We start from the raw sequence: 57,674 nt of genomic DNA on the forward strand, positions 1-57,674 counted from the left end.
CAAAGGCACCAGAAGCCATGATCGCCTTTTTTGAGAAAGATGTAGTCAGTATCCACCTAGTTGGATTCTTTGGGAAGCATGTACAAGTAAAATGATACATCAACTTGAATACCACCTTTGAAGAGATGGACCAGGCCAAAGAAATAAATGCCAAGTATGTGGTTATTGACGCTCCCTCTTCTTACAATATGATTATAAGGCAGCCAACTTTTAACTAGCCGGCCGCCACCTTGTCCACTTTGTATTTATGCATGAATACCCACTCTTTGATGGGCGAGTGAGAGTTATCCAAGGAGATTAAGAAACCTCCAGAAAATGTTATGTAGAAAGCCTTAAGCTAAAAAGAGTCCGCATTATAGGTGCAAAAGTTAGGAAAGTAGGCTTAGGAATAAAGTTGCTAGGAAAAACCTGCAAAGGCGATGAAGCGCCTCCTTCAACCAATGAGATCTCGAAAATTGAAGGCCTATATAAATTTCCCTCTAGCGCAACTTACATCATTGTCTTTTATTTGTTTTCTTTATTGATGTGCAGTTATCGTGTTGGTAACTTTTGTAGGAGAGTATTGAATCTCTACTATTTGTAAGGATATGGTATTTTATGGGTGCACTTTTTCCCTATGCGCTTTACGTAAGGTTGTGGTTTTTAATGAGGCCCCTTATTTTATTATTTTAGAGAATTATATTTGCTGGCTATTCCTTTCTTGCAGGAAATATATAAGCTAGGGAGAAGATCACCCTATGTGGCAATTAAAATGTTGGATCCCTAAGTGGAATTCTTGTCGCCCTATGAGGTGACCAAAATGTTAGATCCCTAAGTGGGATCCTTCTTCCCAATGAGGCGATCAAAATGATGGATCACTAGGTGGGATTCTTGTCGTCTTATAAGGCGATAAAAATGAGGATCCCTATGTAGGATCTTTGTCCCCCTATGAGGCAATTAAATTGATGGATCCCTAAGAGGGATCTTTTCCACCCTATGAGGCAATCAAAATGCTAGATCCTTAAATAGGGATCCTTGTCTCCTTATGAGGAGATTAAAATAATGGACCCCTAAGCGAGATCCTTGCCTCCCTATGAGGGGATAAAATAGTTAGATCCTTATGAGGATCATTGTCGCTTTATGAGGCGATCAAAATATTGAATCCCTGAGTGATATCGTTGTCTCTCTATGGGGAGACCATAATGTTGGATCCCTAAATGGAATCCTTGCTGCCCTTTGAGGCGAACAAAATGTTGGTTCCCCAAGAAAAATCTTTGTAGCCCTTAGAAGAAACCAAATCATTATGCTCCCATAAGTTATTCTTACTATTCTCTTGGCATATAAAATGGTAAAAATATGCTCTTCTATGAGAGAGAGAGGGAGACATTAACATATATTCCCAATTAAGGGTAAAAAAAATCAAGTAGAAACAACCATGGAGAAAAATGATAGTAAAGGCAAGTAATATAATGTTGGAACAAAGCAGAAATTGAAGGATTTGTCGGCTCTGATTATGCTGGTTTTTCATACCCCAATTTTTTACTCTAAGATCCCACTACATTTGCGTTATATCTAAAAGAGTGTGATCATCATTATCATCATTTATTAACCTCAAATATACAAAAAAAGGTGGTTGCTTGTTTGCTTGTTTCACAAGAAAGGTGATTGATTAAGAAAGCTTAGGAAAATTAGGTTTTTGTGACTCTCAAAGGGACTCAAGATTTCTCATGTGCTTAATTGATTCCCATCATCAATATTCAAGCTCAAGAATGCTTCAAATCAAGATCATTAACTTTCAAATTCATCTGGTACACCAATTAGGGTTTAAACCTAACTCTTTAAGGAAGTTAACTTTTGGTCAAAGCATGATCTTATGGATGAAAACATGATTCAAGGATCTCAAGTAATTCATTATAGCCCACTCATATCATTCAATTGGCTAGAGGAGCTTGATTCAATTAATATTGGAAAGATTGCAATTTAATTGGCAAAAGTCAATTGTTCAAAATTTTTGACTTTTGGAATTTTGGTCAACTATGGACTTCTAGGGTCAAGGATCATGAAATTATGATTATTGAATCCATTTGGTCAAGTTTAATTAAGAACATCAATCAAAAGTTTCAAAAGTCAATATTAGGGTTTTGAAGAATTTTCTAAGTTATGGAAATTTTGCATCTTCAAGTACTCAACTTTGGAAATTTTGCATCGTCAAGTGTATTGATATCATGAGCTTCCTTGATCGCTATGACCTTCAGTTGTTAATCCCTAGTGAGACACCTCAAAATTTTGTTAGTAGAAATTACATTGAAAACCGGATTCCCAAGTGCATTTAAACAGTTAATGAGATGAGTGAATCTCTTTTGCATTTAAGAAATGGTTTCATCATGCTTCATGCGAAATAGTTCAAACTCTTGATACAATGTGTTAATTCTAGCTTGTTTCATCTCATTAATCCCCTCATGGAAAACTTGTAATGTGTCCCACATAGCTTTAGCAGTTTTACAATGGGAAACACGATAATATTCATCAACACCGAGAGCGGATATGAGAATATTTTTCGCCTACCAATCGCAACCCTACTTTTTATGATCATTGTCATTGCACTGTGATTTCGGTTTAGGTGTGATACCGCAATTACCATCGACCATGGTTATTTGAGTTAGACAGTTCATAATGACATCCCACACACCCTTATTATATGAGTTTATGTGAATGTGCATACAAGCTTTCCAATAACCATAGTTTTCACCGGTGAAAATAAACGCTCTTTCGTACGCCCGTTTAGGTTCGGTAGTCATTTTCTAATAAGTGTTTGAAGCACGAAATAAACCAGAGATCTTGATGCCACTTGTCAGACGACAACAATTTATCTAGAGGGGTGAGTAGATCCCCAAGTTTAAAAACTAGATTTTAAAGGTTTTGAAAACGTTTAAATAATGGAAAGCGTAAGTATCGCGTTTAGATCAAAAGTCTTCTAAATCAAACCACTTATTGGAAACTTAAATATGAACACAACCCTTTGTTTGGAATAACAATGATACCATCAATTCACAAATAAAATTCTCACTTAACAATTTTAGTGTGATCACAAGGCAACCAATGTCCAATCAATTTAAACACAAAAATTCAAAGTGTCAAATTATCAAACACTTGGTGTGCGATTGATTTTTTAGAATTTTTGTTTAAGCTTGTTGATATCAAAATCCTCTTACAATTAAATTGACTGTAAGACAAAAATAACCAGTCAACAATTTTCAAAGCAAATACCGAAAAATTGTTACTAATCAATCGCTCAATCAATATGTTTAACAATTTGATAATGCAAATTTAAATACAAGAGATAAAGAGATATATAAAGAGAGAGAGGGGGGAGAGAGGACACAAGGAGTTGTTTAGGAAGTTTATAGACCGTCCTCGCTACGGCTATGTCTGCCCCCAATTCTAATTTGGAATTGAGATATCAACCTTACTATGTAAAACATTGTTTATAAGAGATGTTAAGCAACCCTACAAACTGTATGTTTGGTGTTGATCCTTGCAATTACCTTCCCTTGATCTGAGTTTGAACAAGTCACCCAACAAACACTAATCGATTCACCATCTCACATTATTCCTTTGCAAGAAACCACCGTTCTTCAAAGTCTTCACTCGGTCGAATCCAAATTGCGAGTTATTGTCACTTAAGATTACCAATTGATTCATCGTCTCACGCTACTCCTTTACAAGAACCACTTGTTCTTCAAAGTTCTTCACTCGATCGGATCCAATTGTGTAACTCTTGTCAACCCCCCCCCCCCCTCCCAATTAACCCCTTGATCTTGGAGTAAAAGCCTTCACAGTTTTTCCGATGAAACCCCCTATGATTCTCAACTCAGCCTTAGGTTACAGCCAGCCAAAATTGAACGTTATCAACCAATTATATATGACACCCAAACAATGAATGATTATGTATACCTTATTTTTGTGTATGCGTAGAGGTGGAAGATAATGAGCAATCTTAGTATGTGTTTATATTTTCATCAAATTGAAAATGATGCATGTACGATGTGTTTATGGTGGTGTAAGTTGGAGGAAAAAGGAAAGCTTGGAAATTGAAAAAATATATATTTTTTCCAAAAATTAGTTGCTTATGTCGATACATGTAAGTCATGTGTCGACCTATGTAATGCTATGAGTCGACCTATAACAGGTTATGTGTCGACACACTTAAATAGAAGTTACAAGCTTTAAAACTGCAGCACATGTGTCGACCGGAAATACATATGTATTGACAAATAATGATAATTTTGAGAACATGTGTTGACTTGGAAACTTGTATGTGTAGACACATTTAAATAGAAGCTACAGGCTTCATTCTTACAGTACATGTGTCGACCTGAAGAACGTATGTGTCGACACATGCACTTGTATTTTGAGTAAACTACGATTTTTGAAGTCTGTAACTAATTTTCAAAGCCTCGTAACTTGTTTTTGTTGCATGATACTTTTTCAAACATGTTCTAAGTGTATTTTAAGATTCCTAATGCAAAGGTGCACATACCAACATTTCTGTACATTGAACAATATCTTTTAGTTGGTATGTGCACCTTCCAATATTAAAAATAGATGAAATAGATGAATAACAAAAAACATGAAAATTTGGAAACATACTAACATACATCACTATTAAAGAGTATATGAACAAGGGATATGAAGAAATTTTAACAAACCCCCCAATTTTTACACTTCCAATATCTTTTTCCTGGATTTGAGTTTGATTTCGAAACAAATATTCTCATAGCAACCTCGTGCCCACAGAGAGGAGAGGGGGCACCCTAACTGCTAACACGATGAAGATGAACAAGAAGAAATAAGATTTAGGGTCAGATTCAATTTTATTTCATTTTAAGTCATTTAATATTTGAGGTTTAAATAAATCATTAAAAAAAATATATTGTTTTAAGCCACGTATGACTCACTTAAATAAAAAATGCCAACGTGTCATTTCCACCTCAGCTTTTTAAGTGATCAGATCCACTAAGGTACTAAAGCAAAGGAATCTTCAAATGACAAGGATGAAATCTGTGTTTTTTTTACTGGGTTATTTTTGGGATTCACGCCAAATGGTAGGAGACAAAATGGTGTTTAACCCATAAATAAACAATACATATCATTCTAATCCTATTTACAAACTAACTGCTAAAAGAACGTGATTAAAAATTTACACAAGACAAATAGTGATAACAATTAAACTCCATAATAGATCACAAAGCATAAATAATAGTGCATAAAATATCAACCCTTGATTTTCTCACAATTTACATCATATAGACTCTTATATTGATTGATTCCTTATTAGTTAAATTTTAAATTTATCATATGTATACACTCGTCAAATTCTTCCTTTTCTTAAAATCAACATCTATTTCTAAAGATAATATGTGAGTTAATGTATTGAGATCTTAATAATTATGCATGTCATAATATATTGACAACTTAATAATTATGCATGTCATACAATTGTTTTTTATTTTAAGTTTTTCCAATCAACACATTATTAGAGAGTTATAAAAAGAACGTTATAATTATAATTCAATTTGTATGTATAATAATTTAGAATACAATTCAATTAACATTATCGTAATAGAAGAGTGTTGTTTTTATAGTTAAAATTATTTTAATTCTAAATAAAAAATAAAAAATTTTAACAAAAAGTCCGCGGATAAAATCCGCTCCGCCTCACTTTGTCCGTCTTCACCGAACTGAAAATCTCAATCCAATCCGTCCAAAATGGCAGGTCAAACAAGTCGACCCAGTAGTCTGACCCGTTTTACAATCCCTTGTACTAGCAGTATTTTTTCTCGAGTCTATTTTTTCTTAAGTGACTATTTTTTCTTAAGTGACTCATTTTAGAACTGAGGGAGTGCTCTCCTGGAAAAAACAAAATTACTAAAACAAAATTACTAAAAGAGCTTTATTGATGTGTACTTTTTAGGCAGACAGTAGAAAACAAAATTAGTGAAAGAGCTGCAGAGAGTAGAAATTAAAATTACTGAAAGCAACTACTGAGAAAGAAAACCTCTCACTTAAGAGGTTATTCTTCTTTGAGATTAAATTAATCTTTGTCTTATTTAAATGATCATGCAAGCTGCTATAAATCATCCTACAAAACTTTAAAACTTGTACCATACGCTTTTTACTTTTAAAAAAAAAAAAAACTTAGGTGAGTCAAATATAGATACTCATTAAAATCAGCTCAGCCTTTAACATTATAATATAAAAAAATTAATGATTCTGATTTTTATAAAATTATCCATCTTTATTATTTTTACACCTATTAAAATTGTTTGTTTTTTTGTCAACCCACACAATTGTCAATTATAATCTTAATATTTAATTCAACTATATTATAATTTATTTTCACCATTCTTTCTCTCTCTTCACCTTTTTAGTTTCCTACCCTAATCTTTATATACTCCATTTACTCTTTATAAGAAAAATGGTATTTATGACCCAATTTTTTTTAATAAAAAACAGCATACAGAAACAAATTTATTATTGATCTAAATATTTTTGTATACAAAAATTTACTATTCATTTAGATATTTTTGTAAATGATACCTAAACATAAATAATATTTGTATACGGAAAAATCTATTATTGATCTAAATATTTTTTTATACGAAAAATGGTATTTATGATCCAAAAAAAATTTATTCAAAAATGATATACAGCGAAAAATCTATTATTGATCTAAATATTTTTTTATACGAAAATTTACTATTCATTCAAATATTTTTATAAATGATACCTAAACAAAAATAATATTTGTAAACGGAAAATATTTATTATTGATCTAAATATTTTTATATACGAAAAATGGTACTTATGATCCAAAAAATGGTATACGGGAAACAAATCTATTATTGATTTAAATATTTTTATATACGAAAATTTACTATTGATCTAGATATTTTTGTAAACGATACCTAAACATAAATAATATTTGTATACGGGAAAAAATCTATAGTTGATCTAAATATTTTTCTATATGAAAAATGGTATTTATGATCTAAAAAAATGTAATTAAAAAATGGTATACGGGAAAAAATCTATTATTGATCTAAATATTTTTATATACGAAAATTTACTATTGATCTAAATATTTTTGTAAACGATGTCTAAACATAAATAATATTTGTATACGGGAAAAAATCTATTATTGATCTAAATATTTTTATATACGAAAATTTACTATTGATCTAAATATTTTTGTAAACGATGTCTAAACATAAATAATATTTGTATACGGGAAAAATATTTTATTGATCTAAATATTTTTGGCAAAATACTCTTTTTGGTCCCTTATGTTAACCTGAGAGTTCATTTTGGTCCCTTAACTTCAAAAAGTGTCATATTGGTCCCTTACCTCTTCAAAAGGTGTCATTTTAATCCTTTTTGTCAAATTACCAACGGAAAAACTCAAAAATCAGTCGCTAATATGACAAAAAGGACTAAAGTGACACTTTTTAAAGAGTTAAGAGACCAATATGACACTTTTTGAAGTTAAGGGACCAAAAAGAGTATTTTGCCAATATTTTTCTATATAAAATGGTATTTATGATCCAAAAAATTTAATTAAAAAATGATATACAGGAAAAAAATTATTATTGATTTAAATATTTTTATATACGAAAATTTACTATTGATCCATATATTTTTGTAAATGATACCTAAAACATAAATAATATTTAAATACGGGAAAATTCTATTATTGATCTATATATTTTTATATACGAAAAATAGTATTTATGATCCAAAAATTTTTTATTCAAAAATTGTATACGGGAAAAAATCTATTATTGATCTAAATATTTTTTTATACGAAAATTTACTATTCATTCAAATACTTTTATAAATGATACCTAAACAAAAAAAAATATTTGTATACGGAAAAAAAATTTTGTTGATCTAAATATTTTTATATACGAAAAATGATATTTATGATCCAAAAATATTTTATTCAAAAATGGTATGCGGGAAAAAATCTATTATTGATCTAAATATTTTTATATACAAAAATTTACTATTGATCCAAATATTTTTGTAAATGATACATAAACATAAATAATATTTGAATACGGGAAAAAATATATTCTTGTCTACATATTTTTATATAAGAAAGATGATATTTATGATTCAAATATTTATGATCCAAGAATGATATAAGGAAAAAAATTTATTATTCATCTAAATATTTTTATATATGAAAACTTTATTATTGATCTAAATATTTTTTCTTTTTAAATGTTCTATTTAAAATAAATATATTATGTAAGCAAATGTGCGTATCAGATCAGAGACCAGAACCCGTGCGTATGCACGGGTTTGTTACTAGTTTAAATAAAAAGCATATCGATTACCCATAAAAAAAATTTCTCATTTTGACATCAAGAGAATCGAACTCTTTCCCAATATGGTTAATTTCTTAAAAATTGAGTCAACTTAATATTGATCCAAAAGCATTAATTATTCGTCTTCATATATAAATTTTCTTTACATTATTTTATTAGAATTTTGGAGTATTATATCAAAGTGAAATAGAATTTTAACCAAGAACATTTCAATAACTTTATTGATAATTTTTTTTTTGGAAATAATGATTATATATAACCAAAAAACAATGAAATACAAACTGCGACCCATAGGATCCAGCGTAATCAAACAAACCTACACATCTTAAACTATCATCATCCTAGCTATTTTTTCTCTATATTTTGGGTACACCCAAATTCTATTTACAATAGTATCTATAATCTTTTGAACTATATGTGTATCTCTACATTCCTTTTGAAACACCTTGTCATTTCTCTGTATCCATAGGGCATATACAGTTTCTGCTATAGCTGCCTTCACATTGCTACTTCTCCAATTCTTACTCCTACACACTTTACTCAGCCAAGTCAGTTCCTGATCCCACCCCCTGGCCTGATGCTTCACATTAAGCCATTGTAAAACCTTCTCCAAACATCCTTCATGTACCTACATTCAAAAGACAGGTGCTGAATATTCTCAGTACACTCACAAAAAACACATTTCTGGTCTGTATGCACACCAAATTTCTCCAGTCTTTCTTTTGTTGCAAGTCTTTTATGGCATGCGAGCCATAAAGTGAACACAGCCCTAGGTCGAGCATAGTTGCTCACCATCAAAACTCTCCAATAAACCTGCTAGATTTGCTTCAGAAATGCCCCATAGAAGTTTTGCATTTTGAACTTTCCTTCCATAAGCAGCTTCTTCCATTGTTCCATATGCTCCACTTCATCTCTCAGCTTGAGGATGCTTCTCAAAATCCAGGATCCACTGTCCACAATCTTAACTTGCATTAGATCCTCATTCTTCACATAGTAGGAATGAACCCACCTAACCCAAAGGGTGTCTTCTTTGCTTGCCAAATTCCACAGTAACTTCACCAAGGATGCTTTGTTCCAGGCCTCTAGATTAACTATATCCAAACCTCCATTTTTCCTAGGGCAGCAAACTTTCTCCCATGCAACAGGGGACTTTCTGGTTACTTCACCTTTCCTAGTCCACATAAAAGACCTGCATAAAGCATTCACCTTTTTAATCACCTCATTAGGCAGTGGCAGGCACCTCATCCAATAACTTGCAATACCAAAAACCACACTCTTAATGAGTTGGATTCTCCCAGTATAAGTGAGAAGTCTTGCACTCCAATGCCTTATTCTATCACCAATTTTGTCCGCCAAAGCCATGCATTGGCTATTAGATAGTTTCCTGCTAGTAAGTGGGATCCCCAGATACCTAAATGGAAGCTATCCTTTTGTAAAGCCAGTGATTTGTTCCAGAGCAATTCTGTCTTCCTCCTGAGGCCTCCACAATATATTTTGCATTTTTCTGGATTCACACTTAGCCCAGTTGACTTTGAGAACTCATGGAACTTGCTCATCATCAATTGCAAAGAATTAGTGTCACCCCTGGAAAACATAAGCAAGTCATCAGCAAAACTCAGATCAATCAGTCTAAGTTTCTCACATTTGTGATGGTATCTGAAACTTGTATTCCTGTTCAAATCCTCCACCTTCCTATGGAGATATTCCATAACTACCACAAACAGCAGTAGGGAAATAGGACCCCCCTGCCTTAAACCCCTAGCTGCTTGGATGCTCTTTGTCACCTTTCCATTTATGTTGAATTGATAGGTTACAGTGGTCACAGCCTGCATCACCCAACTTATGAATCTCCTAGGGAAGCCAATTTCTGCCATGATTGTTTGCATAGCTTTCCAATCAACTGAGTCATAGGCTTTCCTAATATCCATTTGAACCATGCATCTTGGTATGCCTCCCTTCCTGCTATAGCCTCTGATCAGCTCATAAGCAATAAGCACATGGTCTTGAATTTTCTGGCCTGGCACAAAAGCTGCCTGATTCTTATCAATTATGCTTCCAAGAACTTTGCTCATCCTATTAGCCATAACCTTTGATATAACTTTATACACTGTAGTGCAGCAAAAGATAGGTCTAGAATCCCTTATATTAGTAGCCTTATCATGTTTAGGGATCAGTGTAACAATGGTTTTATTAAACCTAGCATCCATCTGTCCTCCTTCAAAGAAATTCCTCACAGTTTCCATCACATTATATTTAACCACCTGCCAGGAATGTTTAAAAAACTTTGAGCCATATCCATCAATCCCAGGGGCTTTTAGATCACCAATGCTCCTAAGAGCCTTTTCAACCTCACACTCTTGGACAGGACTACTCAGCATAATCCTCTGCTCTCTACTTAACTGTTTTCCTCTTCTAATGGCTGCAATATCAACTCCCTTCAAGTTCCTCTCAGCAGTCCCCATGAGACTCTTATAGAAGTCCATCACCTCCCTTTCCATGGCCTCATGAGTATCACAGACTCCTCCATCCTCTCTAATCAACCTATGGATCTGTTTGTGTTTCTGTCTGCTCCTAATAGATGAGTGGAACAAGGAGTTGTTTCCATCCCCCATTCTGATCCAGTCAATTTTTTCCCTTTGCCTCAGAATTTGCTCCTCCATGTCATTCAGGTTAAGCAGCTCCTGAGTACAGATTTTCTCCTTCATAATCATGTTTTTGTTCATTTTGTCTTGCCTTAACATGTGTTGAATCTCAGTCAGTTGTTTTCTCTTGTTCTCCAGTTGACTCTTGATACTCAACAGGGGTTTATGAATTCTCCTGAGAACTGGTTGCAGTCTCATAAGCTTAGTCCACAGTCTATGCCTCTGATCACATCTAACATGTTTCTACCAATTCCTCCTAACAGCCTCCTCATAACCTTCCAATCCTGTTACAGCATTGATGAATTTGAACATAGGTTTAGGTCTGCTCTCAGTCTCATCACCTTTAATACAAACCATAGCATGCTCAGACACACCTGGCTCCAACATGTACGCACTCTTGTCCACATTTTGCTGAATCTAGTCAATGTTACCAATTACTCTATCTATGCAAGAGTAGATAGCTCCATCACTATGCTTGTTATACCAAGTGAATTTTTCTCCCTTGCTTTCAATCTCAAACAGACCTTCAGCCTCCATCATGTCTCTAAGGTCCTTAAATTCACTTTCCTGAACCCCAATTCTATCCATGATCCCTAGCACATTATTAAAATCTCCCATTGCAATCCAGGGGCCCTGCTGAGTGTTGCCAATTCTCCCAATATCCCTCCATAGCTCTTTCCTCTTATCCAGCCTATTAGAAGCATAGATAGCAGTGATCCACTGCTCAAACACACCATCAACAGTGTAAATCCCACAGTGTATCAGTTGGTCAGTCATGGTGATCACCTTAATAGACACTCTACTATCATCCCACATACACCATATCCTACCATTTCTATGCTTACTATAATTGTCAGCAAAGTTCCAGTTACCCCCCATACTTCTTCTACAATTATCAGCCTTGTCCTGCTTGACTCTTGTTTCAAGTAAAAAAGCTATTTTTGGTTGCAGCCTCAAGAGACGGGAGCTAATCTCTTTCTTCTTGGCTACTTTATTCAGCCCCATGACATTCCAAGAGATAATCATGTTCCCCCTATGGGGTGCCTTTTAGAGTCATTCCAATCTCCTAAGGTGATAAAGCCATTACTATTCAAAATCTGTTTCAAGATATCTATTTGTTTAGAGCTCGTACCTCTATCTTTGATGGCTTTGAGAACTTCAGTCCATTCACCATCTTCATGTACCATCTCTGCATCAGCATCATTCCTCTTAGGATCTTTTCCAACTGGTTTGGGAGTACTCACAACAGGAGATTTTGGGCAAGGCTCTCCATCATCCTTTGTGCTTTGTTGACTTGTCTCTTTCTTCTCAATATCTTTCCTTGGCTGCCATACTTTCACCGGAGGTTTCCTCTCCCTGTCACACACATGCCCCACTTTTTGACATTTCTCACAATATTGAGGTCTCCACTCGTACTCCACCTTCTGTTTCCTCTTTCTCCCATCATAGCTAATAACAACTTCCTCACAGAGCTTTTGAGTAACATCTACTTCCACCAGGATTCTCGCATATGTGACCCTTAGCTTCTCCGCTGTGCACTCATCAGTGAACATAGGAGTCCCTATGAGGCTGCCAATCTTGCTAAGGCTTCGCTCTCCCCACATGTGCAATGGAATTTTAGGTAGCTTCACCCATATAGGAACTGTCCTCAGCATGTCTCTCTCCATAGAAAAATCTAGCCTTCATTCTATAAGCACCATAGGCATGTTGCGAATTGTGTATGGTCCCTTGAGCAACACACTCTCCCGATCTTCGTCTGTCTTGAACTTCAAGATGAAGTAGCCTTCATCATTGTAGAACATTTCAGGCATCTTCACAAAGTTCCACTCCTTCATCATGTAATTCTTCACGGCATTCATGCTAAGATTACCACCAATTGCATACATGATGAGCACAGTGTCCCAGAACTGAATCTCCGGTGCGACATCATCTTCCTCAATCACGGCCTCCGCAATTCCTTCAATTATCTTTGGTGCTAGGTATTGAATAGCTTTTCCATTTGCCGTTTTCTGATTTCCTTGTATCACATCCACCCACAATTTACACGGCTGATCTATGCTTTCTGGTTCTTCCCCTTTTGCATCCGTTTTAGGGTTCTGACTGAACCCTAATTTCCCCACATCACTGCCTTGATTATCCACCACAATCACATCCACCTTACTCACTCCACTCGATTCTCCCTTCTCTCCGTGCTCCACCGTCGTAGCTTCGCTCTGAGTAACCGTCGCTGGTGACCGAGAGACCTTCTTTGGTCGTCCCCGTTTCTTCGACGCTGTCATGAGCGAAAATTTATAACTTTATTAATATTACACAAATTCCTTCTCTCGTAACCAGAGATACCGAATTCGAAATCATATCTTAACAAAAAGATACCCGATTTATACCATAAAATGAAATAGAACTTTGAGATATAGTACATAACTTCACCCTCTCTCTAGTGCCATCAATCAATGTGAGAGTTATGTTTGAATGTCCAATTCATAACCATTTTATGAAAATGGAGGGGGCATTAACTTCTTGGGTATCAATGAATGCAATCTACTCCATATAATTGATTTGATGAAGCTTGCAACTAGGGGTGGACAACGGTTCGGTTCGGGTTCGGGCCCAAAACCCAGAACCGGACCAACCCTCGGGTGAGTGGTCTAGGCCCAATTCCCGACCGTTGAACATTTCGGTTTAGTCGGATCCGGTTTAGCTCGGATCGGTTAGGCATGTCGGTTTATTTCAGTTATGAGTGAAATTGGGTCATATATTTTTTTAAGCCCAAATTAAAATCTAACTTAATTTTTATCTATTTTTTTAGCAGAATTATGCTTAATTATGCTTACTGGGCCGTTAAATTTTAGCCCATCTAAAATCAAGATCTTTTTATATCCATTCTAAGACTAGGAAATCGATTTTATTTTTAATCTATTTTTATTTATAAACAAATTTATTTGTTTTTTTTAACTACATTTTTAATTAAAAAAATAAATTAATCTTGTTCTTTTTGTTATTTCTTAAAATCAAGTAAACACAATTTATGTTTGTCCAAATGTCCATATATGCTCATATATTTGTTATGTTGATGCTTCCTTCGCAACATAGACTTGAAGGAGACACAAAGCAATTCCTCCTTTATGATGCTATAATAATCCATACACAGGAAGATCCTACATAAAGAAATGTTCTGTAATGCTAATCCCCAACTTGCTTTGCTGATGTACCGTCACAAAACCTACAACAATTTTGTTGACAATTTCTTCAAATATGAAGAATGGTTTCACAGAGAAAGATATAAGTAACTGCTATTAATTATAACAACTTAGAAGATAAAAAAAGTATAGAAGCAACCATCTGTATTGTTTTTTATTGTTTTTTATAATACAATGTAAAAACTTAAAATTAAAACTATTGTGAAACTATTTAAAATTAAAATTATTGTAAAAAATTAATTTATTTTGACAGATAAGTACAGATAAGTATTGCTTTTGAATGAAAATAAATTAATGAAACTTTTTTTAAAAGCTTATTTGCTTATAAGCTCACAGATCTACTTTAAGAAATTAAATAAGAGGTTTTCAATTTTTCTGTGTGAGACTAGTATCTCACATATTAGAGAATATCAATTTCATGTTTCAGATTCATAGATAAAAAACTAGAGTCAATATTCACCTTGGTTAAACATTTGTGGTATCTTTCTAACAAGATCTTCATCTTGAAATTAACTTTAGATTCTTCGTGTCACCACAAGTTTTCAGATCTTATAAATACTGAATCTTCAGGATAGAAAAGTAAATCAAAGAACCTGTGTAAAAAATACAAAACCCATACATACATCATAAGAAATCAAGGATAGAAAAATAATAAAATACATGTAAAAATTAATCATCAATGATATGAGATTGAGAAGAAATGAAGGAAGAAGGAGAAAAACTACCTTGTTGAGTTTCTGAATCGGAGAGAAAACAAAGCCAAAGAAAAATGGTTGTGTTTGGAACGGCTAGGGTTTGCTCACCAAGGTTACAAAGGATGATATATATATCAGGTTAATATGGATATGTATGCTGGGCTTCAACTTTTACGCAGTCCAGTCCAGGCCCAGTTTTAACAACAACATAAATAACAAGCCGCGGTCGGATTCGGTTTCCGTTGGATTGATTTGGTCGAACCGAACCGAACCGGTATTATCCCATAAAAGCCGAACAGTTCACCCGCTGGACCCGAGAACCGAAGTTGACCCGACCGAAATCATTCGGTTTGCTTTGGATCGGATGGGTAGGGTCGGTTGCACTTATTTTGTCCACCCCTACTTGCAACAACAATGTCATTATTACCTAAGGCTTTGTTACCTACTTCTAGTACTTCATTGAAGAAAAACATCTTATCGAACCTTGGTCAACCCTTGACTCTTAAGGCTAACTATACTAATACTTAAGGGGTATTAATCAACATTATAATATTTTAGTAAATTAATGATAAATTTTAAAAACTCTTAAGGCTAACCATATTCTCTGTTGTAGGGTAATCACACAGCTACATTCTCTATTTCATAGTATTACGTAAAAGGCCAAAGACTTCAAGGGTGTTCAACTCTTTCATCAATGTTCATTTTCCAACAATGTTTAATGCAATCCACAGGGTATTCTTCTCATGTGTATCCAATTACTTTAAACAGTTTAAATTCCATACACAAAGGTAAAACACCAAAAAGACTGCATGCTTGCTCTGTTTGATCTCAAATCAGAGTTATCAAACCATAGGTTAGACAAGTTTTCATTTTTCTTCCTTTGGTTTCTTCGGGGTTTTCAATGAATTATCTATTAAACCAGATTTAGATGACAAATTAGCAAGAATAGGTATCCTTAATAGTTAATAGCACCTATATAATGAAATAAATTAAGTAATGACACTGAATACCAATCCAAAATTGTTAACTTAAACTTAACAATAATAACAAGAAACAAATTACAGTCACTAAAGAATATGAACTTGATATTTTTGAACATCAATTAAATATTTTTAGACTAAAAATAAAATAGAAAAAAACTATAAAAAAATAATAACATATTTAAAATAAAAGTAACATCATTGGAGTAGAAGTTACTCTCCACAACCTCCTTGGTCCTTGACTTGGGACACATCACCTTGTTTCCTCCCATCAACAGATTCAGCTGCATCACGGTTGCTCAAGTCGGTCCTGAGTCCAAGATACCTGGACCGGTACTCCTCGTTGGTAAGATCAGCAAACTGGTTCAATCCAAGCTTATATGTCCGGTTCTCAGCATTGCGATCGTCGATGAACTTAAGGTTGTCTTTGAAGATTTTGAATCTCTTTTCCTTTTCGTCCGGGTTGAGCTGGTTGATGTTGAGCTTTTTATACTTCATGAGCCACTCCTCGTACATAGCCATCATCTCCTCTTCGGTTCTCGATGAGTAATCACCGCGCCTGTTGTCGAGAGAGTTAGGTTCATCGTTTGGTGACGGTGGAATGATGGCGGCGCGGCACCTTAGTCGGGGGAGCGGCGCAACTGCTCTGACGGGGAAGCGAGCGCGACGGAACAGAGCTTGTTTTGGAAGATGAGGTGCGGCCATCATTTGATTAATCATAGGGTTTTTTGTTGCGTTAGGTGCTGCCATTATTTGATTCTGCATTGGGGTTTTTTTGTTGCGGTAATTGATTTGATTAATAACTGGAAAATCCTTAATATATTATACCAAAAAATTTTGGGCCGGATTGTTTGATCATATGGATTTTATTTAATGTTTAAAAAATATATTTTATAAAAACTATTTTTAAAATATTAAAAAAATTATATTTTTTTTGGAGCAAAGAAATGAATTTATTTATTCCAAAAACAATGGAGTACAAAACCGATCCAAAAGATCCAGGTTAGCTACATAGACTAAAAGAGAACAAGGCTCAATACAAGCCTACAAGCCATTATGGTACACACTCAATTTTCTATCATTTTCAATCCTCACTTTGATAGTATCAATAATGTGTTTACTGCACAATCGATCAACCCTCTCCTCTTGGAAAATGTTTCTATTCCTTTGCTGCCAAATGCTATACACACTTTCAGTGACTGCTATTTTCATAAGCCTTGCTCTATTACTCTTGCCTTGTAATTGATTGCAAACCCAAGGCAGCTCAGCATGCCAATCCAAAGGGTCGTGAATAAATCTTCATCCAGTTTAGCACTTGCACCCATATGTTCCTGGTTTTAGTACACTGAAAAAATAAATGGTTGCAATCTTCAGTCAGTCCACAGTACACACACTTGCCATCTGTGACAATCCCAATTTTTCTAAGTCTATCTTTCGTAGGTAGACGATGTTGACAGGCCAACCACATGGTGAACAAAGCTCTTGGCCTAGCCCTATTAGAAAACATCACATTCTTCCAAAAGACACCAGGTTTCTCACCCCTGAGCCATTGATACAATCTGCTAGTCTCAAATTTCCTTGCAGTCTCGAATTCTGCCCACAAACTGGAGTTTACAACCAAATCTCTGTATTTAAAAATAGCCTTCAAAATCCATGAGCAGTTGGCCTTTGGCTGGAAAGTATTAACATCAGTGCCCTTGAGGTAGAAGAGGTGGATCCATCTTATCCACAATATGTCTTTTTTACTAGCAATGTTCCATAGCATCTTGCACATAGTAGTTCTATTCCAGACAACAAGATTCATAAGGTTTAGACCACCTGCAGAGAAAGGTTCACATGTGTGCTCCCATGAGACAAGGGCTTTTCTGGAAACATTCTCCTTACCTGTCCAGAGAAAACTCCTGCACAAGCTTTCTATATGTTTGATGACTTTTTTGGGGAGAGGAAAAATTTGCATCCAAAAGTTTGCAATTGCAAACAACACACTCCTAATCAATTGGAGTCTTCCTGCATAAGAGAGGAGCCTAGTACTCCAATGATTCAGTCTCCCCACCATCCTATCAATCAAAGGTTGACACATATTAATAGTAAAGGTACCCCTAGATACTTAAAAGGCATACTCCCAATCACAAAACCAGTCTCTTGTTGAATCTGGGTCTGCTCTTCCACATTTCCTCCCCCAAAGTACACTTTGCACTTGGAGGGACTAGCATAGAGACCTGTTGCAACAGAGAATTCTCTAAACTTTGACATCATGAGCTTCACAGAATTGCCATCACCCCTCACAAACAACAACAAGTCATCAGCAAAGCAAAGATTTGTAATTTTGAGTTTTGCACATTTGGGGTGGAACTTAAAACCAGGGTTGAGGGTTAGAGTTTGTAGTACCCTATGGAGGTACTCCATAATCAACACAAAGAGTAAAGGAGAGATGGGGTCTCCTTGCCTCAAACCTCTCCTTGCTTGAAGAATCCTTGAGGGACTGCCATTTATGGAGAATCTATATGAAACATTTCTAACACAAGCCCATAGTCCAGTTCACAAAGATATGAGGAAATCCTAGTTCAATCATGACTTTTTGAAGGGCATCCCACTCAACAGTGTCATATGCCTTTTGGATGTCCATCTGAATCATGCACCTGGGAGAGAGATTCTTTCTATTGTATCCTCTAACCAATTCTTGAGCCAGCATAATGTTATCATGTATGTCCTTGCCAGGTACAAAAGCAGATTGGTTGTCATCTACTACTGTGCCTATAACCCATCCCAATCTAGTAGTTAGTATTTTTGAGATCACTTTGTAGATGGTGGTGCAACAAGAGATAGGCCTCATGTCCTTAACAGTTCTTGCTTCTGAGGATTTAGGTGTCAAAGTGATAAGGGAGCAATTTACAGCTTTATGCATCTTAATGGTTCTAAAAAACTCATGGACAGCTTCTAAAGCTTCTTTTCTAATAATATGCCAGGAGTGTTTAAAGAAAAAAGCATTGAAACCCTCAATACATGGGGCTTTATTATTCCCTATACTCTGCACAACATTCCAAATCTCTTTCTCAGAAATAGGGCTGATAAGAAGTTGAGCTTTCTCTCTAGGCAGCATCTTCCCTCTTCTAATTGCAGTGATATCCACCCCTTTGATTGTAGCAGCCTTGGTCCCTACTAGTGCAGTGTAGAAATCAAGTATTTCATCCTCTATTTGCTCATGTGTAGTTAGCCTTCTCCCATCCATAACAATAAGAGAGTACAGTCCTTTTTGTTTATTCTTCTCTTTCACCAATGCATGAAAATATGCATTATTGATATCTCCCAATTGCAGCCATGTGACTTTGGACTTTTGCATCAGCATAGACTCCTCTTTTTGGTTCAGAAGAGTAACCCTATCTTGGCAGCTCTTGACCTGTTCCCTAGCCTGCACATCAAACAAATTGCTAGTAAGTTGTTCTTGGGCATGTAACAGATCCTGTCTGGCTTTTTGGATTTGGTCGTGAATATTAGTGTTCTTCCTAATAAGGGGCTTGAGGGCTGGCTGAAGTCTCCTCAGTTTACTCCACAAAATGTGCATGGCAGTCCCATGAATCCTACTCCTCCAACTTTCCTGGACCACCTGTGTATAGGAAGGATCCTGAGTGATGTAGTTCAGGAAAAATTATATTTAATTTTTCAAATTTTAAAAGCTATTTCTGGAATTCTATAATATAAATATATATTATTAAAAATCAAAATATATTTGAAATTGAAAATTTAAAAAAAAAAATCATATTTTAAAAATAATTTTTATAAAAATCTACTTCGAATACTTTCAAAATTAAGTGATTTTTTGAATATTTGATATAAAAAAAAGTTTCACTAAAATAATTAAATATCTAACATAATATTTTAAAAATAATTATTTAAATCAAAATTTTATTTAAAATTTTTATAAAAAATTTCTTTGTTTTATACAAAATTATATTACACAATCATTTTAAGAAAAAATCAAACAAACGAATCTTTTATCACATCCCCCTTAATCTTTCTTAAAGAGTGATTCGCTATTTTTTTTGCAACCACCTATTATTTTTTCCTTTCTAATAAATTACGGTATAATTATTAATTATATTAATATCGTTTCTTTTTTCGGATTCAACCAACAATAAAATAACGCAATTTAATTACTTTTATAGTATCAATTAATTGAATTAGGCCATTCCCTTACTATGACTTTTATTTATTTTCTTTCAAATTTTCAAAACTAACTTCAACCAAAAAAAGTAAAAAAAAAAATTTAATCTCCACGTGCAACCTTTTTATGTAATTTAACGTATTTTTTTAAATTAATTAAAGACACTTGTTTATATTTTTTTACGCATTTAATTATTTATGGTTGTGATTTAGTTTGGACATATTATTAAATTATTTTATTAAATATTTAACTTAATCTATAATAATATATAAAAGCAAAATATGGTTTTGATGTAGTTTATTTTTCTTCCAATTATATCCTTTTCGATTTTTTTTTAGCTTCAATTTCTCATTACTATATGACAGTTTTTATTTTTTTTTTCTATTTTTTATTATTTTATAAATGGTTAAATTAAAATAAAAAATCAACACGTTAAAAATACTTTTTATATTTTTATCCGTTTGCATAACGAAGAAAGCAGATAGACACATGAGTGCTCATCTAGACGCTAGTTATAATAATTTAATAATATTATGGATATAGTTATATGAATTGATTTAAAAATTGTAAGTTGAAACAAAGTATATTTTATTTTAGAAAATAAAATCTAAGAACTTATTGAAAAAAATTTAAGTTGAAACTGAATATATTTTAAATTACTATATGTTTAATTTATTTTAAAAATAACTAATCAAATAATTTATCTCTGATATAGTTGGAAATTTGATTATTTACAAAAAAATTTCTGAAAAATTATTTTTAACTGTTATAATTGCTATACAAAATAACAAGATTAAATAAATCTTCAAAACAAATATGTTATTAAATATAAAATATCTTTTTTTAAAAACATTAATTTTGTGAAGGCAACAATATAAAATTATTATTGAATTATATACCAAACAAATTGTATAAACGTAATGTCATTACTAAGCACAATATTAAAAAATGAATTAATATATTTTCCAAATTTATATATTAAAAAATGAATTAATTTTTCAAATTTTAAAACCTAATTCTGGAATTCTATAATATAAATATATATAATTAAAAATTAAAGTAAATTTGAAATCGAAAATTTTAAAATAATTTATATTTTAAAAATAATTTTGATAAAAATCTATTTCAAATAATTTCAAAATTGAATGATGTTTTTGAAAATTTGATATAAAAAAATTTCACTAAAATGATTAAATATCTAAAATAATATTTTAAGAATAATTATTTAAATCAAATTTTTATATGAAGTTTTTATAAAAAATTTCTTGTTTTATACAAAATTATATTACACTTTAAAAATCTTGTTAAAAAAATCAAACAAACGAATCTTTTATTACATTCCGCTAAATCTTTCTTAAAAAGTGATTCGCTATATTTTTTTGCAACCACTTATTATTTTTCTCTTTCCAAGAAATTATAATATAATTATTAATTATGTTAATATCATTTCTTTCTCAGATTCAACCAACAATAAAATAACGCGATTTAATTATTTTTATAGTATCAATTAGGATTGAACTAGGCCATTCCCTTACTATGAATTTTATTTATTTTCTTTCAATTTTTCAAAACTAACTTCAATAAAAGAAAATATTTTTTTTTAATCTCCATGTGCAACCTTTTTATGTAATTTTACATATTTTTTTAACTAATTAAAGACACTTGTTTATATTTTTTTTACGCATTTAATTATTTATGGTTGTGATTTAGTTTGGACTTATTATTAAATATTTAACTTAATTATAATATTTTAATAATATTATGGATATATTTATAATTAAATATATTTATTATGTTTTCAATTAATTTTTGACTCAACAATGTGATAATAAAATAATAAAAACTAAGAATTGATTTAAAAATTTTAAGTTAAAACAAAATATATTTTATTTTAAAAAATAAAAACTAAGAACTTATTGAAAAAAAATTAAGTTGAAACTGAATATATTTTAAAATTACTATATGTTTAATTTATTTTAAAAATAACTAATCAAATAATTTATCTCTAATATGGTTGGACATTTGATTTTTTACAAAATCTTTGCTGAAAAATTATTTTTAACTGTTATAATTGCTATAGATAATAACAAGATTAAATAAATCTTCAAAATAAATATGTTATTAAATATAAAATATCTTTTTTTAAAACATTAATTTTGTGAAGACAACAATATAAAATTATTATTGAATTATATACCAAACAAATTGTATAAACATAATGTCATTACTAAGCACAATATTAAAAAATGAATTGATATATTTGTAAAATGGAAGGATCAATCGATTCAATTTCAATGTTTTGAATACAAGTACTTTTAATAGTAAAAAAAAAATGATAACCTAAAATAAATAAATAAAATATAGGATTTTAAATAAAATATATTCTCCTTTTTTTCAACCACTTATTATCTCTCTTTCCAATAAATTGGGATTTAATTATTAATTATGATATGATATGATGACTTCATCTAATTACTCCACCACTTCTTTGTTACGAGTTTGTTACGCGTTTTTCTCTCTTCTTTTATCTGCATCTCCATCTTCTTCATATTGTGCTCCAACATTTGGTATTTAGAGCTTTAGTTAGATTCACATGGAAACACGAGTGTACGTGAGGCGCGTGTGATTGATTACATTCTTGAATTCACGTTGAATTTACGATCGAAATCGGAACATAAACACATTTCTTGATTCTGCGAGATTAGGAAACACGGGTGTTGGTGAGATCTGAGTGAATTTGCACAAGAACGAAGATGAACATCGAAAATGGTAGCTTGAATACAAAGCTTCCAGTATTCGATGTAAAGAATTGGAATCGATGCATGATTCAGATGTGTGTGTTATTTGGCGCTCAAGATGTTCTTGATCTCTTCAATGACGGTTATGTGCCGGTTGCAGTAGATGCAATAGAAGCACAGAGAAACGTGCAAAGAGAAACAAGGAAGAAAGACCAGAAGGCGTTGTTCTATATCCATAAGTGTGTGGATATGAATGTGTTTAATAAGATCGCTTATTAAAAACCGGTGAAGGTTGTGTCAGACATACTTGTACGGTATTATGGTGGTGATGCATCAGTGAAGAAGGCAGAGCTCCAGTCTCTATGAAAATAGTTTGAGAATCTCAACATGAAGAACAATGAGAGTATACCTGATTACATCTCTAGAGTGATTCTGATCACAAATGGGATGAAGTCTTGTGGAGAAACTCTCTATGAATAAGTAATCATTGAAAAGGTATTGAGATCTCATACTCATCAATTTGATTACATTGTTATAGCTATTGAACATTCTAAAGACCTCAACACCATGAGAATTGAAGAGTTGCAAAGTAGTCTAGAGGCACAAGAGTTGCGTCTGACTGAGAGAAACTCTGAAAGAGACGTAGAGCACGCTCTGAAAGCTTCTTCTTCTAGTAAGAAGAATTAAAAGCAGTCTTGATCAGATGCCAAGATGATATATGGTGGTGGTTCTTAGAAGTCAGAAGCGCCCAACTCTGATGAGAAGAAACATCATAAGGAAAAAGATAAATTTGACAAGAAGAAGGTTCAATGCTACTGTTGTAAGAGGTTTGACCATTTTGCTGCTGACTATTGGTCAAACAAGGAAAGGAAATCAGAAGAAACAAATATAGTCAAAGGAGATTCTGATGATGAACTTGTACTATTAATGACTTCTGAGTCAGATGGTGCATATTTGGTAGACTGGTGGTATATGGACACTGGTTGCTCAAATCACCTAACTGGAAGCAAATAATGGCTGATTGTTTTTACTCTAAAAATGATAAGTATCTTAATGCTGAAGGAATGGGAAATGTCAAAGTCAGTAAAAATGGTAAAACTGTTCTGATTTGAGACGTGTGCCATTACATAATCCTGATGATTGGTCAATATTTTTGAGCAGCATAACAGTTACACCAACCTTTAATTTTAATTCATCATTCAGTAGACCTGGAGCTTTGATGATATTTAATCATTCAAGAGTGAGAATATTATATGGACCATTGAGAGTTTCACTTTATTCACATGGTGTATCAAAACTGAAATATGTTTTAACTTCACCAGGAATCAAAGATAACATGTAATCATTTATGAGTTCAACAACTTCATTCTTTGGTATCAAAATAGCCACATCTTGAAAATATGATGGATCATGAAAATTCTCAAAGAAATATGGATAATTATCGGCAACTATAGAAGCAATGGAGTCTCTTGACAATCTAGTTTGAAGCCTCATGCTTTGGTTAATGTCATTACTTGACAACAATTCCATAGATAATATGAATTAATGTTGACATGCACAATATCTTTTCTTGTTCCCTTTAGTATAACTGGGAGACTTTGTCTAAAATCACCACCCAAAACCACTACTTTACATCCAAAGGGAATATTTTTACTATTACGATTGGAGGATTTAAGAATATCTCTAAAAGTTTGTCAACATCTTGAAAGTAATATTTGTGCATCATTGGACCCCCATGCCATTTAATAAGTCTAGCCTTTATCAACTGAACAAAAGGAATTTTCGGTGCAGTGTTACAAGTAGAAAATTCATCAATATTTAATGGAATAGAAAACCTTAAATGTGTCGTTCGACCACCCGATATTAGCAGCGTTGTTTCCCCACTTAAAACAATCGTGAGCACAATTTCACCTCTTGATCTTATAACTGCAGATATAGCTCTCCAAATGTAAGTTTTTCCTATTCCTCCATATCCATAGATATATCAAAATCATCTAACTTTCTCTCCCTTTGTCATCAATAAAAAAGAATGCAAAACTAATAAAGTAAAGCAAATTTTCATTGAAAAAATATCTAACAAAGATACAAAAATAATGACAAATAAATAAACTAAAAAGGTAAAATAAATCAGGGTGGAGGTGCTAGACGAGACATGATTTGCTGCAACAATCCGGTTATCTGAGCATTAGTCTAAGCTTGTTCCTCAAACAATTGATATTGTCTATCCATATGCGACCTAACTAGAGCATTCTCTTAGTTGATCTCATCTAGAGTCGTCGAGAGAGCGGGTGGCAGACATTAGTCTCAAAGGTAGACATAGAAGCTTCATAGGCAACACCAAACTCAAATGCTGGTATATGAGTATTGTCTTCAATATGAGGCTTCTCAGAAGCATGTCCAAAAGAAGACGCTTCAATCATTTGAAGTTCTGGTTCAGAAACACATATATTAGGAGCAGGAAGCAGAAGCACAGGAGGAGGTGGTCTACTTGCAGCAAGCTTCTCATTAAGCTTTCTCATATCATCCTTGAAGCAGAATAATTGAAGTTCTGAGGAGCTAGAATTCATCCATCTTCTAAAGTCATGCCAGAAGGCATTCCTTTTATAGAGATTTTCTTAATCATTGCTAAAATCCACCAAGTAACAAAATCTATATGTAGCCCCATATTAAAAATGATTTAATAATTTATCCAAGGATGTTAGGCGTACATGGGTTCTGAGAAAGGTTTGGTAATTGTAAGGATTATAAGATCTATCTCCGAAAGCAATGATCTCAACATCAGGTTCAACAATAGGGTTAGTATCAGAATCAGAGACTTCTAACACTATGGGTGCATATGGGTTAATAGCAGGATCAACAAAGTAATTTGGTGGAAAGTTTTCTAGAGTTATAGGTTTGGATATAGTGGGGGTAGCAGGTTGAGATGGAAAGATGTTGAAAGGTTGTGATTGGGCAGAAACTATGGTTGTGATTATGGTGGGGTTAGTTTCTGAAATAACCATTGTAGAGGGTTAAGGGAGAGAGATGGATAGTTATGAAGAGATAAGCATGATGAATGTATTGGGTTTTTTGAGCTGGGAGTTGTCTTTATTCCAAGTGTGGAACAGGAGGTGGTAAAGGTGGAGTAGAAGTGTGAGTGGTGGTGGAAATCGATGAATTATCAAATGCGAATTTGAGTAATCAGTTATCTGGAACAGACTTACTCGTTGCAATATTCTTTAAAGGAGAAATAGTTTCCATAGCCTGATCAGAACTTTTAGGAGCAGAAGCTTCGACCTCGGCTTCCTTTACTGGTTTCATAGTCTTTGGAAAGTAGAAGGTTTTGGAAACCATGGGCTTCTTAGCTTTTGGTTTCACAGAGGGTCCATCACCAACACTCTTCTTAGAAGTCTTTCTTTTATTCTTTTCTGGAGACCCAACGGAAGCAGTAGAAATGGTTTCTTGAAGAACATCAAAAATGCTTTCTAGAAACTTCACATAATCAAAAGCAGGGAAATCGTCAATAAGTATCCTTCTAGAGGTGATAGATATTGTGTCCAGAATATTAGGAAGAACCTTGATATCTTTAATAAGACTCATGTTCTTCAGAGTCTTTCCATCCAGAGGTGCATATCAACTTCAAGTTCCTTTTTTGTACCGAGATATTCAACAAGCTTGCTCTCAACCAGTATGTCAGAAATGAGTATTCCCATAGGAATTCACTTTCTAGGCTTAGGTATATTATCTCTGGTTTCTTTGATAATATCCATTAGATACCTGAACAGAATGGCTGGTAGGTTGAGTTTCATTCCAGAAGATAAGTAGTACAATATGTACTTCTGATCTACGTTGATGTAGTCTGAAGAGTTTGTTGGAAGACGGTTGTGACTAGTACCAAGAATAATCTTGAACCACAATCTTAAGATTTCTCCAAAATACTTTATTCACCATAACACTGAATTCCAGTTTCATCGTGTTGAAGAAGCTTAACAATGTGAGCTACAATAATGCATATGTTCTTCCCTATAACACTAGGGAATATTTGGTTCCTTGGAGAAACACAAGCATGAACCCAAAAATCCTTCATCAAATCAATGTAGACTGGATCTTGAAGACGGTCAAAGTAAGTTTCTCAGCCTTGAGTTTTGATGTCAGCAAAGAGATCAAAATCATTTTCCTTAAGATTTTTGAAGTCAACAATTAGTTCTTTAAGGACTATCATTTCGTCGACTGGAGTTAATAGAGTAAGTCCAGGAAAAGCTTGTTGTTGTTGCTGAACAGTAGTCGCTTGTTAGGTTGAAGCGAGTTGATTTGAAGATTTAGTAACACATTTTTGTTGAGCAGATAAAGATTATTGAGCATCCATTGTGACGATGATGAAGAACAAGGGTTTTGGTTTCCAAAGAACTAGAGGATTTTCGTAGGGCAAAAGTGTAGGATAGAGGCGAAAGTGTGTGAAATGTGAGTGAAATGAATTTAAATAAAAAGATTTTAATTCAATGATGAAGAAATCTTGAATAGTGTAAAATATTTTGACAAAAAAGAGGTGTGAGAAAGTTTTAACCTAATCCCAATAACTCATTGTACTCAATGTGTCACTCAAGTGTTTTGTTAAGTTTCAAGAAAACACAGTTGTTTTCAATTGAACCACAAACCTTTCACTTGCTTGACATAAGTCAATGTAGCAAACATTTATGACTCATGAGCACTTCACACTTCAGAAGTCTCTTTGTTCAGAAACAAGCAAATTCTCAGAGTCTCATCTTTGTTCATATTTCTCATTATGGACACAATACCATATGTAAGTGTTTCAGAATGAATACAAATCTATCTTCAGTAAGGGGTTTTATAAAAATATCAACCCATTGATGGTCTGTATCAATAAATTTTAAGTTCAAAATTCCCTTATGAACATTGTCTCGTATGAAATTATGCTTAATCTCAATAAGTTTAGCTCTTGAATGTAAAATGAGATTCTTAGATAAACATATAGTGTAAGTGTTATCACGGAGAATAGGAATTTTACTCTCATATATCTAGAAGTCTTCTAGCTGGATCTTCATCCAGAGAATTTGAGTGCTACAATCAGAAGAAACTATATACTCAACTTCTATTGTTGATATTGCTACTATTGTTTGTCTCTTGCTGGACCATGAGATAAGATTATCACCCAGAAACTGACAGCTTCCAGAAGTGATTTTCCTTTCAAGTCTATCTCCAATAAAGAACTTGAGTTCTCCCATCAGACTTATCTCAAATTCAATTAGTATAAACTTAGCAAATTCCCTACACAAAGTAGCATTAGGAGAACCAAATATAATATTATCAACATAAATTTGAAATTTGTACTACAAAGTAGTTAAATCATTTTCCAAGAGAAAATTGCTTAGTTTTTCATATCATGCTCTAAGAGCTTGTTCATGCCATACAATGATTTCTTAGGTTTGAAAATATTTTCTGGAAACCTATGATTCTCAAAATCAGGGGGTTGGTGTACATGCACTTCTTTAGTTATGTAACCATTCAGAAATGCACTCTTAACATCCATCTAATACAAGATGATGTGATTAATTGAAAATGAAATTAGGAGGTGAATAGATCTTAACCTGACGACATATGTATACTCAAAATCCCTTCTTGCTGACTATAATATTGTGCTACCAATTGAGTTTTGTTTCTTACCACTTCTCATTTTCTGTTGAGCTTGTTTCTGAAGATCCATTTGATTATAATAACATGAGATCCTTTAGGTCTAGGTACCAGATGTCAAACATTATTTCTAGAGAATTGATTGAGTTCCTCTTGCATAGCCAAAATCAACTCAGTGTCCAGAAGTGCTTCATCAATATATGTTAGCTCTATCTAGGATACCAAACCCAAAAGCGTCTCTTTAGAAGGTTCGAATGAGGATAAGGTTCTGACTAGTTCAGTTTTCTCTCCAAAAATCAATTCTTAGAGTGTGAGGATTGTTGTCTGTGCTTTCTCATAGGAGTACGAGCTTGAACAATTTATGGTTGAACAACTTAAGAGTCTATGGTCTTAGAATCTTTGGCAACTACTTCTTTATCTTCAGAACCTGAAAATGTAATCTCCAAATTTGCAAATTTCTCAACTAACTTTGACTTTTCAGGGTCAAGCTTATCATCAAATCTAACATGAATTGATTCTTCAATAATTTGTGTTTTAGTGTTATACACTATGTAGCCAGCCTTTTGAGCATTCAGAATATCCTAACATTAAACACTTTTGTGCTTTAGAATCAAACTTGTTCATATTATATTTAGTATTAAAAATAAAACACTCACATCCAAAAGGATGAAGATACGAAATGTTGGGTTTTTTGTCCTTCCACAATTCATAAGGAGTCTTACCAAGAGTAGGTCTTATAGAGGTCATGTTCTGAAAATAACATGTTGTGTTTACTGCCTCAGCCCAGGAGTGCTTAGCCATATTAGTCTCGTTGATCATGGTTCTGGCCATCTCCTGCAGAGTTATATTCTTCCTCTATATAACTCCATTTTGCTGTGGAATTCTAGGGCAAGAGAAATCATGGGAAATGTCACTCTCATCAAAGATTTTTTCAAAATGCTTATTTTCAAACTCTTAACCATAATCACTTCCGACTTTCACATTCTTAGCATCCATCTTGATTTGCACTTGTGAGCAAAAGGTAGAGAACAGAGAATGTGACTAATCCTTGTGTTTAAGATAATTTACTCATGACCATCTGCTGAAATCATTAACAATGACTAATCCATACTTCTTGTCATTGACTGAAGCATTTTTCACTAGTCCAAACATATCAATTTGCAAGAGTTTCAAAGGTTTGGAGGTAGAAACAACATTCTTTGCTTTGAAAGAAGTCTTTGAAAAATTTCCTTTCTAACATGCTTCACAAAGAGCATCGGAAGAGAACTTCAAATTTGGAAGGCCACTGACTAAGTCAAGCTATTTTAGCTGCGAAATGCTTCTCATGCCAACGTTAGGGGTGTTCGCGATGCGGTTTGGGCGGTTTTGACGAAAAAAATCATCCGAACCCTAAGAGAAAAAATTGTGCGGTTTGGTTTGGTTCGGTTGGCTTTAAAAAAAATCCGAACCAAAACAAACAAAACTAATGCGGCTTGGTTCAGTTCGGTTGGTTCGGTTTTTTACAAATATTTTATTGAGCCATACATACGCATATAGATGACAACATAATTTTGTATTTAGACATTCATACACTATCAAATAACAACAAAACTCGTCATATTTTGACAACAATTTTTCATTTAATATGTAAAAGTTAAATTTGACAAAAGTGGAATATTAAACATAAAATAATAGCATAAAATAATATAAAAATTATTATAATGAAACAAAAAATAAAAGAGACAAAAGATTAGTGAAGGTGAAAAATGAAAAAAAAAAGTGTTGAGAGATTAGAGAAGATGTGCGATAAAAACGAAACTGAAATACGGAACATTTATATAAAAATGAGAAGGTGAAAAAGAAAGAATATAAGAGAGTAGAGATTATAGAAGAAGAGGAAAGATGTATGTGACAAAAAAGGTGCGATAATGTTATTAGAGATTTGAGAAGATCGAGACTGAAATTATATGTGTAAGGATGAAAAAATTGTTCGTAAGCATAAGGCTAATGTATAATAGGTTTAAGTTTAGGTTGGATGTGAGTTAAGTAAAATTTAGGTTGTAACATAATGCGGTTTGATTCGGTTTACAAAATACAAACCGCAAACTGAAACCGAACCGTGCGGTTTTGTTAAAAAATGACCCAAACTAATCCGAACCAATTGCGGTTTTTTGCGGTTTCGGTTTGATTTGATTTACGATTTTCTATTGGGTTGGTTTGATTTTGAACACCCCTAGCCAACGTGACCCAATCGTTTATGCCATAACAGAACACTTTAATAAAATTTCACAAATATCTTCAATCAGAGATACCAAGTTCGAAATCAAATCTTAACAAGAAGATACGTGCTTTATACCACAAAATGAAATAGAATTTTAAGAAATATAGTACATAACTTCTCGCTCTCTCTAGTGCCATCATTGTGAGAGTTAGGTTTCAATGTCCAATTCATAACCATTTTATGAACATGGAGGAGCATTAACTTCTTGAGTATCAATGAATGCTATCAATGAATTCTACAATTTCTTTAAGTTACCAATCTACTACCATATAAATGATTTGATGAAGCTTTCAACAACAATGTTATTATTGCCTAAGGTTTGTTACCTACTTCTAGTGCTTCATTGAGGAAAAGCATCTAAGCCAACCTTGATCAGTAATGACTCTTGAGGCTAACTATACTAATACTTAAGGGAGATTCAACAGTATAAGATTTTATGAACTTAATGATAAATTTTAAAAACTGTTAAAGAAAGGAGCCTATATTCTCTGTTGAAGGGTAATCACAGAGCTACATTCTCTATTTCATAGTATCACATAAAAGGCCAAAGACTTCAAGGGTCTTCAACTCTTTCATCAATGTTCATTTTCCAACAATGTGTAATGCAATCCACATGATATTCTTCCCATGTGTATCCAATTACTTTAAACAGTTTAAATTAGCTACACAAAGGAAAAACTATTGTCGATTTTGTTGGTGATTTTAGTATCATCAATGTAATTTTGGTAGTAATGTGATTTACTGAAGGCCGATGCAATTATGCGTTAAGCTTGAAACGAGTTAGGGTAGTGCGGAGTGCACGCTCGTAGAGCCAAACGTACAATTGAATATGAATAATAGAAACGGGGTTCCAAGGGGCGGAGCCCCTGGCGGGGTCCAAGGGGCAGCGCCCCTGGCTGGGGTCCCGCTGCCAGGTCAGCGGGCGGGGTGCGGGGCAGCGCCCCGAGCAAAAATTTCGTTTGAATAAGTTGCACCCTTTCCCAACGGACTTAACCGTTTTACCGAACAGATGCTTCGTTTCCAACCAACATAACTGTTTTTTACCGAACAGGTGTGTCTGTTCGTTGCTATTATTGGTCTCCTATATAAGGAGTCTTTCGGTCTCGATTTGACATACGAAATTACATACTTCCTCTCTACATTCTGATCTGTTCTCCATTGTCAGAAACAGATTGTTCTTCAAGAATTATCCCCGCAAAGATTTCGTGAACCCAGACAAAGAATAGGGTCGAAATACTTTGTTCGGAAAGTGAACAAACACGATTCTTGAAGATATCCAAGATTATCATACCAAATTTCTAACAGATTTTTGATGCGTTCAACATGATCATTACTGCATGGACATGCTGTATTGAACCCAAGTTCAATACATATCCAATGCTAAAACCGGGTTGAATGTAATTTTATTGTGAACCCGTTACATTAGTTAAAATTAAGAGTATCATCAGGGAGAAGGAGCACCATTATCAGTCATGAGAAAGTGAAGTTGCTCTCGCAAGAACAAAACCTGGATCAAGAATAACCAGTTGGTAAGTATCGCCAAAATATGATAATGCATACATGAATCACATGATATTAGCTAAGGGGAAGATTAAACTGTTTCAAAAGAAATGGACATTACCTCTTCAGAAAGTAAGGGAGGGAGATCTTCAGTTGTTATAAGACTCGTAACTTCAAAACGCAGCTTTTCGTCTTTAATGCCGGACCATGTATGCAAGGGCAAGGAGAATAAAAGCACAGTTAAGACATCTGCAGTAGATGGGTGCATTCCAATGCACTGACCCTCATTACAGAGACACAAGCTACTCGGCTTCCTCTGACACAAAGGGACCAATACATCAACTCCTTGTTCGCTACTGCTTCCAGTTGTAGTAACAGTTCCGGAAATCAATGTAACTGGATTTTCACTATCAACATTCAGATGCTTAACATCTATTTTACTACAGCAGTTTCCGCCCGACAAACGACAACCAGTTAAGATATCTGCCCCTTGGCAGCAAACACGTGCTGCAACAGCTGACAATGTATCTCTGTCACCAAGGTTTGTAATGGTATCACAGCATGATCTTTCTGAATCCAACCACTTGATCATGTGATTAAAGAGTGCGGTTGACCGAATTTGTTCCAGTACATCTGCCTGAAATCTCAAAGCTCCCAAACGTTACGATTTTTTGTTTATTGGGTTTTCTTCTACAAGAAAATCATGCATGACATTTTAAACAAATTCAAAAGTTAAACTATTTTCCCCAAATGGAAAGGTAAATAGTTTCAAAACCTTTATTGCTAGCCTTCCTTTCTCCTCCTCGCTCAATGTGAGATTCCCGTCTTCTTGCCTGCGAACCTCCGCAATCCATGTGATAAACTCTCTCAATTCACTAGGAGGAGATTTATATACAACAGAGAGCACTTCTGGAATTTCTTTTAGATCCTCTGATTTTAGAATAAGAGGAACTTCTTCAGTTAGAAATTTGGCAACACTGCTCCAACCTTCATGTCTACAACTCTGCAGATTGTCTCAAATAAAGTAAATAATCCACACAAAAATAAATGAATTTGCTTGAAGCATAAACCAAACAAACAATCAATGTATAACATTTGTGGTTAACTTAAAATAGTATAAAAGTTCAACCATGACATAGAAGTTCCTGTTTTGGTTAACTTAAAAATTCAGGAAACTAGAAAATTTATCTATGTTCTCCAATGGTTTGACAAAGAATCCACTAGTAGTACATTACCACAGTATAAAGTATTGATGGTGCTCTGTTAAGCCTTGAAATAATCATGTACCTGAAATACCAGTGTCCAAATATAAAAGGAGGGCAACAAGATTAACTGCACAGGCTTTTGAAACTCAAGATTTCATAAAGTTGTAACCTTCAAATCCCAAAAATGAGCAGAATTTAGTGATATCAGTCCTACATTCAATGTATAATTTCTAAATACTGAATAAAGCTTAAGCCAAATTGCATAAGAAGATAACTACCAATCAGACAAATATGGAGGTGAAACAAGAGTTTCGTGTATGCAATCATTATGATTATGATATGAGGTAAACATACTTCACTACCACCCTTTTCCGTCACAATTTAGTTCCTCGTGGTATAGCAGTGTTAAGTTTAGTGAAAGGAAACACATAACAACTTGACAGAAACAGCAGTAAAAGTTCCATTCTGTAGACAAACTTGTGGGAGAGAGACGATAAACCATTCGGCTTAAATTAACAATGCACAAAAACTTACCCCCTATGTTGTCCAGTATCTTGATCAATGGTATTCAATGCATTCCAAAGAACGGTAACGGGAACCCAGTGAGGAGGATATTTGAATCGAGCAACATCCAAAATAAGGACCATATCTCTTTCAGCATGATATCCTCCAAGCGGCGAAAAATGCCCAGATCCAGTCTATTACCCAACAATATAACAAGTTTCCATCATTTTAAATGCTAAAAGCTAATTGATATAAGCAAGCACTCATAACTCATAAGCAAAAAGCTAATCCAAACAAGACCTAACTATGAACGACATAGAACTAACTAACATAAGGGGAATGAATCCTTTACCCAACCTGATTAAGTGGAGTCCTGAGGTAAGACACAATGACATGACAATCCTCCTCCGAAGAGCACGAAATCACCCAGTTGCGAAAATCATCAATGTTGCTCTGATCCGCTCGAAACACTTCAACTTTAGCTCCACTACATCGAGCCAAGCACGCAACTTTCCCGAACGTAATACCTTGTGATTTAATCTTGTCCAAAGGCTCACAGCAATCCAACATTGTGTCATCAAACCATCTCCAAGGACCTGTTAACTAATTAAGATCTGGTTTATCTAACCAATTCACTTTAAATGGTAAAGTAATAGGGTTTAATTAAAAAGAAAGTACCTTTCCATTTTCGACCGGGATCAATGGCAAGAGCATTGAGGACAACGGAAATAGTAGCTAAACCACAGAAAGCAGGCTCTGATTGAGTCTGATAATATGAAATTAACTTGAAGAAACCATTCATGGTTCCCTTCGCAAGAGCTTCGGTGAAGATTTTCTTTCCTTCCGGTGAAGAGAATTCGATTGAAGGCGGAGGGAGGGTTCTGCGGTATAGACCTGCGCTTGCCATGCATAAACTCTGACTGATACAGTTTTTCTATTCCAGTTGTTCTTGGTTAACTTTCGTTCTTGTTTCGTTATATATATATATATATATATATATATATATATATATATATATATATATATATATATATATATATATATATATATATATAGAGGGCATATCATATGAGAATGACATATTTATATGAGAATGTGAGAATGAATCTGAACCGTTGGATTTTAAAATAAATGGTGGAGATTATGAGTGAATCTTTTTTTTCTCTCTCCTACTTCATTTTTTTCAAGATGCAGGAGAGAGAAAAAAAAGATTCACTCATAATCTCCACCATTTATTTTAAAATTCAACGGTTCAGATTCATTCTCACATTCTCATATAAATATGGCATTCTCATATGATATGCCCTATATATATATATATATATATATATATATATATATATATATATATATATATATATATATATATATATATATATATATATATATATATATATATATATACCTTGCTTGGATCGGAAGCATGTTTTTTCAGCATATATAGAATTCCTCGATAAATACAATCCACCTTTTATTCTATTAAAAAAAGAAAAGAAAAGCAATTACTATATTCAAAAAGCTTATTTGAGGTGCAAGATGAACAAAGAATAGGATAATACAAAGATATTCATAATTATAAAATACTAAAGCACCACAAGAGCTTTACCATGTTTAAGATGGGACCATTTTTGTGATCCTCTTGACAAAGAGTCATTTTAATTTTGGGTCTTCCTAACCTATCTTTAGATTCCAGGACACTCTTTAAGTATATTAAATAAAATAAATATTTTTTATAAAAATTAATATTTTAATTTTCATACGTTTTTAATATATTGAATACACGTATTTTTATTAAAATTTACCAATTTAATCACTTAAAAATACCTCAAAAATACTTATTAGAATTTCCCTTTAATTTTATACTAAATAGTAATACAGTTAAATATGAAACTTTGTATTAGAATATAAAAATTAACTGTTTTTTAGTTAGATTTTTCATTTTTTAAATCGGTTACTTTATTAATTTGGGATAAATATTAGATGATAAAAAGGAACCTTTTTAATTATTTTATTTTATTAGTATGAAACAGTAAATAAGTTCATCAAATTTAGGTTTATCTTTATTCTACTATTGTAAATTATAATTTTAGATTATATTAAAATATTTTTTTATAAGGTATCATTAGCTTCTGATTTTGGAGGTATTAAAATCCAGAAACTAACCGATAATTATCCTATATAAGGATTCAAGAAATCTATCTCTAAAACAACCCAAATCCAAACATAAAACAAAAAGATTAAGGAAGACATCAATAATGATTTGTAAAACAAGCTTTATATAATGCCATGAGCAACAAATATACATGAGTTCAAAGAATATATATATATATATATATATATATATATATATATATATATATATATATATATATATATATATATATATATATATATATATATATATATATATATATATATATATAAAACTCAACTAAGAAAAATACATAGAGAGAAATAAAGATAAAACCACAATTCTTCCAGTTTGTCAGTGCCGGTTGATGAGCAATCCACCTCCGAATCACCGAATGCAAGACCCATAGTTGTTATCTAAGCTAATCCTAAAGAAAAATGGGCGGAATTGGCATGGGAGCACAAAAATTCCCAAAACCAACCACACAAAACCTAAAATGAACTAAAATGAAATATATACAAAGATGATGTCCCGAAGCGTTCGCCCGGCGAGCCAGTTGCTCCGTCCAACGAACGGCTTATTTATGGCCACATAGCCTGCGCCACGTCAACAAGTGGGCAAAAATATCTTCGTTCGCCTGACGAACGAATTGCACCGCCCGACGACTCCTGAATCTTCTGCCCGGCGAACGAGAGGCGGGCCAAGGTAGAAGCAAGACATTTTTTTCCACGCTCGCCCGGCGAGCCAATTGCTCCGCCGGACGACTCACACCAAAAACAACTTCTTATTTTCTTCAATTGCTTATTCTTTTATTGATCCAAAATTGCATCCTTGAAGCTTTATTACTCAATGCTCCTTACATGCTCAAATACCTACAAAATGAATGAAAAACTATTAGTCGGTACATAAATGAATCAAAAACTCGATTAAACACAAAATCTACATATTTATGAAATATACACTAAAACTCGTCTAAATTGAGGAAAAAGATAAGATAAGTGCCGCAAAACTATACACAAAAATAACTACAATTTGACACTTATCAAACTTTCCCCAACTTAAACTTGTTTGTCCCTAAACAAGAATCAACTAACTTAAGGAAACAAACGCAAAAATCCAAAAATCACGATTCAACACGTTTTGAAAAACGGAATCAAATATATGGCTTAAATGTAAAGGGTACACACAAAGTAACATATTTATCACTAAACTACGACGAAAAACAAAAACATGACACAAAAGCTAAATACAAAGAATATGCCAAACATTCTAAAACAACACTAGTTCAAAAATGAATCACACCTAGCACACAATCATCGATGGATGAAAAGCACAAAAGTGGAGTATTTTCACTCATCCAACAATCTTGCAAACAAAAGACTAAATTATGCAACCATCCAAAAATCATGTTGAAAACACAAAGTCAAAAATCACAAGGACTTTTCAAGGTTGTAATGTGGCTTGGTTAACAAAAAAGGGATAATTCCTAAGGCTAATCGAAACAAAAACTTGCCCAAACCTAAGGGAGTGATCAATTCACCAAAGATTCAAACACAAAATTTCAATCAAACTTCTTCATAATCCCAGAAAAATTTTGTGAAAAGAAAGATGGTACATTTTAAAAGAAAGATGGTTGCATTGAAACTATGTTTAATTATAAAGTTTAGCATGTGAACAATTTGTTTGGTACTTGAGATCAGCCTAGTAAAATCTGTCTTTGGTTTGTGAGATTAGCCCGTGTAAAATCTTTGTTTGATTTGGAGACTAACCCGTATAAAATCTCTTATTGGTTGTTAGAAAGTTCGTGGACAAATACTGTGAAAATCTCGAATCATTTTACTCGAAACTCTTGGGGATAAGAGTATGTAAATTGGTTAGGCCAAACCTTTATAAATATTTGGTGCATTTATCTCCATCCATTATTTCTTTATTTTATGCCATTTGTTTGTTTCTGCTGTATTTCTTTCTTTTCACCATTCCATTGTTCTTCTATTTACCTATTTTGCTTCTTAATCTCTATTTGTTTTATAAAATTAACTTAAACGTTTTTATAAATTAAAGTTTTTAGAATCAAATCTTGATTTTCGATCAACACAATTCACCACCGCTTTCTTGTGTTTAAAGTCATTTGGTCAACAAAGTATCATATTCTTAGGTTGCGCTTATTCTTAAATGATTTTTTTATTCTACAACTTATTATGTACGAAGACTAGTTAAAACTTTGAGAAAAGTCGACTTTGGTTGACGAGTGTCCCTTATTTACCTAGGGTTCAACAATTCGAGGAGGACAAGGTTGGAGTGAAACATAACTACAAAGGATTTTGGGAGTAGTACCAAGTTCGCGGAAGCCCTAATATTTAGTGGTCACTCATAAATGATGAGTTTGGGTAAGGGTATTAAAACATAAAGGTTTCCGGACGAGGTTGAATAAGTATGGTATTTGTCAAACAAATGAAGTAATTATGAAATAAAGGAAAATACTGAGGTAACATTGAAAAGGAGTTATGATATTTTGATAATGATGAAGGCATCTTGCGTCGAGAGTGAGCGAACCTTGTGTTAAATATGGTACATTTTAAAAGAAAGATGGTTGCATTGAAGGTCAATATTAAGTATTTGAGCGAGACGAAACTTGCAAACGAGACTATTAAGGATAAATATTGTCGGACAAATAGTTAGTGGGTAAGTGAGAATCCATGCGTAATTTGGCAGATAGTAAATGTAGATGTTGATTTTGAGATGAAACTATGAATACAATATTGTTGACAGAATGGCTTTTGAGTAGAGGTGTAAAATGTTACGTTGAAAGTATAGAACAAGGGAATACTTAGTGATGGTAGAAATATAAGATTTAATTATTTGTTAACAAAATATATAAACAGAAATAAGGTGAACATTTGAAATAGTACGACAAAATTAATAAAAGTTATAGTAGAGACCCTAAAAAAATTAACCTCTTAGATGATGATTTCGATCAACTAGGTTTGGGTGAGAAACCCCATGACATGTTATACTAATGCATTCAAGGATATTAGGGTAAATGGAAGTAAAGTATTTAAGTTTATTAGAGTGTTGAAGATTTTTAGGCTATGTTTGGGAGTTTGGAGGGGAAGGGAGGGGAGGGCTTTGGAAAATAGGAAGAATTGGGTGAAAAAGATAAAAGGATTTTGGGTTGGAGGGTTTTGGAGGGTTTGAGTTTATTCATAACACCAAAAACCCCATAAAATGGGTGAACTCAAAAATTGTATTTAAGGAGGGTTTTGTAGGGTTTTGAAGGGTTTACATAAATTTTCCAAATATCTTTTAGGTTGTTATAGTATTGTGAAAATTAAAAATTTAGTCATGATAATGACTTTTTTATCATTCTAAACAAAATCATTTTTTTAAAAAATGCCAAATATTTTTCTATATTTTTTTTAAATTTCATTTTTGGAAGTCTTCCCCTCTCCTTCCCTCCAAACTCCCAAACATAGCCTTAAGGTATTTGGAGTTATACTGTGTTTAGAGTTGAGAATATTTTATTTATCTATAAAGAGAAGAAAACCTTTAGCCTTAATTGGTTTGAGAGAATTACATGGTAATCCGCAATCAAATGAGATATGAGTAATTTTATTATGAGATAAGGGTAAGTGAAATAATTTAATTAACATATATTTATGGTTTAAATTTTGAACTAAGAATTTCAATTATTAGATAGATGAGAAAGGATGTGGGTTCAACATTTATGTAACTTGAAGTTGCGAAGCCAAGTTTTAAAAGTGTTTGGACATTAGAGGATGCTTATTAGAAGCACATAAGGATTAGTTTTAAAGTTTTTGGTTTTTAGAGCTTAGAAGTTAATAGTACTCTAGAAAAGATCGGAGACAATCTAGTAGCTCAATGAAAGACAGAAGAAATTATGTATAAAATTTTGGCCAAGCTGCTTGCATGTAGATAATATGGTGGTTGGTAAGTTAGTTTGTGTTTTCTATCTCCGAACTTTCTTTTTTGTAACCACGGGATAGACAGTTCTTGTGCTTTTTTATTGCAACCGTTTGCTTATAAAAAAAAAGTTCATATTGAGGTGTAAGAGCAAAGTTGTGTTATGAGTTTGGAAAATCAATGAAAAGTGATTTTGGATGAAATTCATTATAGTTAATATTCCTCCAATAACAACAAATAAGTATTTGGCAAGGTAGTAATGACTTATGTGAAAAGTTGAATTATTTTGGCATAAAAAGGTATATAATGTTGGAATAAAAGATATATATTAAAAGAATATTTTTTTCTCTATTTATTCAGTACTAGGCCTCATATTCTTGTTAAGAAATGTTGTAGGTCCTTAAAATTTTAAATTTTTCACTGTAATTGACATGTATCAAGTATAAAATAAAAATAACAATAATCATATAAATAGTATGTTATGCAAAAGAGAAATGTAGTAGTAAGATGGACAAACAAATATAGTAGCAACAACTTGAAGAGTTTATAAATAATGAAGTAAAATTAGCTGGAAGTGAATTCAAACATCATCAAATATCTAAGAAATGCTAAGATCGATAAAGCAACACCAAAATCCTCATATAAATGTAAAGAGTGAAACCTTAATATAAGTAGTTTTTTTTTTTAAATAAGCAATTGGTATTAAAGGGAGCAAAAGAGATGCTCCACCCCAAAACAAGAAGGAAAGCTCCTACCTCTCAAAGCAATCAAGAGGTCGAATATTCCATAAATGAAAATTACAAAGATTAACCGGCTTAAGATAAGTAGAATTCCACCTCCAAGAGTTATGGACTATCTCCGACATGCACTCGATGAAACTAAACGGCTCCTTCTTGAAAATCACCGCATTACGCTTAGACCATATAGCCCAAACCGTTGCAAGCCAAATATTCCCCACTAACATTCTCTTATTTAGACAAGAGACTTTCCCACTATAGTAAAAAAAATCACCAAACTCCTCGATAGTTAAAATGTCGGACATATCTATCCACATATACACCCTTCTCCATATACGAATAGAAATAACACAAGAAGAGAATAGGTGAGAGAGACTTTCCTCCTCCGTGCCACATAAAGAACATAAAGAATCCGTACCTTCCGCTAAAATTCCCCTTCTTACTAATTGATCCCTCGTGGCCAAGCGATTATGAATAAATCTCCATCCAAAAACTAGAATTTTCGAGGGAACTTTGCACTTCCACATATGGTTTAAAGCCGTGACCTTAATACCGTCCAACGAAGAACCTGAAAGAAAGGCCAAAAAAAACTCATAGCAAGACTTGACGGAGAAGCATCCATTAGAATTCATGGTCCACGAGAAACTATCCTCACAATGCTCCCTAACCGTAACACGATTAAGGGCTTCCAAAAAAGGCCGAAGTAACACCGCGAAATTCTGCGCAGAGGACAAGCCTGAGCCAGGCACGAAACCGGTCACAGGCTGCACAGCAGTAGCGCTGCCAGCAGTAGCGCTGCCAGCAGCAGCAACAACAGGGCCTCGACACTGCCAGGAGGCGGAATCCACCAAAGCAGCCGTTTCTGAGATGTCAGCCCCCTCTCCAAACCAAACCGTAGTATTCCAACTCCAAACACCTTCAACAAAAGTCCCTGCATGATTAATGGAATCAAGAAAATTAACAGACAAGGAAAATAGCTCAGGATGAGATTCCATCAAAGATTTTTGCCCCGTCCATGTCGCGTACCACAAGGGAGTATGAGCTCCGTTACCGACATTACACCTAATTGCACTCGAGAAATTGTTGAAAAGAAGTCTCTCATAATTATCCGATAACATCAAATCTCTCCACCAATGAGAGTCCTTTTTATTCAAAATCGATATATCACCAATCAACACTTTAAGCTTCGTATTACCATATCTAGCTTCTAACAAGTCTTGCCACACCGCCTCTTTTTCCATTAGAATACGCCACTTCCATTTACTTAATAATGCTAAATTCATTATCTCCACATTTTTCACTCCCAATCCACCTTCCTTTTTTGATTTGCATACCGTATCCCATCCAACCCAATGGATGGTCTTTTTACTATCGATTCCGCCCCAAAGGAACTTACTTTGGATAGTTCTAATTTCATTCAACACCTTCTTAGGGGCTTTGTAAAAAGACAACGAATAAATAGGAATAGAGTTTAGAACCGAATTTACCAACTCCACCCTCCCCGCCATATTAAGGAATCTACCTCTCCACACATTCAAGCGATTCCTTAGCGACTCTAAAAGATCCTTCCACATCGATAGTTTCCGCGGACTTTCTCCAACTCTAACTCCTAGAAACTTGAAAGGGAGAGATCCGACTTTACAAGATAAAAAAGATGAGGCCGCATCTAAATACCAATCACCCACATTAATGCCATAGATATTACTCTTGTGGAAATTAATCCTCAAACCCGACATCAATTCAAAGCCTCTTAGAATTGCTTTCAAACTCCATAAATTCGCGGTGTCCCATTCGGCCAAAACTATAGTATCATCCGCAAATTGTAACAAATCCACCTCTTTGTCCTCTTTGTATTTAAACCCCCGAAATTCCCCTAACTCCTTAGATCTCTTCATTAACGCCGTAAGAACCTCCATAACTAACACGAACACAAACGGAGACAAAGGATCGCCTTGCCTAAGGCCTTTCTCCACTCTAAAATCTTTGGTCGCACTCCCATTAACAAGAACGGACAAAGAATTAGAAAAAATACAACACTCCATCCACCTCATCCACCGGTCTCCAAACCCCATCCTTTTGAACATATACCTAACAAAGTCCCAACTAACTCTATCATAGGCCTTCTCAAAATCGACTTTCAACACCATGCAACTTCTCTTTTCTCTTTTAGCTAAATCCATCAATTCATTCACAACGAGAATACCATCCGCTATGTTTCTTCCTTCTATGAATGCCGATTGATTATTAGACACTAGATTCCCAATAACCCTCTTAAGTCTATTAGCCAACAACTTTGCCAAAATCTTGTACAAACAACCCACCAAACAAATTGGACGATATTCATTCAAAGCTTGAGGATTATTGACTTTAGGCACAAGCGTTATGAAAGAAGAGGTACAAGCTTTAGATAGTTTTGCCTTCTCATGGAAATCCTTCACAAAAGAGAAAACGTCCTCTTTTAACAAGTCCCAATTCTTTTTAAAGAATTCAAGGGTAAAACCATCCGGACCGGGGCTTTTGTTCCCATCACACGACCACACCGATTCTTTTATTTCTTCTTCCGAAAAACTTCTTTCCAACCAAGACGCCTCCGTTTCCTTAAGGGTGTTGAAAAAAAGACCCTCCGGAACCGATCTCTCCCTATCATCCTCCTTATAAAAGTCACAAAAGTATCTTCTAACCTCCTCCTTGATATTGTCCACCCCTTCTAAACATCCATTAGAAACTTCCAACGAAGTTATTGCTTTCCTTCTATTTCTCTCCTTCAAAGAATTGTGAAAAATTTTTGAGTTCTTATCGCCTTCCTTCAACCAAAGATTACGAGACTTTAATCTAAGCATACTTTCTTTAAGATTCAAATGAGACCAAAAGTCTAAAGTAGCCTTCCTTCTATCCTCAACCTCCTCCTCTACATCAACCCCCATATTATCCTCAATATCCTTATCAAGAGCATTAATTTTTTCCGAGGCTTCCTCCACTCTCAAATCGATCCAACCAAACACCTCCCTAGTTGAAACCAGGTCATACATTTCCATCTAAAAATTCTCTTTGTGGCCTTGATATATTCATGAACCTGGATAATTAATTAGAAAAGTTATATTATATATAATCACATACAATATGAAAAAAGAAAATGATTAAAAAAATGTTTAAACCATGTAAAGAATACATAAAATATGAAATTTTATAAAGGCTTAAATTATTTAGGCTGATTAATAGATATTTAATTTATTCCATGAAAACTTTTCATCTAGTTTATTAGCAGCACAGTTTGGCAAAAAAAAAAAGATTAAAAGGTGATTGATTTTATTCTTATCAAACATTTTTTACAATGTTTTGGCACACAAATATAAGTATAGGATTAACTAGACTACAAGGTCAATGCAAAGTTGTATAAAACTTAGAGAACAAAGTTTACCCCCTGGAACTTCCAGAAGATTCATCAATATGCTGCATGACATCCCAAAGATGTGTCACAAAAACCCAATATGGAGGATATTTGTACCGTGCAACATCCAAAATCAATGCCATGTCTTTTTCAAATGTGGAATATATTTGTACCGTGCAACATCCCGAATCAATGTCATGTCTTTTTCAAATGTGGAGGATATTTGTACCGTGCAACATCCAAAATCAATACCATGTCTTTTTCAACATGATATCTAGGGAGTGCTCATGGAAAAATAATTAACCTAATCAATCCATATCCAATTAATAACTATTTACTATAACCGAATATAAAACCAATTCATATAAATGGTTAATACTTTTACATAACCGGTTATAAAACTCGTTTATCCATAACCACATTTTATAACCGGTTCTAAAGTTATAATCAAATTTTAATTTAAAACTGATTTTGAAAATTGGTATTTTTTTCGAGAAAAAAACGATTTTTCATATTTTCGAAAAATAATTTTTTTCGTATTGTCGGAAAAAAATTGACTTGTCCATTTTTAAAAAACACTCAATTTTCGAAAAAAAATTGATTTTGTTTATTCCGATAAAATACGATTTTCGTATTTATTTGAAAAACTCAATTTTTTCGTATTTCGATTTGTATTTCGGAAATAACTCGATTTTTACGAATTTAGAAATAAAAATTGATTTTTTTTGTATTTCCAAAAAAAAAATCAACTTTTTGTATTTAAAAAAAATGCTTTTTTTCGTATTTAAAAAAAAATCAATTATTTTGTATTTCCGAAAAAATTGACTTTTCATATTTCCAAAAACAAATAGATTAAAATCGATTTTTACTATTTTCGGAAAAACTCGACTTTTTCGTATTTTTAGGAAAAAAATTTGATTTTCTGGACTTTTGAAAAAAAAACTCGATTTTTTGGTATTTCCTAGAAAAATCAAATTTGCGTAATTTAAAAAGAAATCAAATTTTCAAATTTCAAAAAAAACTCGATAATTTTTAAGAAACTCATTTTTTTTATGTTTTTAGAAATAAAATCATTTTTTTGTATTTTCGAAAAAACCAACTTTGTCGTTTTTAAAAAAATAATTTATTCGTAATTCTGAAAAATTTGGATTTTCAAAAAATATTTTAATTTAGTTTTTATTTTGGATATGGATGTCAAAAAATATGGATTTGGTTAAAACCATATTTATAAAATGTATAAAATGTGGATTTGGTTAAAAATCATATTAAAATTAATTAGTTTTTTATAACCGGATTTGAATGTGGATATGAATAACTTATATAACCGATTAATTTGATCACTCCTTATAATAGCCTCTAATAGGTGAAAAGTGACCGCTTTCGGTGTGTTGAGATAAATAAAGTAAACATTGTCAAAAATTGTTCTAAAATAAAATAGATATATCAATATAGTTTTAAAATTAAATTGATAAAAATGAATAATGAAACTAGAAAACTAAAAGATTCACAAACAAACCATTATACATACTTGGTTAAATGTAACTCTGTGATATGATATACCAGATGATTGTCCTTGGAACTGGTACTCTCGATGATATAACTATGAAAATCATGAATGGTGCTATCAGTAGCCTGAAATGCATCAACACTGACTCAAATACATCGAGCCATAACTACAAGTTCCTGAAACGTGACTTCTTTAGCTTTAATAACCTATAAAGTTTCAGAATTGTCCAACATGGACTCATCAAACCATCTCCAATTTCCTACGCATGAATTATCCAAAAGAAAAACATAAGTGGGTATTGATAACAATATATGAATTATCCAAATGAAAAACACATTGTCAAAGAAAAGCAGGAATCAATGGCAATATATAAGATTTTAAAAGCTTGTCCAACATAATTGTACACCCAATATTATAGATAGACTTATAGATAGAGGTAGAATTAACCAATCTATTGTGTCTCACTTCTCATAAAAGTAAATATTAATAGAAAAATGTAAGCAAAATAAGAATACCTCCCTATATTATGTGAGGATCGATGACAAGACTAGCGGAGCCACAATAATTTTTCGTATTTTCAGAAAAAAAATTAATTTTCTGTTTTTTAAAAAACACTCAAATTTCGGAAAAAAAACTTATTTAATATTAGTTGATAAAAATGAATAATGAAACTAAAAAACAAAAAGATTCACAAACAAACCATTATATATACTTGGTTAAATGTAACTATGTGGTATAATGATACCAGATGATGGTCCTTGAATTAGTACTCTCAATGATATAACTATGAAAATTTGTGCTTTCAGTAGCCTGAAATGCATCAACTCTGACTCCAATACATCGAGCCATAGCTATAATATCCTGAAACGTGATTTCTTTAGCTTTAATAACCTCTAAAGTTTCAGAATTGTCCAACATGGACTCATCAAACAATCCCCAATTTCCTGCACATGAATTATCCAAATGAAAAACAAAAGTGGGTATTGATAACAATATATGAATTATCAAAATGAAAAACACATTGTCAAAGAGAAGTGGGGATCGATGGCAATATATAAGATTTTAAAAGCTTGCCCAACATATTTGTACACCCAATATTATAGTTAGACTTATAGATAGAGTTATAAATAGAGGTAGAATTAATCAATCTAAGTAGTGTGTCTCACTCCTCATAAAAGTAAATATTAATAGAAAAATGTAAACAAGATAAGAATACCTCTCCATATTATGTGAGGATCGATGGCAAGACTAGGGGGCCACAATAATTTCGTATTTTTGGAAAAAAAATTAATTTTCCGTTTTTTAAAAAACACTCAATTTTTGAAATAAAACTTGATTTAAAATTAGTTGATAAGAATGAATAATGAAACTAGAAAACAAAAAGACTCACAAACAAACCATTATATATACTTGGTTAAATGTAACTCTGTGGTATAATGATACCAGACGATGCTCCTTGGAACGGGTACTCTCGATGATATAACTATGAAAATCGTGAATGGTGCTTTCAGTAGCATGAAATGCATCAACTCTGACTCCAATACATCGAGTCATAGCTACAAGAAACGTGATTTCTTTAGCTTTAATAACCTCTAAAGTTTCAGAATTGTCCAAGGTGGACTCATCAAACAATCACCAATTTCCTGCACATGAATTATCCAAATGAAAAAAAGAAGTGGGTATTGATAACAATATATGAATTATCCAAATGAAAAACACATTGTCAAAGAGAAGTGGAGATCGATGGAAATATATAAGATTTTAAAAGCTTGTCCAACATATTTGTACACTCAATATTATAGATAGACTTATAGATAGAGGTAGAATTAATCAATCTAAGTAGTGTGTCTAACTCCTGATAAAAGAAAATATTAATAGAAAAATGTAAGCTAGATAAGAATACCTCTCTATATTATGTGAGGATCGATGCAAGACTAGCGGGGCCACAATAATTTCGTATTTTTGGAAAAAAAAAATTAATTTTCCGTTTTTTAAAAAACACTCAATTTTCGAAATAAAACTTGATTTAAAATTAGTTGATAAAAATGAATAATGAAAATACAAAACAAAAAGACTCACAAATAAACCATTATATATACTTGGTTAAATGTAACTCTGTGGTATAATGATACCAGACGATGGTCCTTGGAACGGGTACTCTCGATGATATAACTATGAAAATCGTGAATGGTGCTTTCAGTAGCATAAAATGAATCAACTCTGATTCCAATACATCGAGCCATATTTACGTGTTCCTGAAACGTGATTTTTTAAGCTTTAATAACCTCTAAAGTTTCAGAATTGTCCAACATGGACTCATCAAACCATCTCCAATTTCCTGCACATGAATTATCCAAATGAAAAACAGAAGTGGGTATTGATAACAATATATGAATTATAAAAATGAAAAACACATTGTCAAAGAGAAGTGGGGATCGATGGCAATATATAAGATTTTAAAAGCTTGCCCAACATATTTGTACACCCAATATTATAGTTAGACTTATAGATAGAGTTATAAATAGAGGTAGAATTAAACAATCTAAGTAGTGTGTCTCACTCCTCATAAAAGTAAATATTAATAGAAAAATGTAAACAAGATAAGAATACCTCTCCATATTATGTGAGGATCGATGGCAAGACTAGGGGGCCACAATAATTTTGTATTTTTGGAAAAAAAAATTAATTTTCCGTTTTTTAAAAAACACTCAATTTTTGAAATAAAACTTGATTTAAAATTAGTTGATAAGAATGAATAATGAAACTAGAAAACAAAAAGACTCACAAACAAACCATTTTATATACTTGGTTAAATGTAACTCTGTGGTATAATAATACCAGACGATGCTCCTTGGAACGGGTACTCTCGATGATATAACTATGAAAATCGTGAATGGTGCTTTCAGTAGCATGAAATGCATCAACTCTGACTCCAATACATCGAGTCATAGCTACAAGAAACGTGATTTCTTTAGCTTTAATAACCTCTAAAGTTTCAGAATTGTCCAACGTGGACTCATCAAACAATCACCAATTTCCTGCACATGAATTATCCAAATGAAAAACAGAAGTGGGTATTGATAACAATATATGAATTATCCAAATGAAAAACACATTGTCAAAGAGAAGTGGGGATCGATGGCAATATATAAGATTTTAAAAGCTTGTCCAACATATTTGTACACCCAATATTATAGATAGACTTATAGATAGAGGTAGAATTAATTAATCTAAGTAGTGTGTCTCACTCCTCATAAAAGTAAATATTAATAGAAAAATGTAAGAAAGATAAGAATACCTCTCCATATTATGTGAGGATCGATGCAACACTAGCGGGGCCACAATAATTTCGTATTTTTGGAAAAAAAAATTAATTTTCCGTTTTTTAAAAAACACTCAATTTTCGAAATAAAACTTGATTTAAAATTAGTTGATAAAAATGAATAATGAAAATAGAAAACAAAAAGACTCACAAACAAACCATTATATATACTTGGTTAAATGTAACTCTGTGGTATAATGATACCAGACGATGGTCCTTGGAACGGGTACTCTCGATGATATAACTATGAAAATGGTGAATGGTGCTTTCAATAGCATAAAATGAATCAACTCTGACTCCAATACATCGAGCCATATTTACAAGTTCCTGAAACGGGATTTCTTTAGCTTTAATAACCTCTAAAGTTTCAGAAATGTCCAACATGGACTCATCAAACCATCTCCAATTTCCTGCACATGAATTATCCAAATGAAAAACAGAAGTGGGTATTGATAACAATATATGAATTATCAAAATGAAAAACACATTGTCAAAGAGAAGTGGGGATAGATGGCAATATATAAGATTTTAAAAGCTTGTCCAACATATTTGTACACCCAATATTATAGTTAGACTTATAGATAGAGTTATAAATAGAGGTAGAATTAATCAATCTAAGTAGTGTGTCTCACTCCTCATAAAAATAAATATTAATAGAAAAATGTAAACAAGATAAGAATACCTCTCCATTTTATGTGAGGATCGATGGCAAGACTAGCGGGGCCACAATAATTTCGTATTTTTGGAAAAAAATTAATTTTCCGCTTTTTAAAAAACACTCAATTTTTGAAATAAAACTTGATTTAAAATTAGTTGATAAGAATGAATAATGAAACTAGAAAACAAAAAGACTCACAAACAAACCATTATATATACTTGGTTAAATGTAACTCTGTGGTATAATGATACCAGACGATGCTCTTTGGAACAGGTACTCTCGATGATATAACTATGAAAATCGTGAATGGTGCTTTCAGTAGCATGAAATGCATCAACTCTGACTCCAATACATCGAGTCATAGCTACAAGAAACGGGATTTCTTTAGCTTTAATAACCTCTAAAGTTTCAGAATTGTCCAACGTGGACTCATCAAACATTCACCAATTTCCTGCACATGAATTGTCCAAATGAAAAACAGAAGTGGGTATTGATAACAATATATGAATTATCCAAATGAAAAACACATTGTCAAAGAGAAGTGGGGATCGATGGCAATATATAAGATTTTAAAAGCTTGTCCAACATATTTGTACACCCAATATTATAGATAGACTTATAGATAGAGGTAGAATTAATTAATCTAAGTAGTGTTTCTCACTCCTCATAAAAGTAAATATTAATAGAAAAATGTAAGAAAGATAAGAATACCTCTCCATATTATGTGAGGATCGATGCAAGACTAACGGGGCCACAATAATTTCGTATTTTTGAAAAAAAAAAATTAATTTTCCGTTTTTTAAAAAACACTCAATTTTCGAAATAAAACTTGATTTAAACTTAGTTGATAAAAATGAATAATGAAAATAGAAAACAAAAAGACTCACAAACAAACCATTATATATACTTGGTTAAATGTAACTCTGTGGTATAATGATACCAGACGATGGTCCTTGGAACCGGTACTCTCGATGATATAACTATGAAAATGGTGAATGGTGCTTTCAGTAGCATAAAATGAATCAACTCTGACTCCAATACATCGAGCCATATTTACAAGTTCCTGAAACGGGATTTCTTTAGCTTTAATAACCTCTAAAGTTTCAGAAATGTCCAACATGGACTCATCAAACCATCTCCAATTTCCTGCACATGAATTATCCAAATGAAAAACAGAAGTGGGTATTGATAACAATATATGAATTATCAAAATGAAAAACACATTGTCAAAGAGAAGTGGGGATAGATGGCAATATATAAGATTTTAAAAGCTTGTCCACATATTTGTACACCCAATATTATAGTTAGACTTATAGATAGAGTTATAAATAGAGGTAGAATTAATCAATCTAAGTAGTGTGTCTCACTCCTCATAAAAATAAATATTAATAGAAAAATGTAAACAAGATAAGAATACCTCTCCATTTTATGTGAGGATCGATGGCAAGACTAGCGGGGCCACAATAATTTCGTATTTTTGGAAAAAAATTAATTTTCCGCTTTTTAAAAAACACTCAATTTTTGAAATAAAACTTGATTTATAATTAGTTGATAAGAATGAATAATGAAACTAGAAAACAAAAAGACTCACAAACAAACCATTATATATACTTGGTTAAATGTAACTCTGTGGTATAATGATACCAGACGATGCTCTTTGGAACAGGTACTCTCGATGATATAACTATGAAAATCGTGAATGGTGCTTTCAGTAGCATGAAATGCATCAACTCTGACTCCAATACATCGAGTCATAGCTACAAGAAACGGGATTTCTTTAGCTTTAATAACCTCTAAAGTTTCAGAATTGTCCAACGTGGACTCATCAAACATTCACCAATTTCCTGCACATGAATTGTCCAAATGAAAAACAGAAGTGGGTATTGATAACAATATATGAATTATCCAAATGAAAAACACATTGTCAAAGAGAAGTGGGGATCGATGGCAATATATAAGATTTTAAAAGCTTGTCCAACATATTTGTACACCCAATATTATAGATAGACTTATAGATAGAGGTAGAATTAATTAATCTAAGTAGTGTGTCTCACTGCTCATAAAAGTAAATATTAATAGAAAAATGTAAGAAAGATAAGAATACCTCTCCATATTATGTGAGGATCGATGCAACACTAGCGGGGCCACAATAATTTCGTATTTTTGGAAAAAAAAATTAATTTTCCGTTTTTTAAAAAACACTCAATTTTTGAAATAAAACTTGAATTAAAATTAGTTGATAAGAATGAATAATGAAACTAGAAAACAAAAAGACTCACAAACAAACCATTATATATACTTGGTTAATTGTAACTCTGTGGTATAATGATACCAGATGATGGTCCAGCCTGAAATGCATCAACTCTGACTCCAATGCATCGAGTTATAGTTACAAGTTCCTGAAACGTGATTTCTTTAGCTTTAATAACCTCTAAAGTTTCAGAATTGTCCAGCATGGACTCATCAAACAATCACCAATTTCCTGCACATGAATTATCCAAATGAAAAACAGAAGTGGGTATTGATAACAATATATGAATTATCCAAATGAAAAACACATTGTCAAAGAGAAGTGGGGATTGATTGCAATATATAAGATTTTAAAAGCTTGTCCAACATATTTGTACACCCAATATTATAGATAGACTTATAGATAGAGGTAGAATTAATTAATCTAAGTAGTGTGTCTCACTCCTCATAAAAGTAAATATTAATAGAAAAATGTAAGAAAGATAAGAATACCTCTCCATATTATGTGAGGATCGATGCAAGACTAGCGGGGCCACAATAATTTCATATTTTTGGGAAAAAAATTAATTTTCCGTTTCTTAAAAAACACTCTATTTTCGAAATAAAACTTGATTTAAAATTAGTTGATAAAAATGAATAATGAAAATAGAAAACAAAAAGACTTACAAACAAACCATTATATATACTTGGTTAATTGTAACTCTGTGGTATAATGATACCAGATGATGGTCCAGCCTGAAATGCATCAACTCTGACTCCAATACATCGAGTTATAGTTACAAGTTCCTGAAACGTGATTTCTTTAACTTTAATAACCTCTAAAGTTTCAGAATTGTCCAACATGGACTCATCAAACAATCACCAATTTCCTGCACATGAATTATCCAAATGAAAAGCAGAAGTGGGTATTGATAACAATATATGAATTATCCAAATGAAAAACACATTGTCAAAGAGAAGTGGAGATCGATGGCAATATATAAGATTTTAAAAGCTTGTCCAACATATTTGTACACCCAATATTATAGATAGACTTATAGATAGAGGTAGAATTAATCAATCTAAGTAGTGTGTCTCACTCCTGATAAAAGTAAATATTAATAGAAAAATGTAAGCTAGATAAGAATACCTCTCTATATTATGTGAGCATCGATGCAAGACTAGCGAGGCCACAATAATTTCGTATTTTTGGAAAAAAAATTAATTTTCCGTTTTTTGAAAAACACTCAATTTTCGAAATAAAACTTGATTTAAAATTAGTTGATAAAAATGAATAATGAAAATAGAAAACAAAAAGACTCACAGACAAACCATTATATATACTTGGTTAATTGTAACTCTGTGGTATAATGATACCAGACGATGGTCCTTGGAACGGGTACTCTCGATGATATAACTATGAAAATCGTGAATGGTGCTTTCAGTAGCATAAAATGAATCAACTCTGACTCCAATACATCGAGCCATATTTACAAGTTCCTGAAACGTGATTTCTTTAGCTTTAATAACCTCTAAAGTTTCAGAATTGTCCAACATGGACTCATCAAACCATCTCCAATTTCCTGCACATGAATAATCAAAATGAAAAACAGAAGTGGGTATTGATAATAATATATGAATTATCCAAATGAAAAACGCATTGTCAAAGAGAAGTGGGGAACGATGGCAATATATAAGATTTTAAAAGCTTGTCCAACATATTTGTACACCCAATATTATAGTTAGACTTATAGATAGAGTTATAGATAGAGGTAGAATTAATCAATCTAAGTAGTGTGTCTCACTCCTCATAAAAGTAAATATTAATAGAAAAATGTAAACAAGATAAGAATACCTCTCCATATTATGTGAGGATCGATGGCAAGACTAGCGGAGCCACAATAATTTCGTATTTTTGGAAAAAAAAAAATTAATTTTCCGTTTTTTAAAAAACACTCAATTTTTGAAATAAAACTTGATTTAAAATTAGTTGGTAAGAATGAGTAATGAAACTAGAAAACAAAAAGACTCACAAACAAACCATTATATATACTTGGTTAAATGTAACTCTGTGGTATTATGATACCAGACGATGGTCCTTGGAACGGGTACTCTCGATGATATAACAATGAAAATCGTGAATGGTGCTTTCAGTAGCATGAAATGCATCAACTCTGACTCCAATACATCGAGTCATAGCTACAAGAAACGTGATTTCTTTAGCTTTAATAACCTCTAAAGTTTCAGAATTGTCCAACATGGACTCATCAAACAATCACCAATTTGCTGCACATGAATTATCCAAATGAAAAACAGAAGTGGGTATTGATAACAATATATGAATTATCCAAATGAAAAACACATTGTCAAAGAGAAGTGGAGATCGATGGTAATATATAAGATTTTAAAAGCTTGTCCAACATATTTGTACACCCAATATTATAGATAGACTTATAGATAGAGGTAGAATTAATCAATCTAAGTAGTGTGTCTCACTCCTGATAAAAGTAAATATTAATAGAAAAATGTAAGCTAGATAAGAATACCTCTCTATATTATGTGAGCATCGATGCAAGACTAGCGAGGCCACAATAATTTCGTATTTTTGGAAAAAAAATTAATTTTCCGTTTTTTGAAAAACACTCAATTTTCGAAATAAAACTTGATTTAAAATTAGTTGATAAAAATGAATAATGAAAATAGAAAACAAAAAGACTCACAGAATAACCATTATATATACTTGGTTAATTGTAACTCTGTGGTATAATGATACCAGACGATGGTCCTTGGAACGGGTACTCTCGATGATATAACTATGAAAATCGTGAATGGTGCTTTCAGTAGCATAAAATGAATCAACTCTGACTCCAATACATCGAGCCATATTTACAAGTTCCTGAAACGTGATTTCTTTAGCTTTAATAACCTCTAAAGTTTCAGAATTGTCCAACATGGACTCATCAAACCATCTCCAATTTCCTGCACATGAATTATCAAAATGAAAAACAGAAGTGGGTATTGATAATAATATATGAATTATCCAAATGAAAAACGCATTGTCAAAGAGAAGTGGGGAACGATGGCAATATATAAGATTTTAAAAGCTTGTCCAACATATTTGTACACCCAATATTATAGTTAGACTTATAGATAGAGTTATAGATAGAGGTAGAATAAATCAATCTAAGTAGTGTGTCTCACTCCTCATAAAAGTAAATATTAATAGAAAAATGTAAACAAGATAAGAATACCTCTCTATATTATGTGAGGATCGATGGCAAGACTAGCGGAGCCACAATAATTTCGTATTTTTGGAAGAAAAAAAATTAATTTTCCGTTTTTTAAAAAACACTCAATTTTTGAAATAAAACTTGATTTAAAATTAGTTGGTAAGAATGAGTAATGAAACTAGAAAACAAAAAGACTCACAAACAAACCATTATATATACTTGGTTAAATGTAACTCTGTGGTATTATGATACCAGACGATGGTCCTTGGAACGGGTACTCTCGATGATATAACAATGAAAATCGTGAATGGTGCTTTCAGTAGCATGAAATGCATCAACTCTGACTCCAATACATCGAGTCATAGCTACAAGAAACGTGATTTCTTTAGCTTTAATAACCTCTAAAGTTTCAGAATTGTCCAACATGGACTCATCAAACAATCACCAATTTCCTGCACATGAATTATCCAAATGAAAAACAGAAGTGGGTATTGATAACAATATATGAATTATCCAAATGAAAAACACATTGTCAAAGAGAAGTGGAGATCGATGGTAATATATAAGATTTTAAAAGCTTGTCCAACATATTTGTACACCCAATATTATAGATAGACTTATAGATAGAGGTAGAATTAATCAATCTAAGTAGTGTGTCTCACTCCTGATAAAAGTAAATATTAATAGAAAAATGTAAGCTAGATAAGAATACCTCTCTATATTATGTGAGGATCGATGCAAGACTAGCGGGGCCACAATAATTTCGTATTTTTGGAAAAAAAAATTATTTTTCCGTCTTTTAAAAAACAATCAATTTTCGAAATAAAACTTGATTTAAAATTAGTTGATAAAAATGAATAATGAAATTAGAAAACAAAAAGACTCACAAACAAACCATTATATATACTTGGTTAAATGTAACTCTGTGGTATAATGATACCAGACGATGGTCCTTGGAACGGGTACTCTCGATGATATAACTATGAAAATCGTGAATGGTGCTTTCAGTAGCATAAAATGAATCAACTCTAACTCCAATACATCGAGCCATATTTACAAGTTCCTAAAACGTGATTTCTTTAGCTTTAATAACCTCTAAAGTTTCAGAATTGTCCAACATGGACTCATCAAACCATCTCCAATTTCCTGCACATGAATTATCCAAATGAAAAACAGAAGTGGGTATTGATAACAATATATGAATTATCAAAATGAAAAACACATTGTCAAAGAGAAGTGGGGATCGATGGCAATATATAAGATTTTAAAAGCTTGTCCAACATATTTGTACACCCAATATTATAGTTAGGCTTATAGATAGAGTTATAAATAGAGGTAGAATTAATCAATCTGAGTAGTGTGTCTCACTCCTCATAAAAGTAAATATAAATAGAAAAATGTAAACAAGATAAGAATACCTCTTCATATTATGTGAGGATCGATGGCAAGACTAGCGGGGCCAAAATAATTTCGTATTTTTGGAAAAAAAATTAATTTTCCGTTTTTTAAAAAACACTCAATTTTCGAAATAAAACTTGATTTAAAAGTAGTTGATAAGAATGAATAATGAAACTAGAAAACAAAAAGACTCATAAACAAACCATTATATATACTTGGTTAAATGTAACTCTGTGGTATAATGATACCAGACGATGCTCCTTGGAACGGGTACTCTCGATGATATAACTACGAAAATCGTGAATGGTGCTTTCAGTAGCATGAAATGCATCAACTCTGACTCCAATACATCGAGTCATAGCTACAAGAAACGTGATTTCTTTAGCTTTAATAACCTCTAAAGTTTCAGAATTGTCCAACGTGGACTCATCAAACAATCACCAATTTCTTCCACATGAATTATCCAAATGAAAAACAGAAGTGGGTATTGATAACAATATATGAATTATCCAAATGAAAAACACATTGTCAAAGAGAAGTGGAGATCGATGGCAATATATAAGATTTTAAAAGCTTGTCCAACATATTTGTACACCCAATATTATAGATAGACTTATAGATAGAGGTAGAATTAATCAATCTAAGTAATGCGTCTCACTCCTGATAAAAGTAAATATTAATAGAAAAATGTAAGCTAGATAAGAATACCTCTCTATATTATGTGAGGATCGATGCAAGACTAGCGGGGCCACAATAATTTCGTATTTTTGGAAAAAAAAATTAATTTCCCGTTTTTTAAAAAACACTCAATTTTCGAAATAAAACTTGATTTAAAATTTGTTGATAAAAATGAATAATGAAAATAGAAAACAAAAAGACTCACAGACAAACCATTATATATACTTGGTTAATTGTAACTCTGTGGTATAATGATACCAGACGATGGTCCTTGGAACGGGTACTCTCGATGATATAACTATGAAAATCGTGAATGGTGCTTTCAGTAGCATAAAATGAATCAACTCTGACTCCAATACATCGAGCCATATTTACAAGTTCCTGAAACGTGATTTCTTTAGCTTTAATAACCTCTAAAGTTTCAGAATTGTCCAACATGGACTCATCAAACCATCTCCAATTTCCTGCACATGAATAATCAAAATGAAAAACAGAAGTGGGTATTGATAATAATATATGAATTATCCAAATGAAAAACGCATTGTCAAAGAGAAGTGGGGAACGATGGCAATATATAAGATTTTAAAAGCTT

General features: G+C 32.7%; 1 protein-coding gene, 1 long non-coding RNA gene and 1 pseudogene across 4 annotated transcripts; all 3 read right to left on the reverse strand.

The window, feature by feature from the left end:
- Positions 1 to 14,005: 14,005 nt before the first annotated feature.
- LOC131635329 (uncharacterized) lies at positions 14,006 to 15,056 on the reverse strand. Of its 2 annotated transcripts, none has more exons than XR_009293796.1 (3): positions 14,937 to 15,056; positions 14,672 to 14,804; positions 14,006 to 14,234 (listed from the first exon to the last, which is right to left on the reverse strand). It is a non-coding gene; the product is annotated as an uncharacterized LOC131635329 (long non-coding RNA). The 2 variants fall into 2 exon arrangements; XR_009293797.1 differs by having other exon boundaries at positions 14,006 to 14,258.
- Positions 15,057 to 23,866: 8,810 nt separating this feature from the next.
- Positions 23,867 to 24,512, reverse strand: LOC131635339 (uncharacterized; annotated as a pseudogene).
- Positions 24,513 to 31,139: 6,627 nt separating this feature from the next.
- On the reverse strand, positions 31,140 to 34,846 carry LOC131635311 (glutathione gamma-glutamylcysteinyltransferase 3-like). 2 transcript variants are annotated; one of them, XM_058905926.1, is made up of 7 exons: positions 34,562 to 34,846; positions 34,241 to 34,479; positions 33,914 to 34,077; positions 33,410 to 33,461; positions 32,950 to 33,177; positions 32,296 to 32,811; positions 31,140 to 32,181 (listed from the first exon to the last, which is right to left on the reverse strand). In XM_058905926.1, the coding sequence occupies exons 1-7, from the start codon at positions 34,788 to 34,790 to the stop codon at positions 32,119 to 32,121; spliced, it is 1,491 nt and encodes a 496-aa protein (XP_058761909.1). In that variant the 5' UTR covers positions 34,791 to 34,846; the 3' UTR covers positions 31,140 to 32,118. The 2 variants fall into 2 exon arrangements, with proteins under 2 accessions (XP_058761909.1, XP_058761911.1); XM_058905928.1 differs by having other exon boundaries at positions 34,241 to 34,486; positions 34,562 to 34,749.
- Positions 34,847 to 57,674: the final 22,828 nt, after the last annotated feature.

Source organism: Vicia villosa, unplaced genomic scaffold (assembly GCF_029867415.1).
Source record: "Vicia villosa cultivar HV-30 ecotype Madison, WI unplaced genomic scaffold, Vvil1.0 ctg.001464F_1_1, whole genome shotgun sequence".
Taxonomy (NCBI): domain Eukaryota; kingdom Viridiplantae; phylum Streptophyta; class Magnoliopsida; order Fabales; family Fabaceae; genus Vicia; species Vicia villosa.

Excerpts from the sequence above, each read along its gene's own strand:
- LOC131635311 (XM_058905926.1), bottom strand. The coding sequence starts at position 34,790 with ATGGCAAGCGCAGGTCTATACCGCAGAACCCTCCCTCCGCCTTCAATC. Across the intron at positions 33,462-33,913 it reads GATACTGGACAACATAGGGG|GTACATGATTATTTCAAGGC; the intron begins GTAAGTTTTTGT and ends CTGGTATTTCAG. Across the intron at positions 32,812-32,949 it reads AAGGAAGGCTAGCAATAAAG|GCAGATGTACTGGAACAAAT; the intron begins GTTTTGAAACTA and ends TTGAGATTTCAG.